The sequence below is a fragment of the Ostrea edulis genome, chromosome 8 (assembly GCF_947568905.1).
Source record: "Ostrea edulis chromosome 8, xbOstEdul1.1, whole genome shotgun sequence".
Lineage (NCBI taxonomy): Eukaryota > Metazoa > Mollusca > Bivalvia > Ostreida > Ostreidae > Ostrea > Ostrea edulis.
This window is the reverse complement of record NC_079171.1, coordinates 69,483,939-69,556,027: the sequence shown is the minus strand read 5'-3', so window position 1 is coordinate 69,556,027 and position 72,089 is coordinate 69,483,939. Positions and strand designations below refer to the sequence as shown.

General features: G+C 33.7%; 1 long non-coding RNA gene across 1 annotated transcript; it reads right to left on the bottom strand.

Moving 5' to 3' along the window:
• Positions 1-58,131: 58,131 nt before the first annotated feature.
• On the bottom strand, positions 58,132-61,655 carry LOC130049282 (uncharacterized). The gene is made up of 2 exons (XR_008797788.1): positions 61,547-61,655; positions 58,132-59,164 (listed from the first exon to the last, which is right to left on the bottom strand). It is a non-coding gene; the product is annotated as an uncharacterized LOC130049282 (long non-coding RNA).
• Positions 61,656-72,089: the final 10,434 nt, after the last annotated feature.

Sequence of the window (72,089 nt, the reverse complement as noted above, 5' to 3'; positions counted from 1 at the left end):
TTATAAAAAAATGTGAAAAGTCAAATGTTAGAAACTACAGACCAATTAGTCTAATAAATTGCGATTATAAAATTCTTGCATTTCTTTTGGTTAAACCCTTACACACAGTCATATCAAAACTCATAAATATAGACCAATCCGCATATATTAAAGGCAGATATATAGGGAACAATGCTCGACTAATTCAAGATATTTTTACTACTGTAAAGTTAAAAACAAAGATGACATTTTATTAGTTTTCGATTTCGAAAAAAACATTTAATACCGTAGAATAGAGTTTTAAGATTGAAACTTTAAAAGCTTTAAATTTTGGAACAATTTTTATCAACTGGATTACAACATTCTACGATAAACCTTTATTTCGAGTTAAAAACAACGGTTACATATCTAAAACTTTTAAAATGACTATTCGGTATTCGTCAATAATGTCCAATATCACCATCACTGTTCATAATCACAACATATATGTTAGTTACAAGAATTAGATCTTCGGGCACAATACATAGTTTTGAAATTGGAATTAACAAAGAGATAAAAAAATATACAGCATGCAGATGAGTCCATAAGCCCCTTAAAGGACGTACAATCAGTAAAACAAGGAATTGACACAGTAAAACAATTATCTGGATTCGCAGGTTCAAAGCTTAGTCTAAAGAAATCAGAATGTATATTACTAGGTTCTTTACAAAACACATGTGGACAGATTGAAAATGTAATTACAATAAATAATCATGTTAAAACACTTGGTACATTTATAGGAGATAACAAAATATTGTATCCCAAAAAAATCGATTAGGAACAATTTATCAAATTATTAGCAAAATTAAGGATTATCTCCCTCATGCAGAGCTCTTATCCTTAAACGAATTTGGCTCCACTTTTTTTTGACACGCTGTTTTTGGCTATATTTAGCTCTAAAACTTCATAGTTATTTCGGATTTCAAACATTTCGGTTGAGCATCACTGAAGAGACATTATTTCTCGAAATGCACATCTGGTGCATCAAAATTGGTACCGTATAAGTTTTACATTATGACCCCTGGGTCGATACCTCTGCTGGTGGACTGTTAGTCCCTGAGGGTCTCTACAGCCCAGTAGCTAAGTACTTCGTTACTAGCTTGAACATACGGATGTATATTTAATTGCTGTTATAAAATTTAGAAATTCATTTCAAAATTAAGGATTATCCCCCTCATGCATAGCTCTTATCCTTAAACGAATTTGGCTCCACTGTTTTTGACACATTGTTTTTGGCTATATTTAGCTCTAAAACTTCATAGTTATTTCGGATTTCAAACATTTCGGTTGAGCATCACTGAAGAAACATTATTTGTCGAAATGCGCATCTGGTGCATCAAAATTGGTATCGTATAAGTTTTACATTATGACCCCTGGGTCGAGGCCTCTGCTGGTGGACTGTTAGTCCCTGAGGGTCTCCACAGCCCAGTAGCTAAGCACTTCCTTACTAGCTTGAAAATACGGATGTATATTTAATTGCTGTTATAAAATTTAGAAATTCATTTCAAAATTAAGGATTATCTCCCTCATGCATAGCTCTTATCCTTAAACGAATTTGGCTCCACTTTTTTGACACGCTGTTTTTGACTATATTTAGCTTTAAAACTTCATAGTTATTTCGGATTTCAAACATTTTGGTTGAGCATCACCGAAGAGACATTATTTGTCGAAATGCACATCTGGTGCATCAAAATTGGTATCGTATAAGTTTTACATACTCGAGAACTGGGGAAAATGAAATTTAATTTTTTTTGGCAAAAAAGAAATCATCAATAATCTCATTATTTCTAAATTACAATGCAATGCGTCGATAATTCTGAATCCGCCTGATGAAATATTTAAGGAACTGAACAGTAAGATATTTAATTTTCTATATACTACTGGGAAAAGAATCAAAAGAAATACACGTAGTGGAAAGGAATTGAAAGGTGGAATCAATAATATTGATGTTGAATCCAAGTTTCCCCCCCCCCCCTTAAAATCGTCTTGGACTTTAGTACTTACGTTTGCTAAGTACTAAGTTCAGTCTCTTAATATTTCTTGAACATAATTTTCAAAAAGATTGATTGATTGTTTCTTGCTAAAGTCTCGCTCGAGAATTTTACACTCATATGGAGATGTCACCAATATCGGTGAAGGGTTAAAATTTAAGCCTATGCTCAGCGCTTAAGGCCATTGCGTAGTGAGGGTTCTTTAGCGTGCCAGACCTACTATGAGATGGATGATCCGTTTTTAAGGTCATCTCCGAGGACCCGTGACATTCACACCTGATGCCGAGCGTTTGTCGATGGAAATATCAATACCTGTTTTAACGACTTAGGTCTGTTGCAGCCGGAATTCGAACCTCGCCCTTCCGCATGCGGGGTGAACACTTTAACCTCTCCGCCATCGCGACGGCTTTTTTCCAAAAGAAAATATATCGCTGAGATATATAATTAAAGCAATCTTAAGAACTGTGAAAGAATATTAAGATATTACATTTCTGACGTTGTTCTATAAAGAAGTAATTTGCGCTTTTAACAAAACCACAACAATTAAAGATATCTATATGACTACTTTAGACGAATCTTTATCTTTACCAATTTGGGAAAATAACCTATTTCAGTTCAAAAACCAACCAATTTATTTTCCCAATCGGGTCAAGTCAGGAGTTCTCTACACCAAAGACTTATATCATAATAATGGTGTATTTAGAGATTTAAAATATTTTCAACGTTTCATCTCTAATACAAACAGTATTATTTTTGAAAACTATATTTTAAAAACAATGTTCAACCGCGTTACGCTTTACGGGTATGTTTGACTGCAAAAAAAACTTCCTGTATTAATATTAAAGACAACCGGTTGACATGGGATGCTTAATCCGCTTAGGCACCTGATCCCACCCCCGATATGTGTAGGGGTCCCTGTTTGCCTAACTATTTATTTTGTATTGCTTGTAGGAGTTATGAGATTGACCACTGTTCGTTATTTTCACCTTTCATGCATGTATTATTTAAAGGAGATATTGAATATTAAATCATCGTTCTTATATAACATATTTGTTGATTACAAATTTATTAAGCCAAATACAGAAACATTTGGACGGAAAAGTTTGACATTCCAAAATATTGATGGAAGGCAATTTAGCTCTTAAAGGTCGAAAAAAATTCAGATAAACAAACATCAGAGTTTAACTATCAATTGTTACATAAACTTTTGAATAATAATTTGAATGCTAGCAAATGGAATCCAAATATAGAAAAAATATTGTGAAAACTGTAGTGAAATTGAAAACATAGAACACCTTATATATGCCGGCAGAACGTCTAACAGAATAGGGAAAAGGATTAACAATGTAATAGATATTGACATATCTTGGAAACATATCATCATAAGCTTTTATGATGAAACAGATCTATCAGAGGCTCATAATATTTTTATTTATTTCATTGCACTGAAGATTTATACATATAATCTGAATTGTTGACTAACTGAAACCTCTTGTAACAGTGGAAATTGATATATCTCAGTGAAATGGGCTTTAAATACACATTGATACATTGTAGAACAATCGTATTCAACTATGTATATTGAAAATATATTTAAGAAAGTTTGTATATGAGAGGCCCGGTTTGGAGGGAGACAGCTTCCTCAGAATGTGTTTACCTGGAGGCAATTTGACTCTTGGTGTATGTGGTAGTGTGCCTTACAGGTAAACGAAGTTGACCTTTCATGTGGTAAACAATAGCTTTGTATGACTTGATAATTCAATCTAACTATTGTAAACTTCATTGTATACCCTTTGAAATACATGTATCATTAAAATATAATTGATATCAAAATAGTTGTCCTCCTTTAGCATAAAATTGTTTTATATATTGCACTACACATTTATTAATGTATAATATAGAAGATTAAGTTTTAAAAAGGTACAAGGGTGGTGCATCTCCCAAAAGTCTGCCCAACTGGGCATGACTCGGCTGTCATCGTTGTTGCTTTTTTTACTTGTACTTGTACACTTGTATATGTACCTACACCGTAATCGTACGGGTAGATACTGGAAATTAATACCGGGTTTGATGATTATTCGTATTTTTTATATACTAAACACAATTTTTGTTATTAATGAATATTGATATCCTTCAGTATTATTACCAACATGATGTACAATTATGTTGTCGGTATCAAAATTTCGTTCTGTTTAAATTGATTTCAAATTTACAACATTTCTATCAGGTTTTCCGTTTATCGTGAAGATCGTTTATCAGGTTTTGATTTTAACAGGTTTATCGTGTATCCTATCGTATCGTGCGTGTATCCTATCGCATCGTGCGTGTATCGTGTTTTATCGTTTATCATGTCAAGAATAAAGTTGCGGGCACTGCACCTCATGCATACATATTGTAAAAATACTTCCATTTTTAAACGGTTCCATTCTGCGTGGACTGGTGTATTGATGACTGTTATGAACAATCAACTAATTATCTATTTATTCACTCTCACAATCATTGATGTAAAATATTTTCAAATATAATGGATTTAATTTACATAGCAGAAATATGTATTCTCCCATTAAATGAATCGGCTTCTTTGATTTTCAAATAGTACTTACTTGGATTGCATATTTACAATGTAAGACGAAGATAACGAACAGTGATCAATCTCGCGACCTCTATAAGCAATACAAAATAGAGAGTTAGGCAAACAGGGACCCCTGGATATAATAGAGGTGGAATCAGATGCCTAGGGGGAGTAAACATCCCCTATCGACCGGTCACCCAGTGACTGCACTATCTTGAATTTGTAGTCTGTGTTCGCTAAAGAGTGAGCACATCTTAACTTTTATTTCCTGAGGTTAAGGTCGATAACAGTCGGCGTTATGCATGTTTGAGTTGTGCAATGGAAACGTAAAGTAACACTATTGATATATCTCGTAACTGATTTCAGGAATGCAAAAATTAGAGTTGGAAAGACGGACTCTGGAACACACCAGGGGTAGGGTCAATTGATAAGAGGAATAAGCATATCATGTTGACCGGTCACACCCGGTGCGAATTCTTTCTCTTAACCAGATAAGCGGGTTGATCCGACAAGAAAATAAGCGTGCAAAGAAGTGCCCAACAGTTCGTTTCAACGCACCAGACAACATTTACCCCAATGACCAGTTGTAAAGAATTGTTAATGTTGTCCACTATCAAACTGCTTATCTTTCGTGTGAATTGTGATCAATAATGAAATTATTTCGCATATCGGGAACTCAATGCTTGAAACATTTTGGAAACTATTTTGACGTGAATGGATATTTGGATATTGACTTCCTACATTTTTGTGATATTTCATTATGCATTTGTACTTTTAGGTTTTTACCTTTAGAGATGTAAGGTGTTTGAATGAATCGATACATAGATACTGTATATTTTCAAAGAACGCCAATTTATTTACAACAATCTACATCCACCTGAGCTAAAGTATATGGAATGAAACTTCAAGTCCATTCCATCCTCTATCATTATAAAAGATAATGAAGCCATGGATGTAATACTTTGTAAAAATCGTGGATATATTTTGAATCAATATTTTTATCGACTTGCAAAAGATATAAGAAATCACAAATGTGGGACACAGTTTCTATTGAGAAGACTTTTACCTGCATTATGGAGAGATAAATTTTATTTTTACAATACCATATCCTGCATTATTTTGATGCCAATGACGTACTCATAGAAATCGTATTCGACCCCCAATCTTACAATGCTGAAAGTTGGTAACTATATTTTATTCACCAGCTTGTGGTATAACAATTGAGAGTTCAAGGTCTTTCGAATATAACGTAAAGACGGCGTTTATGTGTCATTGTTAACTTACTGAAAATGTTGGATATATTTTGAACCATTGTTTTTATTGACTTGGAAAAATGTATGAAATCAGAGCAGTGGGATACGGTTTCTTTTTAAGAGACTCATATGTGTATATGGTCAGCAACATTTTATATATAACATTTTGATGCGAATTGCGTATTCATAAAACAAACGTGTTCAATCCCCTATCTTACGACATTGAAAGTTGCTAACTGTGCTTTATATACCAGCTTGTCGAAAGCCAATTGAGAGTCTAAAGTCTTTCGAACATAACTTTAAGACGGCGTTTATGTGTCTTCATAAGAGTTAATGTATCATAGTAGGCATTACCGTTATCCAGGAGTCTCAATTGCGTGGCCTTACATCTATGATTATTTGATAATTAGCTAAAATAGCTATATAATCTGCCATGTTTTAATATTTGATCACGTTACTTTTAAAATGTACCGATATATTGTACTGTTAACCCAAGTAACACAACTGGTTGTGTCACTTTAATTGTTTTGTTACTACAATGAATGCTTAATCATTTGTTGGATAGATTATTAATCGATAATATCTAGGATAATATTCTGGTGTGTCCAGGGGTCCATGTTTGCCCAACTATCTATTTTGTATTGCTTATAGGAGTTATGAGATTGATCACTGATCGTTATTTTCACCTTGCATCGAAGACGAACTCTTGTCAGAATGAGAAAAAATATGATCTCAATATTAAAATTCCGTACAAAATACACCAAAACAACAGAACGCATCATACACCCTTATGTATGTATTAAGACATGCTTAATACGATAATCAGATAAGTTATTTGCTGAATATGATTTGATGCAGCTGTCAAAGTTGGATAGAATAGTTGTTTCTGTTTACACATAAGACTACTGTGATTGTAGTTTAATGAAATGTGGTAAGGTGATTACAATAAAACCTGATGTGGCCTTTAACTCAACAGTAAATATATCAACGACAGTTTATCTATCAACAATTTCTTTTTTCATTCATATTCGGAGTCGATATATCATAGTTGATATCACTTAGTCTCTTTATCTGCTTCATGTCTGTGTATCTAATTGTATACAGATGTTATCGGCAGATTAACATCTCAATTGTTAGAGAGGTTACTGGCCAATCAATTGATTTTAATAACAGTATACCGAAGTTTCAACAACCTGAATTAAAATAAATATAAATATATTGTAACTTTTTACGACTATTATTGTGATATTATAAGCATACACAATTCATTGAATACAGTAATTTCCACTACTCACCTTAGCATAAACTATGATAAGTGATAGTTGCTTTAAATGTCCTAAATGTTTGAACACTTCCGACAAAATGAAATTGTGGTAAATGTATATACGAAAACTGCTGTATTGCATTTTGGGAATGAAATTGAAGGACGTCATATCCCATTAGACGCCTGACAGGTATAAAACCAACTTCGAACGTAATGTCCATTTCAATAAAGACAATATCTACACTAAATGTTGTATTTTATTTATAACTGGTAATGTTCTTCAACATAATTTAATATTAACTCCCTTAACATTGGTAAGTTGCATTCAAATTGACCAGCAATATTCATATCGTTATCCACACACTATCTTTCAATCTGTTTGCTACATACCAGTGTCGATTTGTTAACGATATATTAGGATTGATTTTGTTTACTATACACTAGAGTGGATTATGTTTGCAACACTATGGGATTCATTTTCGTTATTACACACTGGGGTTGATTTTGTTTACCGTACATACATATTAATTTAGTATGACATGTATTAGGTTTGATTTCGTTTAATATGCACTATTGTTTGCTTGCCATATAATTTGTGCAGACGCATTTCTTTAGTATGCAATGTAATTAATTTTGTTTCCTGTACAATAAAGTTTGATTTTGTTTGCTTAACGCTATGATTGATTTTGTTTACAATATAATGGATTCGATTATGTTTACTACACCCTAAGATTGATTTTGTTTAGAATACAATAGGATTGATTTTGTTTACAATATAATGGATTCCATTATGTTTACTACACACTAAGATTGGATTTGTTTAGGATACAGTAGGATTGATTTTATTTACTGCACAGTAGGGTTTGATTTGGTTTACTTTAAACTGGGATTGATTTTGTACTATACACTAGAATATATTTTGTTTATTTTACACTAGGATTAATTTTGTTTACAATATATTATAATTTATTGTGTTTACTACACATTGATATTGATTTTGTTTACTTTACACGAGGATTGATTTTGTTTACCATATATTTGTTATAAATATTTATGTAACGTGTATTTATTTATAGAGAAAAGGCGGATTGGGTTGATTGTTTTGTTTTGTACAGGTTGTCTCTTTACAGATTCCTACACCATCATTAGTGTTTACTACGTTTAGTAATATTGTCACTTTATTATTATCAAATGTCTGTCTCATCTTTTATACTTGACATGTATCGGGGAATCTTTACACACCACTTATAACATTCCCTCAAAACTACAGGAATTCGGACGATGTCATGGATATATCCATCCCGACCTTGTTGTTCATGATTAAAATTACCGTGATTATCGTGAGCATGTTGCACATCTTGTAAACTAACGAATTTTTTCTGTCTTTTTCTTGTTTTATTCATATACTTTCTGATATATTTGTTGCTCTGAAAACATGTAAATATCCATTGTAATGGTGACCTACTTATCTAGTTATTTACACCCCGGTCTTGGAAAACATCTGTTATGTATAAATACAGAATGTCGTTCGCAGTTTGAGTTAGTGTTCAGAGTTACTTGTCAGTAATTAGTTGTTAAGTTGCCCAGTTGTAAGAATAAGAGGTTCGTGCATATTTCAGAAGTCACGGTTAATGCTGGCAGGTTTAAAGAAGAGCTAACTGAGTCAAGTAGACTAAATATCTGTAATTATTTTTTTTATTGCAATGATGCTATTAATTAAATAGATTTGTTAATTTTTAAACTTCTTCTTTATCAAATAAATTCGTAACAATTTGCGGCCAGCAGTTGGTTTTTTTGTGTGTGTTAATGAAGTGTAAACATACTGAATATGTGAACAAGTATCTTATTCTTGCAAGTAATTAATCTTAACTAGGAGAGGAAAATAAAGGGCAGCTAAGTAGTTTCCTTGAAGTGGAATTAATTTTTTCGTTTATTTGGAACGTTAGATAATTGTGGAAACAAAAAAAAACCAACAAAGATTTTTTTTGTTTTCCTTTTTATCGGTGAATTAAATATATTTCAAGGTAGGACCAGGGTGACCAAAACCTTATTTCCCTGATATATAAATGATAAATTGTATCTCTAAATAAAAAAAAACACGAGAGAGTAATGTATTTGAGAAATATACATTCGCATCCCAAACCACCGAGGAACCTTATAACTCTGAAGGGAATGTAATTGGAAATGAAACATATCCACTTCAAAGGGAGTACATGCAAGATCAAATATGAACACAGGGTAATGTATCTGGACATGGAATTCTCGGTCAGCTTATAACAGAAACAGGAGAGTCAAGACGCCATGAAATGAATAAAAATGATTCAACAACAGATAATGACATAGATGAATGTTATGCACGAAATACAGATAATGATGCAGACTGAAAGGTGAAGATAACGAACAGTGATCAATACCATAACTCCTATAGACAATACAAAAGAGAGAGTTGGGCAAACATGGACCCCTGGATATACTAGATGTTGTATCATGTGCCTAGGATGAGTAAGCATCCCCTGTCGACTGGTCACATCCGCCGTGAGCCCTGTATCCTGATCAAATAAACGGAGTTATTCATAGTCAAAATCAGTGTGCCAAGAACGGCCTAGGTATGAAACACGTCTCATCTGCAAAATAGGGATGTCCAGTCGTAGAGGGAGCTGGAGAATACGATACAAAAATATTTAAAAATAGAGGCTCTTCTGACAGAAGAGCTAACTAGCAACATGGAGCTAACATCCTTTATTTGTGAACTCAAGGTCAAGATCATGGATAAAGATAGTGTCACGTAGGGACGAAACATAGCTATAGCGCAGTTACAAGCAACAGAGGGTGAGAAGGAACCAGAGGTTGCCAATTTATGTCAAATTGGTGACAGCATAGCGAGTCTGGTCTTTGTTAGGAGGCCTTCTTCAGTTAGCGTATATTCGAATATCTCGATACGGACGTGGCTTCGTCCGGGAACGACGACTGTTATCGTCGGGGACAGCATATATCGTTACTAAGCAGGTGCCAACAACTCAGAGAGGACTCATTCTAAGCATCGAGGCAAAGCTTACCGAGCAAGGGCGTGTGTAGCAAACACTATAAGATGGAACGTATACTGCCTCGCTAATGAGCTATATTTTCTAACGATGTTGTAGAGTATCTCTCTTGATCACGCAAGTAAAGTAACAGCGAGCGAGATCAGCACTTGGCTGGGTGACCTCTGCACGTTACAAATTGTATATATGCTTCACTATATGCAATGTAAATACTCATCGTAAAGGTGACCTCTTTACCTAGCAATTACTTTATCAATCCCATAGGTCCTATCAGGACATGTTCTTTTTATGTTTGTTTTTTTGCACTTCAAGCACTATTTCCATTTGTTCGCTGAATGGCACGGTAATATTTTCCATTATGTATATTTAAGAATGCATACTTCTTTTCGTCATATATTTCTGTTAACATTTAACGTTCATAACCCTCTCATTGGTGATTATTTAGCCAAAAACCCACCGCAACAGCCAAGATCTTTTTTTTAAGATAAGTTACTAAAATATATGACTCTCACTTGTTAAAGGTGGTTAATTCATGGGTCTTGAACTCAACGTATGTTGGTTTACCAAGCGGACGTGTTAACCCATGACCTACCACTGTCACTGCCAGTGATATGATGAAAACTACAGCAGACTTGTCTATTGAAAGGTTCACATTTACAAATGCATCATCATATATAGGTTTTTATGCAGATCAATGCTACTATGTATCATAGACGTTGATCTGTCATGATTAAACTTATTTTATTGGACCACAACAATATATCGTTTACGCAAGTTTCAGACCACACCGGAGAAATACCATGTCTTGTTCCGGAAGTTTGTGGTTCACACTGTACTCAATAAAACAATGTATATTTAGAATGAAAGAAACAACAACACTATCATCACAACAGAACTCCCTGTTGGTATTGTATATAACGCACGAGGTCAAGACAGGTATCAATAAAACAAAGATCCCGAGATAGACAATGTTACAGTACTGTGTATCTTAGTGTATGTCGCACTGCTTCACGTCACAACAAACTTTAATTCACAATGTACAGAATTATAATGACATTGTAGGGAACATGTTACAAAATTTGGCATTAATGAAAACATGCACTGATATTTTAAACTGCGAATTTCTATATTTGCTTTCAAATGTTGGGGAAAGGATTGCAGTTCTTTGGTATCATGCAAGTACCCAATGCCAATAAATCATATACGCTACAGTCATTTTTGTCCTATATTATAACCATGAAATCTTTCTTAATATAAGTAGGCCTTTAGAGTAAGAAAACCAATCACGTGTGTGCAAGAACTTGTTGGAGTGTAACTAGCTTGCTGGGGTTAGTGTAAGCATGTGTCTATGTGAATCTTGCTGGGGAAGGTATGAATTATACGAATTCTTTAACATCAACATTGTGAGTGAGAAATGCCATTAACTTTGAAAATAATCGGCGTTTCTCCTCAAATACCACCTAGGTAACTTTAAACTATACGATGACAGAATCATAGGTTATCAATTTACTAACTCTACTAAGTTAGGAAACTCTTTACATAATTACAAATTTGGCAGAATGGTAAATGAAGATACCATAACAGAGCATATATTATCCGGCGTCCAGGCTGGTGATCAAAGTAACGGAGGATAAAGCGTTATCCCGCGCAGACTAGAGTTGTTTAAACATTTTTGTTCGAATTTTTATTTGGTGAAACTGTATATTTCAATGAATCTTTCACAGAAAACGTACTCCATTTTATTGCTTTACATCACACTCATCCTACAAAGATTCACTCATCACGCTACTAGTTGTACATTCATACTGCAATGCTTACACGATATGATTGGACCGTTACAGTAAAAAGTCCATATACATATGTTATACACAAGCATACAGCTATGTATCAAAGTATTTCTTAAAATGAGAGGTGATAAATTTATTGATTTGTATATTGTTTAAATCCCTCTCGGGAATATTTAACTCCTATGGATAAGTCACCATTGCCCGTGAAGGACTACAAAATTTAGGCCTATGTTCGGGGCTTACTACCTTTGTGCAGGGGAATATTTATCCTGTCACACCTGCAGTGACATATAGCCTCAGATCTTGTTGTCTCATCCGAGGAACCGTCCAATACAGTCGCCTCTTACGACAACCAAGGGAATATTGGTGACCAGTAATCAGTATCATGACTTCCATAAGCAATACAAAATATAGAGTTGGATCATTTGAATAAGGGATGTTTCTTGTGCTTTTTTAGTATAACATCTCGGTAATACCGATCTGTAAAAACTGTTGTCCTTCGGCACCGGACTATACCATCAAACGAGAATATGCAATGCAGAAACTTCTGTGTGTTTATGTTGTTTTCTTTTGGAAACTACAGATCTTCAGTCGTGTTTAGTTAGCCAATTCCCCTTATTGGTTCGAAATATTGAACCCATGTTTCGTCACCAGTAACAATGTTTGCAATTTTTTTTGATTGAATTTGGGAATTATTTTGAGCAATTGCTTAGCTTTTGAGGAATGTTGACTAAAATGTATTAATTATCAGAAAAATACACACAGAACGTGAGCTTCATTGATTCTACACAGCGAGTAACATCTGATTTATATTTCAAATTAAGTATTAAATAATATGGTATTATTCGAAGTCAGTTCAGCATTTTAAACTGAATTCCGTGAAAAGACAATAGCATGATATCATATTTATATTTATCATAAATTTATATCAGTTTGTTACACACGAGATCTGCATGCTCTATATGTCAAGCAATCGACGACTTGGTCATACGTTCCTAGAATTTGCGATAGGATAACTTGAAGCGACAGTTTTAAAACCCCTTTAACACCAACATATTTGTCAATAGCCATCCTACTTGTAATCAGTCGTAAAAAAAAACAACTGGTAAATACTAAACACAAACACGCTGAAGCTAATAGTAAAGTGATGTTGGAGTTACTCAACGAACATATCTTTAAGAAGGCAAAATGCCACTCCTCAGTCAACCCATAATTTGTGCATTGATACGCGAATTGTCCTGATAAAAGTATTATCAGATATTTTTCTGACACATTCAAGTGGTCCTTCATTTAACTGAATGATTTGAACATTCAGTCAGTTTTCAGTGATTATTCATCCACTTTCAACTGTTTCAATCAGTCATCATTTAGCAATCAATCGTTAACATTTAGGATATCTTTTACTCACACTTCATTTAGTTTTAAGTCAGCTTTTAGTAATCAATAAGCTAATTTTAATCATTATTCATTCAACTTCCATCTACCATGTATTCAGATTAAATGACTTTACAGTTATATAATAACGCTTTAGTTTGTCACTAACTTTTCAGTTATATGTTAGTCAGCTGATCGTGAAATTTAATGACCTTTCAGTTATTATTCAATAGAAATTCCTTCGTTTTTTTAAATAATTTGTCAGATATACAATATATTAGAAATTGATATGGATTCATTTAAGATATTTAGTCATCAACGTATATGTTTGATTTATGAATATACATATGTAGCATGGCAGTCTCCCTCCACTTTGGTGAACATGTTTCTTTATACTTTATCCTTGTTATAAAAGTCCACGCATTGCATCGAACACGTTTGACAACATTTGACCTAATAACATGTTTGTGTGACAAATTTGATCGTTGAAACAGCCATACAATTTGTGAAATGCTGACTTCAAACGAATCTGTTGAAATCACTGACATATGACGTTATCTTCAGGGCCCTTCCTTGATTAAAACTGATTATAAATCAAAGGAAGCCTACATAAAAGCAAAGGCTAACTGGATAAAGTATAGAGAAATATGCATCTTATTTTAAATCTTGAATAAAAGCATCAAAACAATAATGTAATTAAAAAAATGTAGAGGGTAATAACACACTATATACCAATTACGAAATCTTGGATCAGCTATGAAAGGCGATCATAACGAACAGTGATCAATCTCATAACTCCTATAAGCAATACAAAGTATTTAGTTGGGCAAACACGGGCCCCTGGATACACCAAGGATGGGATGAGGAGTCTAGGAGGAGTAAGCATCCCCTGTCGATTGTAATGAATACCTGTATTCTTCAGAAAAGTGAAGCGTAGATGAAATCAAGAATTACTTCAAATAAACAAATATTGACAATAAACTAAACGATGTGAAAAAAAAAATGTATGTGATAGTCTCCCATTTTTATCCGAATACAAAGACGGAATTAAAAATATGAAAAACCAATAAATCTCCAGGTACAGATGCTATACCAGTTGAATTTTACAAAATTTTCTGGAATGATATAAAGCATCATTTCTTCAGTTCTTTGATAAAATCTTTTGAAAGTAAAGAGCTCCCAAAATCGCAGAGGCTGTCAATAATACGTCTTATTTATAAAAATAAGCTGAAAAGTCAAATGTTAGAAACTATAGACCAATTAGTCTAACAAATTGTGATTATAAAATTCGTGCATTTGTTTTGGTTAAACGTTTACAAACAGTCATATCAAAACTTATAAATATAGACCAATCAGCATACATTAAAGGCATATATATATAGTAAATAATGTTCGACTAATTCAAGATAGTTTGACTACTGTAAAGTTCATAACGAAGATGACATTTTATTATTTTGAGATTTCGAAAAACCTTCGACACCGTAGAATTGAGTTTTATGATTGAAACTTTAAAAGCTTTAAATTTTCGAACAATTCTTATCAACTGTATTAGAATTTCTACGATAAACCTTTATTTCAAGTTAAAAATAACGGTTACATATCTAAAACTTGTAAAATGACTAGAGGTATTCGTCAATGATGTCCAATAACAGCATCACTGTCCATCATCACAACAGAGATGTTTGCTACTAGAATTAGATCTTCTGAGACAATGCATGGTTTTGAAATTGGAATTAACAAAGATATACAAATTATACAACATGTAGATGATTCCACAAGTCCCCTAAAGGACGTGCAATCAGTTAAACAAGTAATGAACACAGTAAAACAATTACCTGGATTTACAGGTCCAAAGCTTAATCTATAGAAATCAGAATGTATTTTTAAAAAAACCACATGTGAGCAGATTGTAATTGTAATTGCAACAAATAATCCTGTTAAAACATTTGGTATATCTATAGGACATAACAAAATATTGTGTCCAAAAAATCGGATAGGAACAAGTTATCAAATTATTAGCATACTCCATAACTGGGGGAAAAGAAATTTAACATTTTTTGGCAAAAAAGAAATAATAAATAATCTCATTATTTCAAAATTGCAATGCAATCCGTCGATAATTTTCAATATCTCTGATGAAATATCTAAGGAACTGAACAGTAAGATATTTAAATGTCTATGTACTACCGGGGAAAGAATCAAAAGAAATACACGTAGTGGCAAGGAATTGAAAGGTGGAATCAATATCAGTGATGCTGAATCCATTTTTTTTCATTAAAAGCGTCTTGGATTGCACATCTGTTATGTATTAAATCCAGTCTCTTCACATTTCTCGAACATAATTTTCAAAAAGATTGATTGAATGTTGCTTGCTTAACGTTTCGCTCGAGAATTTTACATTCACATGGAGACGTCACCAAGAGCGGAGAAGGGCTAAAATTTAGGCCTATGCTCGACGCTTACGGCCATTGCGTAGTGAAGGTTCTTTAGCGTACCACACTTACTGTGGGATGGGTCATCCGTTTTTAAGGTCATCTCCGACGACCCGTGACATTCATACCTGATGCCAAGCGTTTGGCGATAGAACTGCCACTAGCTGTTTTAACGACTTAGGTGTGTCGCGGCCGGGATTCGAACCCCGTCCTTCCGCATGCAGGGCAAACGCTCTAACCACTCGGCCATCGCGGCGGCTTTTTTTTCAAAAAGAAAATATATCACTGAGATATATAATTAAAACAAACTTAAGAAATGTGAAAGAATATACAGATATTACATTCCCGGCTTTGTTCTATTAAGAAGTATTTTGCTCTTTTAATAAAACCACAATGATTAAAGATATCTATATGACTACTTTAGACGAATCCTCATCTTTACCGATTTAGAAAAATAACCTATTTCAGTTCAAAAACCATCCAATTTATTTTCCTAATTTGGTCAAGTTAGGAGTTTTATACACCAACGATTTATATGATTATAATGGTGTGTTTAGAGATTTAAAATATTTTCAAGATTTAATCTCTCATAGAAACAATATTATCTGTGAATACTATATTTTAAAAACAATGTTCAACCGCTTCACCCGTATATTTAACTGCCAAAAAAAATCCTGTATTAATATTAAAGACAACCGGTCGACAGGGGATGCTTACTCCTTCTAGGAACCTGATCCCATCCCTGGTGTGTCCATGGGTCCGTGTTTGCCTAACTATCTTTTTTCTATTGCTTGTAGGAGTTATGAGACTGACCACTGTTCTTAATATTGACCTTTCATTCATGTATTATTTAAAGGTGACAACTTTGTCAATATATTGAATATTAAATCATTTTTCTTATATAACATATTAGTCGATAACAAATTTACTAAGTAAATTACATAAATATTTGGACGGAAAGATTTGATATTCAAAAATATTGATGGAAGACAATCAATCTACTAAAAGTCGAAAAAAAATTCCGATAAAGAAATATCAGAGTTTAACTATCAATTGTTATAGAACATTTTGAATACAAATTTGAATGTTAGCAAATGGAATCCAAAACTATTTTTTTTTTTGTGAAAACTGATGAAATTAAAAACAGAACACCTTATATATCCCGTCAAATCGTCTAAAACAATATGGTAAAGGATTAACAATGTATTAAATATTGACATATCTTGGAGAGATATCGTCATAGGATTTTGTAATGAAAGAAATCTATCAGAGGCTCTTAGTATTTTTATTTCTTTCATTGAACTGAATATTTATCAATTTAAAATTAATTATAGACTAACTGAAACCCCTTGTAACAGTGAAAATTAATATATCTCAGTGAAACGGGCTTTAAGTAAATAACGATACATTGTAGAAGAATTGTATTCAAATATATGTATTGAAAATATATTTAAGAAAGTTTGTATATGAGAGGCCCGGTTTGGAGGAATACGGCTCCTTCGCAATTTGTTTACCTGGAGGCAGAGTATTGGTGTATGTGGTAGTGTGCCTTAGAGGTAAAGAAGGTAACCGTTCATGTGGTAAACAATAGCTTTGTATGACTTGACAATTCAATCTAACTATTGTAGACTCTATTGTATACCATTGGAAACACATTTAAAATTAGAATATAATCGATATCAACATATTTTTCCGCCTTTAGCATAACATTGTTTGGTATATTGCACTACAAATTCATTAATGTATAATATATATTTGAATATGTAGAACTGTAAAGAAGTAGTGTACATGACTGATTTACATATTTGTTGATCTTGCATTAAATAAAAGATATAACACCTGATTATACGCAAGTATACATTTATGCAACTGATCCATGTTTGTTAACTTCATAATTCATAAATGAACACTTTATGCATGTGATGGTGAAATGTTGGTACATACATATGGGAAGTTCACGATGAAGAAACATTTTTTCATAATGATAAGTCGCATTTCAATTACCATCAACAGTTATAGTAATTGAACTATTTACCAGTGACCTAATAGTGGAGTTCACTGGGATTTATAGAATCGAAATATAAAGAAAAATAACTAATGTTTATAAATAAAACGTCGTCGACATATCTAAATGTCAAGATTACGACTACAAAAAAATACACATTCCATGTACCAGTTAATTAATTGAATATTTTTCTCTTCAGAATATCAACGTAATAAAGGAGCACAATTCCCATCGTGAAAAAACAAGAACATGTTGGAAGACCTGATTACCAAGTACCACACAGACATTGTTAATAAAGGACTCCAACTTCTTTTCTCATATCAACATCAGAGTATGCCTGCGTAAAATCAAGGTGGTGTTCGACACAGTTATTTTTGAAAGACTGATCACTTGGTGCATATACATCATTGTACTATTTTTGTTGAAGAAGCAACTGTTCATGGTGGCAAACAAATCTAGTAATTAAGTGTCCACAAGGCCTTGGAAAGTCATACGCTTTTATGCTGTTGACGATAAATTATTTTTGTGATTTCTAATTCACTAAAAGTCTGCAAGCAAAGCATAGGTAAGGTACCTATATTTTTTTTCAATTCGTTACATTGTCTTCGCTATGAAATATATTTAAAACTGAATAATTATTTGAACGAAACTGGTCTTTTGAAAGAGCAAGGAAGACGTAAATATGATTATAAAATGTGAAATTAATGGAAAGTTAGTTTAAAATCCAGTTTTAATGATGAGTCGTATAAACAAACACAATGTTGGCGTGTTTTTATTTCAGGTGGAACTAAAACATTTTCCTAATTGAATGTATCTGATTTTACCACTTCTAATTTACTAAACACAGACGAATATATGTCACAGATTCTTCATTCCCGTTGTCTAAAATGTGATTTAAATATTCCTTTGATACGTTCTGTCAACCTATTTTATTTCGACACAAGTGTTTCCCTTTCATATTTAGTTCATAGTCTGAGCACAATTTTTGACCGACTACATAATAGGGATCCAATGGTTTTCCAACTGAAAGACCGATTTTTTTTAATAGATGGCCTATCAAATTAAGTTATTATAGGTCTTTATTCGAAATAATATCAGCATCACCAGTTATGACATGCCCTATACTTGACACAATACGAATATCAACGCATATAGGCGGTTTATGTAGAGATGGGTCTATATCTAGACTTCATAAAGTTGGTTTGTAATTACAACGCCTGGATACAGTAGCGGAAACATGTTTGCAAATACAGGGAATTATCAAACTCTGTTGAAATACAATACAGGATATTTCGATGACGAGAGATGGTGTTGATGTATAAGCATGTTACATAATTATTTTGAACAATTGGTTGCTGCGCCTCCGAACCCCCGTAAGTCAAGATATGCGCAAAATATGTTCATTTTCATTAAAGGTATGTGTGATAAAAACAAAAACCTTAAAACTGGTAGAAATACTGTGAAATTATATCAAATATGAATTTCCCTACCTTCAATGCCCAGAGCATCTCTCTTTATTACAAAGCCGAAGTAGGATGGCACACTATTTAATCATTTATATATTTACATAGATAGTGCTTCCGTACTCCTCCTACACACCTTATATCACCTCTGGTATACCCAGGGTCCGTGTTTGCCGCACTCTCTATTTCGTATTGCCTACAGGGGTTATGGGATTGATCACGTCTTCGTTATATGATACCAGGTACCTAGGAGGAGTAAGCATTCCCTCTCCACTGGTCACACCCACCGTGAGCCCTATATATTGATCATGTAAAGGGACTTATCTGCAGTCAAAAATCAGTGTAACTAAGATCGACTCAACAGTCGATACGGAATAAGTCAGACAGCATTTCACTCAATCATATATTGTATTGTTAATCTAGATTGCTATGACGACAATATACCTCGCATATTATTTAGAACATGTTGGAGAAAGGGTAGACATCAATGCCAGTATATAGTGTACATAATGTTATTGATTGGAAAATGCACAAAAGACATATACATAAGACAATAACTGAACGTCAAGCTCTATATATTGAGGTATTAGACATGGTTTCTTAACATGGTTTGACCATAAGTCACCCCTGACCAACCGAGCTTGTTAAATGATAGGTCCAATCGGGTAAATTATGTTTACTAATCTGACTGGCCGTGTTTAAAAACATCGAATTCAAATCAACATTGTTTCACTGGGTATTTTATTCTTAACAAGATAATAAGTGAAAGGTATTTGTGAACAGATGTAAAACGCGTGATAACACAGTATGTATTCTTAGTTGTAATAAATAAGTCGCAGTCGGAAGTGATGTTTACGACAAATACTCGTTGGTAATTAAAATCAAAAAGTATGTAAACGTTTGTCTGATATAGATATATGAAAGGTAAAATTGAACTCATTTTAATTCAACACAGTTTATTTCTATTTAAGGTAAGGGAGTTTTGACGAAATTAATATATTACGTCTCACAGCTCTTTGTCTGTTTAAATACGGATTTCTGTCCGTATAGAAAGATGTCTCAAGGTAAGAGAAGAAAACGTAAGCAAACAAAGGAGATTGATGAAATAGAAAGAAATTAAATGGTCAAGGTCATCGTATTCTTAATGGACTGAAGATTCTCCGTGCTGGGTATAATTTAAAGATTTCGAAAATTGCATATTTTGAAATGAAAACATCAATTATGAAACTATGTCTATGATGAAAGACGTTTTAGTTCAAACGTAAAGTCTGTCAATAGATTTATTGATAGTTTGTCAGGGTTGGTGAATGTAAGACCAGGTCTAGTAAACTAGTTTAATTCGATTGATTTAGTGCTCAAAGAGTAAATGTCGAACCTTGTATGAATGTCTTTATTTTAAATTCCTACAAGTCAATAACATATGGACGTTAAGTTGTCAGACAACTGTAACATATATTGCTGGATATGAAATGCATAACGATAGGATAACATACAGAGAAATAAAACGGTCAGTTTGTGATTGATACATCACTAGCTTCTTGGATTACACAAGTTACGTGAATCTTTCATTCCGCGGATACTCATGTTGAAATTATCTTTTGTTTATCTTAAAGTTGCTTTTGTGAACATGAACATTGATATTTTGCTTTCAGATTTTTTATACTTTAACACTGAGGTACATACTTTGGGTAGAAGGCTGCCTGATGTGTTCCATACAAATTGTTAAACCGTTATTTACATACAAATTTTGACAATGAATTAGCCCGTTTGCGTATTTGAAATATATATTTCAAGGGAACAAATTGTTATTGCCGGTCCCCATCAAAAAGGTGCTAAAACAGTACGACAAAAAACGTTTTTATTTGAAAAAGAAGCGTTTCTTATCCCAAATTTGAATTTTTGACATTTTTTCATGTTTAGAATAGTATTTAACTGGAATTTTAAATAAGATGAGTAAACACTGCCACATGATGTATCAAAATATCATCTGTTGTGTATTTTTCGCACGCTCAGATTCTGCACAAAGTGAATATTTACGACTTTCACAATTCGGCATGTGTTCAATGTAAACAAGTATGCCAACGGAATTTAAAGACAGTATAATGAATTGTTTGATACAAGTTTGTTTTATGCTGAATCTTCTTGGCTGTTTTGCACGGCTACTCATATCCTAAATCATAATGTATGAGTTATGCAAGAAAACTCGTTTGGAGTGTTTCCGGTTATGAAACAGAAGGAAGTTTAATTTTGAATAGTCCTCACGACTCTCAATTGTCAAGGTCAATAACGACTTCCCCCCTTAATTATAACCAATCTATTAAATCATAACGTATCCCGTAAAGCGTCACCTGACCCGTTTGGATGCAAGGTGAAGATAACGAACAGTGATCCATCTCATAACTCATATAAACAATGCAAAATAGATAGTTGGGCAAACACTGACCCCTGGACAAACCAGCGGTGGAATCAGGTGCCTAGGGGGGTGGGGGTAAGCATACCCTGTTGACCGGTCACACCCGCCATGAACTCTATATCCTGTTCATGTAAACAGAGTTATCCGCAGTCAAAATCAGTGTGTCAACAATTGGTATAAAACACGTCAGACAGCATTTGACCCAATGCTAGGTTGTATTGACGAACTAGATAGTTATAACGACCATAGAATTTGCGAAATGCTGACTTCAATCGAGACTGTTTAAAACCCTGTATCATCAACTTGTTTGTCAGTAGCTTACCTTGATTTAAAAACTGACTATATGCAGAACAAGCTTTTGCATATCGAATCAGTTGAGATATATAAACAACATATGCAGGCGATAATGAAATAGTGCTACATAAATATGTGAAGTTGACGATGGAGAAGCTGAAATCATCCCGTTTGTCATACAGTTGAGTTGTCAGTTTGCCGTTAATGTCTACTTTCAATAAAATATCTAAGTATGAAGCAGAAGTGGACGAATCTGTGGTGTCCTTTATTTTTAGCTCACAGGGGTATATCAAATCGACATATGAATGACAGGTATTAGTGTTAGTAGACAAAACGTCATCGACCTATCCAAATGTCGAATTGAAGGCCACAGTGAGCTATTTTTTTCTTCTCACGTGATAGGAACTTTGGCAAAATACAAACACCAATATAAAGAATAGTAGAAAACTAGTATTTTAATTTCAACATGCACAAATCCTTCCTAGAGTGGTCAAAATATTTCTACTGGTTAGGTGATTGAGCCGATATTGACTTTGACAATCGAGAGTCGTGAAAAACATGTTCAAAATTCGACCTCCTGATATCGGGAATATCAGCTCGTGTGGTCATGCCGTTTCAAATATAAACCTATACGGTACCAATTTTGATGTCCCAGATGCGCATTTCAACGAATAATGTTCAAGCCAATTTTTTTGAAATTCGAAATAACAATAAACTTGTGGGAGCTAAAAAGAAAACTAGAGTGTCAAAAAAGGAAATGGAGCCAAATTCGTAAATATGAGTAATTGTGGTTATTCCGTGTACTTTAATCATTTCTACAGCTGACTACATTCCGAATTTTCGTCAACAGTGGTTAAATTACTATAAACATGAAAACAACATATCTACCTGCCTCTCGACGCGTCTTGTTGTTATCTTATAACCCATAACCGGAAACACTCCTAGCGAATGTTTTTGCATAACCGATTCATTATAATTTAGGACATGGATATCCTTGATTGGTAAATATTTTGGTTTTGGAGCATTTGGATTACAAAGGGACTCATCTTACATCAGTGGTACTTGTCAATATTGGATGCTTACTCTTCTAAGGATGCAATCCTGTCCTTAGTGTTTTCGTATCTGCGTTTACCCTATCTTATTCTTGAATTATGTATAGAAATAACGATATTGGTTACTGTCCATTTTCACTATTTCTGTTCTTTGTGTGGACTGCAGCATAATATTCACCCGTATTTTGATGGCGTTTTAAAACTGCATGGAGTGGTGGTCATCCATGTATGATCCATTGAAAGAGTGTTGCTCATTATCTATGCAGAATAAAGGTACTTACAGCTCTGTTGTATTCTTTGGGATGTCCGTCGGGATTTCTTTTAACGACTCCCAATTACAGTCTACCTCTGTACCACTGCAGCTACATACATCACAGGCTCTGTCGGACGTCACAGATATCACAGTACAATAAAACACTAATAATTGTATCATTAGCATCGCGTAGAATGTCAAAACGATGATAAAATAGAATTCAGAAAAAAAACTTCACTTTGAATGGCAATTGCAGCGGATGTAGGGAACACAAACTAATGTGTCGCTATGTGTCACTATTCGTCTTCCGTCTTGCCCTCCTATCACATAAAATTCACAATGCCCTTAAAGCATTGGAAAACAAAATGACAATGTTTAATTCAGATGATTTTTTAAATTGACTTTGAAATTAGATAGCAATGATTAGTTCTAGTTCGTACCATCACCAGGACAGGATATAGAAAGACATGTTTTCCTTCATAATCATAGACATTTGGCAAAATTAGGAATATCATTGCAAGAAAATGTGAATGTGAAAGAAAAATGATGCGGGTATATTAATTCGAAATAATTACGGTACAAAAGTGTTATTTGGTAATTCGTACCATTGTGGAATGGAAATGATCAATGCCGAATGCGACAATTAATAGTGATGTTATAGTTAGAGCAAGATTTAACTACAAGATAAATGCAACAAATTAACAAACAAATTAACCTGTCACTAAAATCACCTACCAAAATATTAATGGGTGAGAATTGTAGAAAGTTGTACTAGTTTTTAAGGGAAATACATTTTTTTATATTTATTTTTCCATTTCAAAGACAGGGAAATTAAAGCCCACTCATAAGACAAAGCTATGAAAACAGAGAGCTACATAAATCCATATTTATAGCGATTTAAAATCATGTTTTAAATTGAATTACAAGTATAAGATAAATATGATACACGAGTTTTCAAGGTTAGTATAGCATTTTCTTTTTTTTTATTTATTCCTTTTCAAAGTAAAACAAAATAGGGTCGCAACATTGATATCAAAACATTAAAGAGCGAGACTTATATTAACCCATACTTATAATTATTTCTAGGAATGTTTGAACATCATCTAGACGTTTACAAAATTATGAGCATTGTTGGACTTTCAAAATCTTTAAATTATGCTTAGATTTGAAGTTTAGTTAGTTTTTGGCATAATGATATGGGTGGTCAGGAAGTCACTTAATGTAATTCTGCTTTAAACAGAAAGAGAAATGTAAAGACAACTGTCATTGTGTTGCTTTCATTAATGTTATTTCATGAGTCACGCGTGTAGCTGAGGAACACACGTTCTGCAGTTCCTTTTTTAACAGTGTGCTGTAATTTATTTTAACTTGACTGCAATAATAAGCACCACCGAACACAAAATTCGCTTCATTGTACTTTCACTGGATTTTCAAGTAGGTCAAGTGTGGCCTCGTTGAATTTGCAAACGTAATCTATATGCCAATCATGCTGAAGATATTTATCCATACGAACACCTAACAGTTATTTTTCTTTTCAACTAAAACATATTGTATTTTTTCCCCAAAGGAATTTGTGTTAAATATTGGTATGTCTAACGTAGGCTTCCTTTGCCGTGTATACATGCTTATATAGTTTTGTTTTTCGGTGCTCAGAATCGTTTTCCTCTGTATATAAAGTCGGAATTTAAAATTATTTCGATGTTAAGGACATTGATGCAAGATAAATGCAGAGTTCCGTCGTCTTTAGACATATAAATATTAAAACAATTAACACATAACAAGGGTATATACAGGTTGAGAGCGATCCAAAAATAGGTTCTTGTGGTATCCCTGTTGTGATTGGTGTGACGGTAGAAGAACATGCACAAGCTTTACACTTCGGGATCAGCCATTAAGATAAGACTGAAACAATTGTATTCTGTGTGAATCAAAGCCCTAGTATTTTTTCTTAGTAGGATATTATGACCGAGTAAATCAAATGTAATACTGAAGTCTAACAACGTAATGATATGTATGTGGTTCGTTACATGTAACCAGCTGTCAGATACTTTGATTAATGCTGTTTGACAAGAGTGGAATTCTCTAACCCAGACTCTGAGCTTGTAATAAACCAAACGCCCCAATTAATTGAAGTACTTGATTACCTATATGCTTTTCAATGACTTTAGATAACACTAATAAAATTGATAATGGTCGTAGTTACTTCGGTCATTTCATATTTCTATCTGTGCATAGGGATGCCTTCAGCTTGTATCAAATGTGAAGGCAGATACCATTAGTGGCGTCGGTGGCGTAGTGGTTAGTCAGTCAAATTCTCGACCGAAAGGTCGTGGCTTCGAGTCCTGGCCGCGGCAGGGCTGATGTTGTGTCCTTGGAAAAGGCACTCTACATGAATTTAACCCTCACTTCACCCAAGTGTAAAAGGAGTACCTGACTATAGACAGTGAGAGATATTGTTAGAATGTTAGTGCTTTAGCACTTGTAATGCCAGCTTGCACTGTACGCTTCCTAGGAGGCTTAGAAAGCTCTAGATTGATATAAGGTCTGCCGGGGTAATAATGTACATTGATTATTTCAAAACGCTTTGAGCAGCATATGCTGGAAAAGGCGCTATATAAAACCAATCATTATCATTATTATTATTAGTATTATTAGTGATGTTAGCATTACTAAGATGTGTTATAGGTTTAAAAATTTATTTTGCACTAGGATATAATAGCCGTGGCCCAATATCACATGCTTCTGTTTATTTATTCATTTCAACTGCGAACAATATTGTTGAGTCTTCGTCCTGGCTAATAGCACATATTCTAACACTTGTTTATGAATGTAATGATAATAATGTCATTTATTTAAACAGGATAGCACAAATAGTTTAGAACTGGTTTACATTGTGGTCCTGAAAACATATATACAGACAGCAGTATTATACATATACAATATAAAATAGTATATGAAGGTATGTTGTATACATACATGTATGCTATTTATATATTTAAAACTGAAAATAAAATAAAATAAATAAACAAATAAAAATAAAACTGAAAATAATCAAAACCAAATATATATGGTTTTAATTTCCCGAATGAAAAAAATTCTAAGATAAGCGGATTTAAAAGTTTCCAATGTTGTGTAATATTTTAAAAAACCTGGCATATTATTCCATAACTGCAAACCGTAAATTGTAAAAGATCTTCTAAAATATTGTGTCTTTGCTCTCTGGATATATAATGAATTACTTTGACTTAATCTGGTAGATCTACTGCTAATTTCATGAACATACTGAAAAACATCTAAATAATCGGGGGTTAGACTATGTAAAACTTTGAAGACAAGAATGATAGTTCTATATACAAGGTTTCTCACCTAGATTAGGCGTGCTTAATTTTTCTAACCAGTGCGAATTAAAGCCAACGAAAGGTGAATATAATGAACTGTCATGAATCCGATAACTCCTATTAGCAATAGAAAATAGAGAATTGACCAAACACAGACCCCTTGATATTTAAGACGTCTGGTTCGTAAGAGGAGTAAGCATCCCCTGTCAACCGGTGATTTGAGTCATGAGACGGATCTATTGTTCTGTGTATGACCAGTTTTTTTTAAAGATCCAGAAAGGCTACTGAAAAACAAATTAATATTGCTGGGGTCTAAACAATCTACTGTAATGTTAGTATTTCGCCAATTGTATTGTCTTTATAACGATCTAATTTGCGAGTATAACCTAGGAATAGGTCAAATGCTGTCTGACGCGATTCATAACAATCATTTTGCTGTTCTTTGAACACTGATTTTAACTATGTTTAACTCCGTTTAGTTGCCAAAAACACAGGGCTCATGACGGGTGTGACGGGTGGACAGGAGATGCTTACTCCTAGTCAGGTCATCCCATCTGTGGTATATCCAGGTTCTCTGTTTGCTCAGCTTTCTCTTGTATTACGTTTAGGAGTTGTGAGACTGGTTATCATCCATGGTATATATACAGCTTCTCTGTTTGCTCAGCTTTCTCTTGTATTACTTTTAGGAGTTATGAGACTGGTTACCATCCATGGTATATATACAGGTTCTCTGTTTACTGAACTTCCTCTTTTATTACGTTTAGGAGTTATAAGACTGGTCACTGTTCGTTATCTTCACCTTTCATGACTTAAATTAAAATTATCGGTATACAAATTCTTTTGATACCCCAAATCCATAGTATACTGGTAAGCATCCAACTCTTGTGTCAGTATTTTTGTTTGTTTTGTATATCCTAAGTTGAACGTTTCGCAAGTGGGACGTTTGTGGATCTTAATTTTAAGAACTGAATTTTAATTAATATGGATAAAACTTTTCCTTGTGACCAGGTACCCCACATTACCAACATTCTACTTTGATAACATATATACAATACTGAGATAAATTACCTTGTTCTCAAGAATATTAACGACGTGTAGACATCGTGGACGCGGGGGATTCGTGAATATGGCGCTGTTGGAGATTGTAAAGCAATTGACTTGTTTACGTTCTTGTTTTTAACTATTTACCTTTGCCTTTATGTTTTTCGTCATTCTACAGTGACGTCACATAGTATACGCGTCTTAAGAAATCACTATCCCACATTGTCTAACTGGAAGAGTTTGGTTTGTGAGCAAACGAGCTGTGGTGGAAGTTTGTAGTAAGATAGAAAATGCTGCAGCTAAAGTGTCATTAATTTAGATCTAACATTGGTGCTAATCACAATGCCATTGGGACCATTTCAACGTACAACACCTACACCCAGAGCGATACAGAAAATCCCTTTCAAGGTCTCAACTGCAAGACTCATGACTCTCATTTGTAAATGTCGAACGCGTGATGAAGGGTTAAAACTGTCTGTATACGTCTGAGGTTTGAAACAACGAGCTCCTTCTGGTCAAGAAACCACCGGCCCGCGACTTGTGGAAATCATGAAGTGTAGTGTAGTGGTAGACTTCTGTCTGAGAGAGATCAGCTTCAGGATGGGGAAGGATGTTTTATGTAAATAAGTTTGAAAATCAATCATCATTCAGATTTTCTTATTTCGAATTGCCAGGCAATATTGACGCGAGGACAAGGGAGTAGTCAAGACTGAGGACATATTGGAAAATAAACTTTACCTTCAACATTTCATTTAAACGTTGAATCGTTCTTTACATAATGTAAAGGAACATTATGTACATTGGATTGTTTCATTAAAGGATGTTATATATTAGTCGCAAATAGAGTGAAAGGTGGACAAAAACTCGAATTTCTATAGCATTTGATTGTTCGCTGTGATGAACAGAACCTTTAATGTCTATACCATTCCATTGTGATGGAAAGTAACATAGTTATTCATGTCATGCATTTATTTTCTGTACTTGATAAGACTTAACCTGATCCCCTTTATAATAGACCGGTTTTAGAATCTGACTTCTGAAGTAGTAATTTCACGTACACAGATGCTTGTTGTTTTTTTTTTTACTAACTACTGATATTCGACAATCATGTAGAAGCGCAAAAACGAGCAATGTTTTTTTCTTCTTCTTTTCTTGTTAAATATTCTGCTTACATGTTCCGAGTACATTTACAAAGAAACTACTGTTTCGTCCAGATGCGTTCATCAGTTACTCCATCTTTGTTTACATTATAGGAAGTGTGTATGGCGTTGCGAAAAGAGATAACAGAGACAGAATTGGGATACACAGAAGATATTGTTTTGATCGTCACGTCAGGCTGTTTATAACAAAACATTTTTATCAAGTTGTCAGAAAATCTAATTTCCAGATATTTTAATGATTGGTCGAATCATATAACATTAACCACAATTGATTGGCATTAACCCACACATCGATAAGCTTTTACTGAATGCATATGTATGTCTTCTTTTTATGTTCACCTATCTTCTTTCATCTATATTATCTTAAACGATTAAGGATTAAGGATTTTCATCTATAAATTGTGAATTCCGAGGTTCACATTTTAAATGCATTCTTGTGTATGCTCAGAGTCAATGTTGTAAAATAACAAAAGGCATATGTGTAACCCTTGTATACACTTTCTTACCAGAAATCATGACAATGAATGCTATATATTACCATTACATTGCCTACAGTAGGACAATCATTTTATTTCTTTAAATGTTTTAAGTTCCACGCGACTCTCAGGAATAACAGGTCATATCTCCTATCATGAAAAATGATATATGAATACATATAAATTCGATATATTAAATGTCGATGAGGTGCAAAAGAAGTGTCGTTCGTTTAAGAATAAAAAACAAACTTCAGTTGCATCAATTTACCTTGAAATTCCTCAGTGCGCTGAGGGAAACGATAAAAATTGTTCTATATTACAATGCAAATATTGTAGGAATATATTAACATAGTTCTTAATTAACTCTCTGTATATTAAATATCCTTAATCGCCATTCTTATAGTTGTATAAGTGTAACATTTAAGAAATATTCCCTGACTTAAGATTACCACCTGATAATTGAAGAAAGTTTTGTAAATTAATAAATACACCCTGTCTTTTCTGTATGCAATCTGTGTGCATTTTCGTCACTTCATATATGTTTCAAATATCTCAGGGATGAGTGAATGTGATTTAGCAGAAAGAAACGTATAAAAATAACTCGGGCAGAAAAAAATACACGACATTATGAAATGGACAGTATTCCTTTAAAAACCAATCAACTTATCCAGCGAAAAAGCCTCACCATGCTATGAAGTTCACACAGCATGAAGTGGTCAGGCAGAGGGAACTGATCGGTGCTACTTAATTGTACAGCATGAAGTGGTCAGACAGATGACACTGATCAGTGGTGCACAATTCACGTAGACCACTAGGAACAAAATAACACATAACACTTAAACTGGCTGTGTAAGCGCCGGCGTGCAGTCTATTTTATACCTTCACTCAAATAGCAAACCACAACCGGAGCCATATGTAGAATTCTGAAAAGTAAATTCTCACTCAATGATAACGACACGGGTAGTCTGATGACTTTCGTATGAAGGATTTGAGTATCTACGTCAATGTGAATTATACGGTACTGTTAGCATTTCTTGAACATATTTTTCAAAAAGATTCATTTTTTCTTGGTTAACTTCTTATATGGATACGTCACCAAGACCGGTGAAGGGCTTCAAATTTAGGCCTATGTTCGGCGCTGATGGCCATTGAGTAGTGGAGGTTCTTTAGCGTGCCACACCTACTGTGGCATGGGTCATCCGTGTTTAAGGTCATCTCCGAGAACCCGTGACACTCACACCTGATGGCGAGCGTTTGGCGATGTAACTGTCACTACTTGTTTTAACGAGATATGTCTGTCGCGGCGGGGATTCGAACCCCGCACTTCCGCATGAGGGACGAACGATCTAACCTCTCGGCCATCGTGGCGGCTTTTTTCAAAAAGAAAATATATCGCTGCGATATCTGATTAAAACAAACTTAAGAACTGTACAAGAATATACAGACATCACGGTTCTGACGTTGTTCTATAAATTGGTAATTTGCGTTCCTAACAAAACCACAGTGACTAAAGATAACTCTATGACTACTTCATACGGATCCTTATCTTTACCAATTTTGAAAAATAACTGATTTTAGTTCCAAAAAATATCACCCAATTTAGTTTCCCATTCTGATCAAGTCAGGAGTTCTATACACCAAAGACGTATATGATAATAATGGTGTATTTAGCGATTTAAAATATTTTCAAGATTTAAACTCTCATAGAAATAATATTATCTGTGAATACTATAATTTGAAAACAATGTTCAACCGCTATAACGGTATATCTTACTGCAAAGAAAGACTTCCTATATCATCATTAAAGACAACCGGTCGACAGGGGATGCTTACTCTTCCTACTCACCTTATCCCACCCCTGGTGTGTCCAGGGGTCCGTGTTTGCCTAACTATCTATTTTTATTGCTTATAGGAGTTATGAGATTAACCACTGTTCGTTATGTTCACCTTACATGCATTTATTATTTAAAGGAGAATACGTTGTTAATACATTGGATATTAAATCATCTTTCTAATATAGCATATTAGTTGATAACAAATTTATTAAGCCAATCACAGAAACATTTGGGGAGGTTTGACATTCCAAAATATTTATGGAAGACAATTTATCTATTAAAAGTCGAAACAATTCACATAAACAAATATCAGAGTTTAACTATCAATTGTTACATAAACTTTTGATTAATAATTTGAATGTTAGCAAATGGAATCCAAATATACAAAACATTGTGAAAACTGGTGAACTTAAAAACATAGAACACCTTACATATGCCGGCAGAACGTCTAAAAGAATATGGAAAAGGATTAACAATGTATTTGATATTGACATATCTTGGACACATGTCGTCATAGGCTTTTGTAATGAAACAACTATATCAGAAGCTCTTAATATTTTGTTTTTCATCTTACTGAAGATCTATCAATATAAAATGAATTGTAGACTAACTGAAATCTCTTGTAACAGTGAACATTAATATATCTATGTGAAACGGGCTTTACATACATATCGATATATTGTAGAACAGTCGTATTCAAATATATGTAGTGAAGATGTATTTAAGAAAGTTTGTATATGAGAGGCCCGGTTTGGAGGAATACGGCTCCTTTACAATTTGTTTACCTCGAGGTAGCGTATTGGTGTATGTAGTAGTGTGCCTTGCAGTTAAACGAAGTTAGCCTTTCATGTGATAAACAATAGCTTTGCATGACTTGACAATTCAATCAAACTATTGTAAACGTTATTGCATACCCTTTGAAATACATTTATAATTAAAATATAATTGATGTAAAAATATGTTTCCTCCTTTAGGATAAAATTGTATTATATATTGCATTGCAAATTCATTAATGTGTAATATATATTTGGATATTTAGAATGTTGTTGATGTATAGGAATAGTGTTGATTAGTGATTAATATATTTGTTGATATTATATTAAATAAAATAAAAAAAAACAACTAATGATACGCCGAACAACTATTTAACAGTGACCCAATAGTGGATGTCATTGGAATTTTTGGAATCGGAATATAGATGAAAATAACTATTTTTTCATAGATAAAGCGCCGTTGACATATTTAAGAGAAGCTGTCAGTAATCATGGAGAATTCTTTGGAAAGTGCAAAAAAAAATATTGAAAAATTCTACACTTTTATGCAGCGTTATTGATAAAATAATTCAAAACACATGTGTGAGTCACTTAAAGTCAATAACACAGCGTTATTGATCACTTTGTTGTTACCATGGTAACAAGGACAAACGTCGTTGAAAAAACAGTGAAATATACCTCTTTAAAGTCCAAAACAAATATAATTAAGATAATAAGATGCATAATTATTTTTTTTAGTTTAAAGTAAATGAAAAAGGCTTAGATAAAATTTTGTTGAACAAAAAATTTAAATATCTCAGGTAAAAATGGCTTCATGGCAACCAACATACCTTGCATTGTATACAGTCAAAAATTCAATAAAATAATACATTATTGAGCTAACTTTTTTCAGAAACGCAACACAATCATGAAAGCTTTTTCATATAGAAAGAAATAACAAATGTTAAATATTTATTCAAAAAAATAAAATCAGTTAAACAACTTTTCTTTTTTTTTGTTACTGACCTTACCAAAAGACCAATTTTTTTCATGTTCAGCTACATTTTCGAAAATCTATCTAATTACTAGGCTAATGATCTAATTTAGGTGAAGAACATTTGCCTTTTGGGTGCATCAATTACGTTCTAATGACATGCTAAATTATATTGAACCTTATAAATGACATTGTCCTACAATCTCAAGGTCACATACATTAACTAATGACCTTCATATTTAATCAGTTGACCTAAACTGCATTTGGATTTAATTTAAACTTTTATATATCTTTATCTGCTAACGAACCTGTGTAGTTTTTTTTTTTAAATCAGATATTGCTGTGGTTTGTATATTCTATAGTTTATATATGATTGCGCTCATAACAAAAGGTCCTTATGGCATATTCAAGAGAACAAAGAAATAACGTCACAAAGATTTGACGATACGTAGGCCTAGTGCCATACGTAAAGGTGAATATCCCTATATGTACACGCACGTGATTCAAAACCACGTGTTAGATTTGGTCTGGATAAAATATTTATAGAGTTTATGATATTTAATTTTAAGAATCTGAATGTTTCTTTTCGCAGCGGATCGGCAGAAATAAAACATGTAGGTAACATCAGATATAGCAGCGCAAATCCATGAATCTGAGGTAAAAAAAAAATCCTAATTTTCAATATAAACGTTACAAAAATCCACTTTCTAAAAATTCATGATCCTCCGCTGCGGCAATGTTTACACTGTCAAGTCGATGTTAAACAGAGCAATTGTGACATCTCCCCCAATTTATTAGGTTATACCCTATCATAATTTATTATACATAATTTACAGACTAGTAAACAGTCATGAAAAACTTGAATATTTTTGGGTTTAGTAGATTCTGTATGAAAATTCTGTGCGTCTGGTAATCATATTTTTATAAATCCAAGAGAGATAACTCTGAGACAATAACTTAGTTGCTGAGGTACCCCAAAGGAAAATGAATGGTGAAGATAACGAACATCGAACATCGAACAGTGATCAATTTCATAGATCCCGTAAACAATTAAATAGATAGTTGGTCAAACACGGACCCCCGGACAATGATTGATGTGTTAATTTAACCAAATATGAAAAGTTCACATGCTATTCGCATTTTTATTAAACAATGGTTACCAGATGCAAATATATCACATTAGGCAGCAGATTTGAAGTCAAATTGTGCAATCTTCGTAACATGATATCTAGGATTTATATCGTTTTCCGGTTTTATAAATTCATTTGAAGCCGACATTAGGGGTCTTCGGAAGATGAATAACACATTTACAGTCATTGATCTAAATTTCAGAGTTTCTGACACATATTAGGCCTATACTTTTCCAAGGGGGGGGGGACAGCTGAAGGGATGTTCGGGATAAAAATAAATTAAAAAAACCCGAGGAATTTCGAATAATTCTTGACAAGCAATTAAAATAAAAAAAAATAAAAAAAACCCACCCCAAATACATGGCTATAAGAATTGAAACCTAAATAGTGTTATCATTCCCTAACTTTGAATGCAAAATCTAGGGAAGGGGGGTAAGTAAAAAAAATAACTTATCAAAAATAGGACACCTCCCCCTCCCCACCGCTATCCTGGTTCTACGAGCTTGGTTTTAAGAGACATTGATTACTCACTGAAAATAGAGAAATTGATTTTTTTGATACAATTGTGCTCCTCTGTTAGCTGACCTGTTTTTTATATTCATATCAAGCAGAATTTATTCAAAAACTTCTACATGAGAAGAAAAAATATCTCGCTGTGACCTTCAATTCGACTTTTAGATATATCGATGACGTTTTGTCTATTAGCAATGATAGCTTTCATTCATATGTCGATTTGATATATCCGTGTGAGCTCAAAATAAGGACACCACAGAGTCGTCCACTTCTGCTTCATACTTATATATTATATTGATAGTAGACATTAACGGTAAACTAACAACTCAACTGTATAACAAACCGGATTATCTCAGCTTCTCCATCGTCAACTTCCCATATTTATGTAGCAATATTCCATTATCACCTGCATATGGTGTTTATATATCTCAACTGATTCGATATGCAAGAGCTTGCTCTGGGTATAGTCAGTTTTTAAATCGAGGTAAGCTACTGACAAACAAGTTGATGGTACAGGGATTTCAACAGTATCGATTGAAGTCAGCATTTCGCAAATTCTGTGGTCGTTATAACGATCTTGTTCGTCAATACAACCTTGCATTGGGTCAAATGCTGTCTGACGTGTTTCATACCGATTGTTAAGCCGTTCTTGGCACATTGATTTTGACTGAGTATAACTCCGTTTACCTGATCAGGATATGGGGCTTACGGCGAGTGTGGCCGGTCAACAGGGGATGCCTACTCCTCCTAGGCCCCTGATCCCACCCCTGGTGTGTCCAGAGGTCCGTGTTTGCCCAACTATCTATTCCGTATTGCTTGTAGGAGTTATGAGATTGATCACTGTTCGTTATCTTCACCTTGCATACATGTAAGATGTTGGAATAAGTAGGCCTCAAGTATTTCGATATCGAAATATCTATGAAGTGTTTTGTTTTATTACATTTAAAATATTGATGCGATATAAAATACATGAATTACATAATTTGTAGTTGGAAAACGTGTGTGCTATACCCATAACGTAATAATATAGGAATGGGATATTTGTTAGAGGATCTACCAACAAAATACCCCCCCCCCCTTCCCCTTCTCATCAGAACAACAATCCACATTGTTACGTATACAATATTTTGAAATATGAATTGCATTATAATAGAAATTACATTGACCATTTGATAGAAGATAAATTATCTCAGTGAGATTGAGATACCTTGCATACACAAAAAGTGCATCACAATACATGTTGAGTATGACGCAATATGAGGTGGAAGTGTGACGTCAGTATTGATACTGATTGAGTGTAGAACATGATTTAGATATTCTTTGATTTTTTAAAAAGAGAAACAAGTGTTCTACAATAGACATACTTGGAATCTTGTTTACGGGTGTTTACTATTAATTTACTAAATCTATCTGTCATTGGGACAGTTTGTATGAATTTGGAATGATTAAATGGATTCTAACTTCACTATTAACTAACATATCAAATTTAATTTACAGAAAAATAGGCTAATATCTACACCACCGTTCTAGTTTCCTGTTAAATGAGTTCCTTACTGGACATCCAGAATTTGTTATGTTGTCTGCAAAGTGATATTCATTCATGTCTTCCTTTCATTCTAGAGAGTTAACATCAAGGGGGGTAATAATTGTGTAAAATAGTAGGCCCTAGTGTAGAGTTTTGAGGGGTTTTACAAAAAAAGGGTAAATTTGTTAACTGTTTCTATTTACTATATTGGTAGTATAAATAAATGTCTTAAAAACGGCATGTAGAATTAATGTCAACCCTGTTGCATTTCATAGAAAATAGTGTCTGAAAAGAAGTCATAAATGCTCTTTTTTACCTTAATTTATGACTTATTTTTAAGAATAAGCAAGAAAATACACATTTTTAAATCACAAGTACAATAATCCAAGTGCTTTCTTAAATTTCTATTCACTGTACATTGCTGGGAAATTGCTTTATTAGAAATATTTGTGGAAAAATTAAAAATTCAACATCTCATGATTTAACTGTGAGTGCGGTCCGTTGCCATGGTAACACGATGCATGATTCCTGTAATTTTCACTTTTTTAACATTGATTATCACCATACACAAAGGTGTGAGAGTTTCATTCAGATTTGTGATTTTTGCACTTTTCACTTTTTTAAAGAAAATTCTCAATGATTACTGACAGCTTCTCTTAAATGCAAATAGTACGACAATGATAACATATATTTTCAATGTACGAATTAATCAATTGAATATGTTTCTCTTCAGAATACCAACCTAATAAAGGATCACATGTTACACCGTGGGAAATACAAGAGAATGTTGAAAGACCATATTATCAAATACTACGAACATACTGTCAATGAGGGATTACAGCTTCTTTTTCATGTCACCATCAGAGTATGCGTGCGTACAATCAAAGGGGTGTTGTACAAAGTTATTTTTGAATGACTGATCACTTAATGCATACAATTCATTTAACTATTTTTGTTGAAGAAGCAACTGTTCATGATGATAGACAAGTATACTCATTAAGTGTGGCCGAGGCCTTGAAAAGTCATTAGCTTTGATGTTGTTGACTAGAAATTATTTTTTGAATTCCAATTTTCTAAAGGTTATTCACAATATTTTAGGATCCACAGTTGATTTAATCTTTTTCTGTTATATGTTGTAGCACAACAGGATTCAACTTATTCTATCACAGCTCCTAATAGTTTCGTGAGGAGCAAAGATAGGGGTTGGATAAAACAAACACTGGATCCAGCAAGGTACTTTTGTAAGGGTTTGTGAGGTTTGCGAGCAAAGCATAGGTACGATACCTGTATTGTTTCAATATGTCGCATTCTCTTGGTTATGAAATATATTTAAAATCGAATCATGGTTTTAGAAACTCGTCTTTTGAAAGGTAATGGCTGTAAATAGGATTATCAGATGTGAAATCAATGGCAAGTTAGTTTAAATTTCAGTTGTAATAAAGAGCCCTATCAACATTTTTTTAGCTGGAACTAAAACATTTTTCTCATTTAATCTATATGATTTTTATCACTTCTAATTTAGTAAACACAGACGAATAGATGGCAACAACTTTTGATTCCTTTCGTCTAAAATCTTATTTAGATATTCCTTTGATATGTTTTATCAACCTATTTCATTTCGATGAAAGTTCTTCCCTTTCATAGTTAACCCATAGCCTGAGCATAATGTTTAACCGAATTCATAATATGCATGCAATTATTTTCCAGTTGAAAGAACGATGTTATATTAATTGATGGGCTATCATAGTACGTGATTCTAGGTCTTTATTCGAAATAATATCAACATCACCAGTTATGACAAGCCCTATAGTTTAAAGAACACGAATATAAAAGTATTTAGGTTGTTTATATATATATATATATATATATGTCTATATCTAGACTTCATAAAGTTGGTTTGTAATTAAAATGCCTGAGTAAAATAACGGGAATATATTTGGAAATGCAGGGAAATATCAAATTCTGTTGAAATACAATACTGGGAATTCCGATGACGAGGGATGTTATTAATGTATAAGGATGTTATATAATTATGGTGTATATTTGGTTTATGCGCCACCAAATCCCCGTAAGTCAAAAAATGCGTTCATTTCGATTAGAGGTTTGTGCGATGAAAAGAAAAGTTAAAAAACTGATAGAAATATAGGTAACTTATATCTAATATTAATTTTCCTATCTTCATTGCTCAAGGTTTTTATCTTTATTGCAAAGTCAAAATAGGATGTCACACTATTTTATTGTTTATATATTTACATAGATAGGGGATCATTACTCCTCCTACACACCATATCTCATCTCTGGTATACCCAGGGTCCCGTGTATGCCGAACTCTCCATTTTGTATTGCTTAAGGGGGTATGGGATATATCACTTATTCGTTATAGGAAACCAGATGCCTACGAGGAGTAAGCATTCCCTGCCAACCGGTCACCCTCACCGTGAGCCCTATATCTTGATCATATACATGACATCAGCTGTAGTCAAAATCAGTGTGATATTATTTATGTACATGAGGGACATTTTAAACACATCAGTCATTCAGATTGGGGGCGATTTCAAGGTCACAATATAATATGAATATCACCTTCGTGCATACTATATATTAAAAGTGGAAAATGATTTTATATCATAAAGGAATAATACATATAATCATTTGACAAGAAATGTTTTCACATATACAGCTTATCACTTGATAACAATAGTAAATAACGACAAAATAGTATGACACTTTCCCCGCGATACAGCTATCAGAAAATATACGCTGTGACGTACTTTTACATTGTGACGTCATATGGTGCGAAGTGCACAGAGGTACATTTATAACAGCACTGTGGTTTTTCTCGAATAGCCTTTACTGAGCTGCGTACTAATCTGACTGGCCGTGTTTAAAAATAAATGAATTCAAATTCAGATTGTTTCACTGTGTATTTTATTCTTAACCAGAGAATAAGTGGAAGGTATTTGCGAACAGATGTAAAACGCGTGATGACACAGTATGTGTTCTTAGATGTAATCAATAAGTCACAGTCGGAAGTGATGTTTACGACATATACTCGTTGTTAATTAATGTCAAAAAGTGTGTAAACTTTTGTCTGGTTTAGATATATGAGAGGTAAAATTGAACTCATTTTAATTGAACACGGTTTATTTCTATTTATTACAAGAGAGTTTGATGAAATTTAGAAACTACGTCTTACAGCTGTTTTTTTTTTCTATTTAAATACGGATTTGTGTCCGCAGAGAAATATGTCCCAAGATAAGAGAAGAAAACGTATGGAAGAAACAAAACAACTTGATGAAATAGAAAGAAATGAAATGGTCGAGGTCGTCGTATTGGTTATGCAAGAAAATTCGTTTGCAGTGTTTCCGGTTATGGAAGAGAAGGAGGTTGGATTTTGAATAGTCCTTACGATTTTCGATTGTCAAGGTCAATAACAACTTTCCACTTAATTATAACCAATCTATTAAATCACAACGTATCCCGTAGAGCGTTCCCTGACCCGTTTGGATGCAAGGTGAAGATAAAGAACAGTGATCAATTTCATAACTCATATACACAATACAAAATAGATAGTTCGGCAAACACGGACCCCTGGACAAACCAGATAATGGATCAGGTGCCTTCGGGGAGGGTGGTAAGCATTCCCTGTTGACCGGTCACACCCGCCGTGAACACTATATCCTGTTCAGATAAACGGAGCAATCCGCAGTCAAAATCAGTGTGCCAAGAACGGCTTAACAATCGGTATGAAACACGTCAGACAGCATTTGACCCAATGATAGGTTGTATTGACGAGCTAGATCGTCATAACGACCATATAATTTGTGAAATGCTGACTTCAATCGAGACTGTTGAAACCCCTGTATCATTAACTTGTTTGTCAGTAGCTTACCTCGATTTAAAAACTGACTACACGCAGAACAAACTCTTGCATATCGAATCAGCTGAGATATATAAACACCATATGCTGGTGATGATGTGTGTGTGGACAACAGCATAATATCCACCCGTGTTTTGGTGGCGTTTGAAAACTGCATGGAGTAGTGACATCGATGTATCCATTACAAGAGTGTTGCTCATTATCTATGCAGAATAAAGGTACTTACAGCACTGTTGTATTCTTTGGGATGTCCGTCGGAATGTCTTTTAATCCCCTCCCAAAGCAGTCTACCATGGTACCTGTACAGCTACATACATCACATGCTCTGTCTGACGTCACAGAGATCATAGTGCCATAAAACACTAATAATTGAATCATTAACATCGTGTTGAATGTCAAAACGATGGTAAAGTAAAACCTCAGAAAAAAAATATCACTTTGAATGGCAAATACAGCAGCTATAGTGAACAAAAACTAATGTGTCGCTATTCTTCTTCCGTCTTGTCTTCTTATCACATAAAATTCTCAATGTCATTATAGCATCGGAAAGCAAACTATTAATGTTTAATTCAGATGAGTTTTTAAATTGATTTTGAAATTAGATAGCAATGATTAGTTCTAGTTCGTCCCATCAAAGGGACAGGATAAGGACATATATGGTCCTCCGTAATTATAGAAAGTTGGCAAAATTAGGAATATCATTACAAGAAAATGTGAATGTGAAAGAAAAATGATGCGGGTATATTAATTCGAAATAATTGCGGTACAAAAGAGTTATTTGATAATTCGTACCATTGTGGAATGGAAATGATGATCAATGCCGACAGCTACAATTAATAGTGATGTTACAGTAAGAGCAAGATTTAACTACAAGATAAATGCAACCAATTAACAAACAAATTAATATGTCACTAAAATCACCTACCACAATATTAATGGGTGAGAAGTGTAGAAAGTTGTACTAGTTTTCAAGGTCAAAACATTTTTTCTATTTTTTTTTCCATTTCGAAGAAAAATTAATTAAAGCCTAATTGTAAGACTAAGCTATGAAAACAGGGAGCTACATGAATCCACACTTATAGCTATTTCAATTATGATTTAAATCAAATTAGAAGTATAAAAAAGATATGATACACGAGTTTTCATGGTTAGTACATCATTTTCTTTATTTTCCTTTTCAATGTAAAACAAAATAGACTCGCAACATTGATATCAAAACATTAAAGAGCAAGAGTTCAGTTAACCGTACTAATAATTATTGTAGGAAATTTGGAAAATTATGATTATTGTTTGACTTTCCAAATCTTTAAATTAAGCTTAGATTTGAAGTTTAGTTAGTTTCTGGCATAATGTTATGGGTTATCAGTAAGTTACTTAATGTAATTCTGCTTTAACGAGAAAGGAAATCTAAAGAGATATGTCTTTGTGTTGCTTTCATTAATGCTATTTCATTGACGAGTCACGCGTTTAGCTGAGGAACACACGTTCTGCAGTTCATTTTTTAACAGTGTGCTGTGATTTATTTTAACTTCACTGCAATAATCAGCACCGCCGAACACAAAATTCGCTTCATTGTACTTCCACTTGATTTTCAAGTAGGTCAAGTGTGGTCTCGATGACTTTACAAACGTAATCCATATGTCAATCATGCTGAAAGAATTCATCTATACAAACACCTAACAATTATTTTTATTTTCAACTAAAACATATTGTATTTTTTTCGCCAAAGGAATATGTGTTAAATATTGGTTTGTCTAACGTAGGCTTCTTTTGCTATGTATTACTGGTTGTATAGTTTGATTTTTCGGTGCTCAGAATCGTTTTCTTCTGTAGATAATGTCGGAATTTAAAGTTATTTCGATGTTACGTACATTAATGTAAGATAAGTGCAGAGTTTTCTTCGTTTGTAGACATATCGATATTAGAACAATTAACACATAAAAGGGGTGTATACAGGTTAAGAGCGACCCAAAAATAGGTCTTTGTGGTATCTTTGTTGTGATTGGTGTGGCGTTAGAAGAACACGTGGATGCTTAACACTTCGGGATCTGTCATTTAGATACGACTGAAACAACTGTATTCTGTGTGAATCAAAACCCTAGTATTCTTCTTAGTAGGATATTATGAGTAAATCAAGTATAATACTGAACCCAGAACATTATGACAATGATACCCCATTGGTTATATACATGTAACCTGCTGCCAGTAACTTTGGTTAATCATGTTTGACAAGAGTGGAATTCTCTAAACCCAGATTCTGAGCTTGTAATAAACCAAACGCACCAATTAATTCAATTGCTTGATTACCTTAATAAAATTGATACTAGTCGTAGTTACTTCGGTCATTTTATCTTTCTATCTGTGTATAGGGATGACTTCAGCTTGTATCAGATATGAAGGAAAATGCCATTAGTGATGTTAGCATTACTAAGATAGGTTAAGGGTTTAGAAAAAAATTTCGCACTAGAATATAATAGTCATGATATAATATCATATACATCAGTTTATTTATTCATGTCAAGTGCGCACACTATTGTTGAGTCTTCGTTTTGGCAAATAGCACATATTCTAACACTTTTTTTTTCCTCACCTAAATTAGGCTTGCTTAATTGGTCTAACCAATGAAAATTAAAGCCAACGGAAGGTTAATATTATGAACTGTGATCAATCCCATAACTCCTATAAGCAATAGAAAATAGAGAATTGATCAAACACGGACCCCATGATATATAAGACGCCAAGTTTGTAGGAGGAGTAAGTATACCCTGTCAATCGGTAATTTGTGACATGAGACGGATTCATTGTTCTGCGTATGACCAGTTTTAAAAGATCCAGACACACTACTGGAAAACAAATTAATGGCGCAGTGGTCTCAACAATCTAATTTAAAGTTAGTATTTCGCTAATTCTATGGTCGTCATAACCATCTAATTTGCCAGTACAACCTAGCAATGAGTCAAATGCTGCCTGGCGCGTTTCATACCAATCATTTTGATGTTCTTTGAACACTGATTTTCACTACGTTTAACTCTGCTTAGTTGACAAAAATATAGAGCTCATGTCGGGTGTGAAGGATGGACAGGGGATGCTTACTCCTAGGCATGTCATCCTATATATGATAAATCCAGGGTTCTCGACTCAAATTTTTCTTCTATTACTGTTAGGAGTTATGAGACTGATCACTGTTCGTCATCTTTACCTTTCATGACTTAAATTAAAATGTTCGGTATACAAGCTCTTTTGATACCCCAAATCCATAGTATACTGGTAAGCATCCAACTCTTGTGTCAGTGTTTTTGTTTATTTTGCATATCCTATGTTGAACGCTTCGCAAGTGGGACATTTGTCGATCTTAATTTTAAGAACTAAATATATGTGTTGCTATTTAGAACATGCACAATGTTTGTTAATGTTTCATTTGACATTTTGTCGATCTGATGTGGCCAGGGGTCCGCGTTTGCCCAACTATCTATTTTGCATTGCTTGTAGAAGTTATGATATTGATCGATGTTCGTTATTTTCACCTTTCGTACACAATGATCACATTAAATTATGTACACATCTCTTGGAGATAAATATTGTTTTGCATACTAAGGGAGATGCTTTTGGTATGTTTGGCATATCTTTCCATCTCAACATTTTAATATGGATAAAACTTTTCCTTGTGATCAGGTACCCCACATTATCAACATTCTACTTTGATAACATATCTACAATTCCGAGATAAATTACCTTGTTCTCCAGAATAGTAACGACATGTAGACATCTTGGACGCGGGGGAATCGTGAATATGGCGTTGTTGGAGAATATAAAGCAATTGACTTGTTTACGTTCTTGTTTTGAACTATTTACCTTTGCCTTTATGTCTTTCGTCATTCTACAGTGACGTCACACAGTATACACGTCCTAAGAAATCACTATCTCACAATGCCTAACTGGAATAATTTGGTTTGTGACCAAACGAATTGTGGTGGAAGTTTGTAGTAAGATAGAAAATGCTGCAGCTAAAGTGTCATTAATATAAATCTATCATTGACGCTAATCACCATGCCATTGGGAACATTTCAACGTACAACACCTACATCCAGAGCGATACAGAATATCCGTTTTAAGATCTCAACTGCAAGACCCATTACTCTCAATTGTGAATGTCGAACACGTGATGAAGGGTTAAAACTGTCTGTATACGTCTAAGGTTTGAAACAACGAGCTCATTCTAGTCAAGACGCCACCGGCCCGCGACCTGTGGAAATCATGAAGTGTAGTGTAGTGATGGACTTCTGCCTGGGAGAAATCAGCTACAGGCTGGGGAAGGATGTTTTATGTAAATAAGTTTGAAAATCAAGTATCATTCATATTTTCTTAATTCGAATTGGCAAGCAATGTTGACGCGACGACATAGGAGTAGTGAAGACTGAGGACATATTGGAAAATCAGCTATACCTTCACCATTTCATTTAAACGTTGAATTGTTCTTTACATAATGTAATGAAATATTGAGTACACAAGGTTGTTTCATTAAAGGATGTAAAACGTATACGATACCAATTTTGATGCACCAGATGCGCATTTCGACAATTAATGTCTCTTCAATGATGCTCAACCGAAATGTTTGAAATCCAAAATAACTGTGAGGTTTTGGAGCTAAATATAGCCAAAAACAGGGTGCCAAAAAAGTGGAGCCAAATTCGTCCAAGGATAAGAGCTATGCATGAGGGAGATAATCCTTAATTTTGAAATGAAATTCTAAATTTTATAACAGCAATTAAATATACATCCGTATGTTCAAGCTAGTAACGAAGTACTTAGCTATTGGGCTGTAGAGACCCCCGGGGACTAACAGTCCACCAGCAGAGGCCTCAACCCAGGGGTCATAATGTTATATATTAGTCGCAAATAGAGTGAAAGATGGACAAAAACTCAAATGTGTATATCATTTGATTGTTGGCTGTGATGAACAGAACCTTTAATGTATATACCATTCCATTGTGATGTAACATAGTTATCCATGTCATCCTATTATTTTCTGTAGTTGATCAGACTTAACCTTATCCCCTTTATAGTACACCGGTTTTAGACTCTGACTTCTGAAGTAGTAATTCCACGTACACAAATGCTATATTTTTTTTTTACTAACTACTGGCATTCGACAATCATGTGGAAGCGCAAACACGAGTGACGTTTTTCTTCTTCTTTTCTTGTTAAATATTCTGCTTACATGTTCCGAGTATTTTTACAAAGAAACTACTGCTTCGCCCAGATCCGTTCATCAGTCACCCCATGTTTGTTTACATTATAGGAAATGTGTATGGCGCTTTGAAAAGAGATAGCAGAGACAGAATTGGGATACACAGAAGATATTGTTTTGATCGTCACGTCGGACTGTTTATAACAAAACAATTTTGTCAAGCTGTCAGAAAATCTAATTTCCAGATTTTTTAATGATTGGTCGAATCATATAACATCAACCACAATTGATTGGCATTAACCCACACATCGATAAGCTTTTACTAAATGCATATGTATGTCTTTTTTCAACTGTATTATCTGAAGCCATTAAAGATTTGCATCTATAAATTGTAAATTCCGAGGTTCACATTTTAAATGCATAATTGTGTATGCTCAGAGTCAATGTTGTAATATAACAAAAGGCATGTTTGTAACCCGTGTATACACTTTCTTACCAGAAATCATGACAATGAATGATATATATTACCGTTACATTGCTTACAGTAACACAGTCATTTATTTCTTTAAATGTTTTAAGTTCCACGCGACTGTCAAGAATAACAGCTCATGTCCTCTATCATGAGAAATGATATATGAATAAATATAAATTCGATAGATTAAATGTCGATGCGGGGCAAAAGAAGTGCCGTTCGTTTAAGAATAAAAAAAAAACTTCAGTTGCATCAGTTTACATTGAAATTCCTCAGTGCACTGAGGGAAACAATAAAAATTGGTCTATATTACAATGTAAATATTGTAGGAATATATTAACATAGCTCTTAATTAACTCTGTATATTAAATATCCTTAATCACCATTCTTATAGTTGTATAAGTATAACATTTAAGAAATATTCCCTGACTTACGATTACCAACTGATAATTGAAGAAAGTTTTGCAAATTAATAAATACACCCTGTCTTTTCTGTATGCATTCTGTGTGCATTTTCGTCACTTCATATATGTTTCAAATATCGCAGGGATGAGTGATTTTGATTTAGCAGAAGGAAACAGATAAAACTAACTCGGGCAGAAAAAAAATGCACGACATTATGAAATGGACAGTATTCCTTTAAACACCAATCAGCCTATCCAGCGACAAAGACTCACCATGCTATGAAGTTCACACAGCATGGAGTGGTCAGACAGAGGACACTGATCGGTTGTACTTAATTGTACAGCATGAAGTGGTCAGACAGAGGAAACTGATCGGTGGTACTTAATTGTACAGCATGAAGTGGTCAGACAGATCAAACTGATCAGTGGTGCACAATTCACGTAGACCACTAGGAACAAAATAACACATAACGCTTAAACTGGCTGTGTAAGCGCCGGCGTGCAGTCTGTTTTTATACCTTCACCCAAATAGCAAACCACAACCGGAGCCATATGTAGAATTCTGAAGCGTAAATTCTCACTCAATGATAACGACACGGGTAGTGTGATGACTTCTGTATGAAGGATTTGAGTATCTACGTCAATGTGAATTATACAGTACTGTTTCTGAAGATATGAGTAAATGAACGGAAAGAAAATCAATATATTCGATGCGTTAAATCCAATCACTATACGATGTCAATTATTAGTTATATAGATTATTTACATGCAGATTCACACTTTTATATAGTGTGTATGGTAAAGTTTAAGAACTGAATAGAAAATATATTACCTATTTGGATGTACACATGCGATTCATGCTTTTTATATGATAAAACTGCCTAACGAGAGAAGGGTTTAGATTTCCAAACACGTTATTGCAATTGATAAATGTTATTTGATTCTTAGAATTTTGTTATTACCATAATGAATGGGAAAGGGCGAGCGCCACAAACAAGATATAGTGTAAGGAAATGAGAGTACAGTCTCACTCTTACTACCCCCCCCCCCCAAAAAAAACCCAATATACCCGGTACTGTATTTGGTATTGCACCCTTCATAAAAAATAGACATTCTACTCGGAACAAACCAATGCAAATATATATAATTTGTATGACTACACGAACCATCACTCTCCAAGTTTTGCTAAGACAGTAAACGCTTTGTAAAGCTACTGGTGTGTCCAGGGGTCCTTGTTTGCCCAACTATCTATTTTGTATTGCTTATAAGAGTTATGAGATTGATCACTGTTCGTTGTCTTCACCTTGCATGTTTCAAATTTTTTAAGGATCGGTGCATATTATTTAGTAGAAGGAAGCAGATAAAAGGAGTCAGGCGGAAAACTTTGCAGGATATCATGAACTGGACAGCATTCCTTTAAACACCTATCAAATGAGTCAAACACCTATCAAATATTGTCTGCACTCTGTAGTCCGTACAGCATGAAGTAGTCAGGCAGATGAAACTGATCAGTGCTACTTAATTAAAGTAGACACCTAGGAACGCTAAAATACAACATAAAATGCTTAAACTGGCTGTGTAAGCTCCAGAGTACAGTCTATTTATATCCCTTCACCGCAATAACTAAGAACAACATACACCACATGTAGAACTCTGAACAGTAAATTATCACTCCGTGATAACGACAAGTGTAGTGTGACGACTTCTACATGAAGTTTTGAGCATCTACATCAATGTGAATTATACAGTACTGCTTCTGAAGAGATGAGAAATTGAACGGAAAGAAAACCAGTCTATTTGATTCGTTAAATTTAATCACTGTAAGATACCATGCATTAGGTATATAAATTATTTATGTTCCGATTCATATTCTTATATAATATGCATGGTAATATTTAAAAACTGAACAGAAAAAGATGATGTCTATCTGGATGTACACTAGTGATTTATGATCATCATACGATAAACAACAATACTATTTAACAAGCGGGGGGTTTATATTTTCAAACATGCTATTGCTATAGATAAATGCTACTTGATTCTTTGTATTTTGTATTTTGTTATTACCTTATGATAGGGAGAGGTCGAGCACAACAAGATATAGTGTACGGAAATGGAAGTACAGTCTCGCGTTTCTGGGTTTACTACCCTAAAACAATATATCCAGTATTGTGTCTGGTATCGTGCCCTTCAGAAAAACAAACATTTTACTCAGGACAAACCAATGCAAATATATATAATCTGTATAACTACACGAACCATAACTCTCCAAGTTTTGCTGAGACAGTAAACGTTTTGTAAAGATATGTTACGTTCTCTGGTATAGCTACCATCTATATAGCATAGTTTCAAGTTACACATTTTCCAAAATATTTAAATTTTTTTTCTATGCATTTCTTAGAGAGCGTATGTTATCTATATGAGATCAAACCAATGAACGGTGATCAATCCCATCAATTACATAAGGAATGCAAAATCGAGAGAAGGATAATCACGGGTTCTAGGAAAGATCAGGGTGGAGTCCGGGGGTATATATTTCTCTGTGTAAACCTGTCATGCTTACCAATAGAGTGTCTTAATATCATCCAACAGGTGATAATATGCTGTACACCGGCATGCGTGTGGGGTTAGCGAGGAACGTACAGGGAACGTTAAGACAATTTTACATTCATTTCATTGTATCGACGATTTCAATGAATGTTTATGTAACGTATGTAAAAGTCAGATGTGTGTTAGTTGATGATAAGTGTAGGTATGACGCATTTGGTTGATTATAGCATTTTCACTACTCACTGTGATGGACAGAGACTTGATTGTGTGTACTATTTTATCATCCTCTGTTTTAGACAGAGACTTCTTTTTCTATGTCATTTGATTATTCGCTGTCATTGACACAAACTTAATTATCTATATGATTTATTTTCATTCTCGTATGTGATGAATAATGACTTTATTTGTCATACTTTATTTTTGTACACCGGACCGGGTGTAGGTTCTGAGGGATGGAGTAGTATTTCCACAAACAGAAGTTCTAAATAGTATCATCACACCTGACATCTGACAAATAAGTTGGAATACAAAAAAACATACTTGATGTGCTTTTTTTTCTTAAAAATGGTGTCTTACTTGCCCAATATACCTTCACAAAGAAACACTTGTGTCGCCCATACTCACTGTTTACATGATAGTAAGTGCGTGCAAAACTGCGAACAAAGAGATAACAGTTGGAATTTTTTTTCTAGTAACATTAAATTGGTTTAAAAGTTTTTCTCAAACTTTAGGAAAATAAAGTCCCATATTCAAAATAACTGACCAAATCACATAACTTCAACCGCAATAGCTTATCATTAACCCACATATTCATAACGTGTGATAGAATTGTAAATTATGTTAGTACACACACCCTGGATTATGTTTACAGTTACTGTTGTGATATAACAAATGATACCTATGTAATTATATCAGTCACTCCACCGTGAGCCCTACAGTTCAAATGTTGAGGCAGGTTACAACTAGGGGTAGCACTTATTTCCATTTGCACGCTTACACTAACACACGACGTTCAGGTTATTAAATTTTAAATTACACGCGGCAGTCACGGACATTATAACATGAAATATATTGGTTTATGTCTGCAATTGTGAGGGGGGGGGGTAAAGACATCAAAATATAAATTCCATCGTTTAGAAATAAATGATGTAGATCATGCACACAGTTGTCCTGAGTTTTCTTGGTACACTGAAAAAGACAATGAACAATTATTTACATGGTGCTGTAGTATTATATCACAAACAATTCCTGATACGCACAGAGTCCCTAATTTACTTCCTGTATATCAAGTGATACAAATATCACTTCTTAATTATTATTCTTGCATAGTTACATAGGGGTGCACAATAAATCAAGAATTAAAATTAACACCTGGTGATTGAAAAAGAGGGTTTTGTAACTTAATCAAGGTATCACCCCATTTTATATGTGGTAGTCTGTGTACGGTTTCATCACTTCCTATGCGTTTAATATCTTTTTGTGAATGAGTGAATATAAATTATCACAAGTATGCAGGAGAAGGAGACATATCAGAAGATTGTGTCAATATTCCTCTAAATACCAATAACTAGAGTATTTCATGTATATATCATAGAAACGTTTAAGGAAAAAACGTCTTACAAATTCAACTGGTGTTTTTATTTTATGATAACATGAAACAATCTTATGAACATACTGGAATGAAAAAAAAACAAAAACAAAATAAAAATAACTGAAAATAAAATAAAAGTAAGTGAAAAAGGAATGCAAATCGTGACATATTTTATATGTTTTTAGCTTGTAAATCAATTGTATATGCTATTATATAATATGATAGTGTATTTTGTTTTGAAACGGTGTGTTTAAAGACACCGACCCTTTGCGAGTATGGATCAAAATACAAAAACACACACAAATACGTAGACATAAGTAGCCATTCCCCACCGTTAAGTGCCCCAATGAAGCCACTGATATTTGTAATATGAAAACAATGAACAGTCATTTGTAAAACTCAGAATACTTTACACCTCTATATATGTCTTGAACTATAACTGCTGAAATGTCAATAGGAACGAAGGAATCCCTAAAATGAAAAGAACGGATGCTATAGCATTTTCTATTAAGTATGACATCGTGAAACTTAAACTTTAGAATTCAATAAACAACTATGTCAGCTAACTACAATCATGTTTTTATGACAGATGTATAACATTCATTGAAGTGCAATGTTTCCTTTTACTAATCTGATTAAAATCCCAAGAAATGATTATCCAAATTATGAAGATTGTACAACATCAGGTGGTCAAGAAGCCAAAAACAGTATGGGTGTTGTTTTATTATAATGACCAGCGCAACAGAACTAGAAAACAAACATCCCTTAGTATACAACACTTACAGTGGCTGTGTAAGCATATTGCTCTAGAGTGCACCCTACTTATGCCCATTCATGAAAATAAGAGAGAACAACCGGAACTAGATGTAGTAATATGAGGAGTATAGTATCACTCCATTGTAGCTGTACGTGTAGTGTGATCACTCCCGTGTAAAGTGTTTTGAAGTATTTAGGTCATTGTTAATTTTTCACCACTACTTCTGAAGAAATGAATTAATGGAGGGAATCATCATTCGATGCCTGAAATTAAGCTCTGCATGATCCTAATGACAGATCATTAATGTGCAGATTCAATTTATTTTGAATTGATGTCTTTTTTTTTTCTTTTTACATTTTTGCTAAAATTTAAGGAACACATTGCATTATTTCAAATATATTGATGTGCACATTTCCTTTTTATAAGTATATATGATAACCGAGAAGACTATCTAACGAACTGACGGATTAAATTAGTAAACAATATATTGCTATTGAATAATGGTATATATATAAAGCATCGATATTTTACTTGAGTTAATCAATGTAAACATGTATAATCCCAATAGCTGAAAGAACAACAACTCTTAATTTTTTGCTGAAGGCAAGACCGTACTTTTTGTAAAGTTACCTTATCTTGTCCGGTATAGTGACGGTTTATACAAACTAGTTTCCTGGTAAAGATTGCTTTTACATATATAAATTTGAACTTTTTTCTGAATGTGTTTGATAGGGAGTGTATTAGATAATAGGTAAATGAAACGAAATAGGAAATATGTCGCATTCCATCAGGAAAATAAAAGTACGGATAGAGCAGTCGCTGGTTCCTGGAAACATCAGGGATGAAAATAGATACCTAAGAGGAGTAAGCATTTCCGGCTAGTCGGTCACAACATTGAAGTTCCAGGGTTAGAAATGTTTGTGTGGACCTGACATTTTTACCATTATAGTGTTTTAATGTCATATATCACATAAAATCCGCTATGCACAGTATGTTTTTATTGTGAGATCACAAAGGTACTTACAGGAAGCTTGATAGTTAAATGAAAAGATGAATACATGTTAAATGTATCAGATGAACTTTAGGGATATTGAGGTGTTCTTGTTTGTGATGTAATAGGTATGTGCACAATTGCATAGAACATTAGTAAAAATAATAACAACATTCTGAAATTCAATCTACATTTAAGTCAGTCTTTAAAAAAAGCATATTAATTTACCTGATCACAACACATACAACTCAATGCGGATATAACCTGTCAACGCGGGATGCTTATTCCGACTAAGCACTTCATCCCACCTCTGGTGTATCCAGGTTTTGCCTATCTTTTTATTTTGAATTATTTGCAGGAGGTATGAGACTGATCATTGTTCGCTATTTTCAACATTCTGATCAATGTGGTAATATAAGCAATTCTATGCGATATGGGCTTTCTAATCAATGAAATGTTAATCACAAGGAGGCAAATGAACATGGATGTTAAACACCAAATCATAAATAATGGCAGGTTCCAGTACAGAATACTGCAATAATTTATAATAAGTTAACACGGTTTTTAAGACGAGCTATTGAATGGTCTTGTGCATGGAATGAAGTCATTCAAATTGTTGAAAATTTATTGAAATAGTAGATGTAACACAATGATGATTAACATGTGACAGCGTGAGTATAGAACAGAAACTGAATGGTCACTAAACGAAACTGGTTGATGCCTGAAAGGTAACTGGATATTCACTAAAATGCAACGAAATGGTTACTGAAAGGCGACTGAATGGTGTCCGAAATTCGACTGAATATTTATTTTAAGGTGATTGAAAGGTAGTTCAATGACAATTAAAATCTGACTGAATGGATATTTCAAATTAATAAAAGATTACTTTTTCTATTCATCTAAATACCTATCACTAAAGCCATTTTATGTATATATCATATCAATGTTGAACACAAGCACTTCTTACCAATATACCGTGTGTTTTATGGGACACCAACAAAGCAATGTGATTTTTTCAATAATTCAGTGTAACAATAACAATAACAACGAAAATAGAAAATAAATACATGAAAGAAGAAAGCAAATTGTGTAACGCTTTACTGGTGTTTGACTTTTAAAAGATTTGTTTCTGCTTTTATATGATATTTTATTTTCATAAAAAAGATTGTATGTATATTTTGCGATCATGAAGTAAAATTAAAAAAAAACACGTATTCATAGGTAGTCATTTTACCACGATATGATTCAGGTAAAGTTATTGTTATTTGCAATATGAAAACAAAGGGATCTTAAACTCCCCAATTTGATAAGTAGATATATCAGCTAATTGAACTAAAACAAAATCAAGTTATTCGTTGTGTTAAAACTAATCCCTGGATATTACCATTCATTGTTTATATAAATGATTACTGTGCATATTCACATTATATTGAACTGTATTTAACATTGATGCTAGTGTCTATGGGATGCATTGCATTTTAGATACATCGATTGCTACATGTGTTTTTATACCTATATATATGATAACCAGGAATATTCACTAAGGGGAGAGGGTTTGAATTTGCAAACAGTGTATTGCTATTTGATGCTTAAAACAAATATGGGGATTAGACGAGGGATGGAGTGAGGAAATGGGAATACAGAATCCCGTGTCTTGGTTTCTTATTCTACAACAGTCTCTACAGTAATGTAGTTGATGCTTACCCTTCACAAAAAAACCTAAATAGTTTACTTGAGGTAAATCAATATAAACATGGGTAACATCAGTAGCTTAAATAAGAATAACCCTAGATTACCTTATACTCCCCTTATATCTGTTTTGTTTTATTTACATTGTCATATGTGACTTAGGATTTATATCAATAACATTGTAAATTCTGTAAGTACACGCTTTAATCCACGTTAGAGTATACCAGCGATGATTGTTGTACTGTGGTGCGTTTGTTTACCATATGCCATTTCCATATGCGAGTTAGGGTTTATATCAATAACATTGTTAATTCTATAGGAACAGGTATAGTTTATGTTGTAACATGGCGTACATGTGTAGTTATATCGGTCACTCGTGAGCACTACATTTCACATATGAATACAAGTCATAGCTATGGGTGATACACAGTTCCATCCCAACACTTACAGTAAAACACGACTTGCAGGTAAAATCAACTGGGTTATGTCCACCATTGTTGGGGGTATAAATATATAAATATAGATTCCATCGCTTGGATATAAATGGTGTAAAAAAAAAAACATTGTCGTCAATTTAAAAGCATAAATGTTAATTGTATAATGTGCACTGAGGTTATGAATTTTCTTGGCGCTCTGGAAACGACAATAAACAATTATTTTACATGAAATGTAGTATTGATATATTATTAAAAAAATCTTAGCATGCACATAGTCCTTAATTTACTTCATATACATTAAGTGATACAAGTATCACTTGTTCTCAATTATTGTTCTTACATTGCTACAGAATGGTGCGAAATAAATCAGCAATTGAATTTACACCTGCTAATTGAAAAAAAAAGTTTTGTAAATTAATCAAGGTACCCCCTCCCTTTATATGTGATTGTCTTTGTGCAGTTTCATCACTTCCTAGACGTGTCATATTTTATCGTGAATGAGTGAATGTGAATTATCACAAGTATGAACGAGAAGAAGAAATATCAGGATATTTACAATATTCCCATCAATACCTATCTCTACAGTGTTTATGTATATGTTGTCTGAATGTTCTAGGCAAAAACACCTTACAAATTTAACTTGTGTTTATATGTAATAATAATGTGAAATATTCTCATCGACATACTACAATAATAACAACAAAATACAAATCGAAAATAAGTGAAAGATAAATGCAAACAGTGAAATGTTATATAGGTTTTTAGCTTTTAAATCAATTGTATAAGTTATTATATAATATAATATTGTATTTTGTGTGTTCGAAGACACCCACCCTTTTACGATTATGGATTAAAATGCGAAAACAGAACAAGACAAAAACAACACATACGTATAAATAGGTAACCATTCCCCCATCGTTAAGTACTCCGGTAAAGCCACTGATATTTGCAATATGAAAACAATGAACAGTCATTTGTAAAACGCAGAATGCTTTACACCGCTATATATGTCGTGAACTATAACTCCTGAAATATCAATAAGAATGACACATTCCCTAAAATGAAACGAACATATGCGTTAGCATTTTCTATTAAATATGACATCGTGAAACTTAAACATTCGAATTCAATAAACATCTATGTCAGCTAACTACAATCATATTTTTATGATATACACGTGACCTTCATTGAAGTACAATGTTCATTTTTACTAATCTGATTTCAATCGAAAGAAATGATTATCCAAATTGTTAAGATTGTACAACATAAGGCGGTCAACAGCCAAAAAACATAATGAGTGTTGTTTTATTATAATGATCAGCGTTACAGAACTAGAAAACTAACATCCCTTATTATACAACACGCAAAGTGACTGTATGAGCATATTACTCTAGAATACATCCTACGTATGCCCATTCATGAAAATAAGAAACAGCAACCGGAACTAGATGTAGTAATCTGATAAGTATAGTACCCCCCATTGTAGCTGTACGTGTAGTATGATCACTTCTGTGCAAAGTGATTTGGAGTATCTAGATCATTGTACATTTCTCACAACTCCTTCTGAAGAAATGAATGAATGGAGGGAAACATAATAAAGTCACTCGATGCCTGAAATTAAGCTCTGCAGGATCCCAATAGCAGATTATTAATGTGCATATTCAAATTATTTTGAATTGATGTTTTTTTCTTTTTACATTTTTGCTAATATTTAAGGAACATATTGCATTATTTCAAATATATTGATGTGTACATTTTCTTTTTATAAGTACATATGATATCCAAGAAGACTATCTAACGAGGGAATGGATTAAATTAGTAAACGAAATTCTGCTATTGAATAAGGTATAAATATAAAATCATCGATATTTTGCTTGTGTCAGTCAATGTAAACATGTACAATCTCAATAGCTGAAAGAACAACAACTCTTAAAGTTTTGCTGAAAGCAAGACCGTACTTTTTGTAAAGTTACCTCATCTTGTTCGGTGTAGTGACGTTTTATACAAACTGGTTTCCTGGTAAAGACTGATTTTACAGGTATATATTTAAACTTTTCTGTGAATGTGTTTGATAGGGAGTGTATTCAATGATAGGTAAATATAACGAAATAGGAAATATCTCGCATTCCATTAGGAAAATAAAAGTGCAGCCGCTGGTTCCTGGAAACATCAGGGATGAAAATAGATACGTAAGAGGTTTAAGTATTCCCGGTTAGCCGGTCACAACGGTGGAGTTCCAGGGTTATAAACGTTTGTGTGGACCTGACATTTTTAGCATTATATTATTTTAGTGGCATACACCATATCAAACCTTCTGTGCACAGTGTGCTTTTATAGTGGGGTTACCAAGGTACTTACAGGAAGCTTGCTAATTAAATAAAAAGGTGAATACATATTAAGTGTATCATATGGACTTTATGGCTATTGAGGTGTTCTTGGTTGTGATGCAATAGGTATGTGGACAATTACATAGGACATTAGTAAAAATAATAACAAAATTCTGAAATACAATCTAACTGTCAGTCTTTGCAAAGGGCATATTAATTTACCTGATCACAACATATATGACTCACAGCGGGTATGATCTGTCAACATGGGATGCTTATTCCGGCTAAGCAATTCATCCCATCTCGTGTGTATCCAGGTTTGTCTATCATTCTATTTTGAATTCTGTATAGGATTTATGAGATTGATCATTGTTCGTTATTTTTACTATTCTTATCAAAATGGTAATATAAGCAATTCTAGGCGGTATGGGCTTTCTTAATGATCGATGAAATGTTAATCACAAGGAGGCAAATGAACATGGATATTAAACACCAAACCATGAATAACGGCGGGGTGTAGTACAAATTAATGTAATAATTTATAAAATGTAAAAAGTGTCAAGATAAGCTACCGAATGATCTTGTACATGGAATGAAGTCATTCAAATTGTTGAATATTTATTGAAATAGTAGAGGTAACAAAATGATCATTAAGGCGTGACGGTATGAGTATAGAACAGAAACTGAATTTCCATTAAACGAAACTGGTGGAAGCCTAAACGGTAACTGAATATTCACTAAAATGCAGTGAAATTATTATTGAAAGGCGACTGAATGGTGTCTGAAATTAGACCGAATTGTTACTTTACAGTGATTGTAAGGCATTTCGATGGTAAATGAATCGGGGCTGAATGGATATTTAAAATTAATTAAAAGATTACTCATTATTCATCTAATCACTTTTCACTAAAGCCTTTTTGTAGATATGTTATCTAAATGTTGAACAGAAGAACTTTGAACAATTTACCGTGTGTTTTTTTTTTCGACATTAACACAGCAATATGTTTTTTTTTCATAAACTCATTGTAACAAGAACAACAACAATGGAAATAAATAAATGAAAGAAGAAAGCAAATTATGTAAAGCTTTATTGGTGTTTGACTTTTATATCATTTGTTTGTGCTTTTATATGATATTTCATTCTTTTATGAAATATTGTGTGCAGAGATACCCATATCTTGCGATTATGGAGTGAAATAAAAAAAATGTGTAGAAATGGGTAGTCATTTTACCAATATATGACTCAAGTAAAGTCATTGTTATTTGCAATATGAAAACAAAGGGCAATTAAACTTCCCCCAATTTAATAAGAAGATATATCAACTATCTATAGTCATACTTTAATGAAAGTCACACGGTCTTTATTGGAATATATTGTGTTTTTATTGATCTGATTAAAAATCAAAGAATGTACTGTCCGCACTGTGAAAATTACAGAACACGATGCGGTCAAGCAGTCAAGAATGTGTTGAGTGTTGCTTTATTATGATGAGCTGGGCAACACTTATATATTTGAATCTACGCCAATAGAATATCAATATCACTAAACATGCTATACTTAAACTGGCTGTAAACGTATAATGGTTTAGAATGCATTTTACGTATGTTCATTCGTCCAAATAAGAAAGAACAACCGGAACAAGGTGTAGTAGTCTGAAGAGATTGTTTAACTCAATTGTAGTTACACACGCAGTGTGATGACTTCCGTATGAAGTGCTTTTAAGTGTCTACCTCATTGGGGATTCCCATTACTGTTTCAGAGTATATGGCTAATTGAACTAAAACAAAATCAAGTTACTCGATGTGTTAAAATTAATTCCAATATAATCCCATTGATTGGTTATATAATGATTAATGCGCATATTCACATATGTTTGAATTGATTTTATTTAATATTTATGCTAATATCTAGGAAATGAATTGCTTTTTTTTTTACATATACATCGATATACATATTTGTGTTTTATATACACGATAAACATGAAAACTGTGAAACAAGGAAACGGTTTGAATTTACAAACACTCTATTACTATGGAGAAATGTTATGTATTTTGGTATTACTTTAATAATTAAAAGAAATGTAGATTAGATAAGGGCTGGATTAAGGATATGATAATACAGTCTCACTTTTCTGGGTTTCTTATCCTACAATATATCCGGTAATGTATTCAATGCTTATCCTTCACAAAAAGCACAACTAGTTTACTCGAGGTAAATCAATGTAAACATGGATTATCTCAGTAGCTCAAAGAACAACAACTCTTCACGTTTTGCTGAAGATAAAACCGTATTGATTGTAAAGTTACGTTACCTTGTCTGATATAGCTAAGATCTACAGGACTAAGCTCTTTATAGATATTTCAACTTTTCTGTGTATGTGTTTGATGTAAAACTTATACGGTTCCAATGTTGATGCACCAGATGCGCATTTAGACAAATACTGTCTCTTCAGTGATGCTCAAGCCGAAATGTTTGAAATTCGAAATAATAATAAATTTGTAAGAGCTAAAAAGAAAACGAGGCAAATTACTACAAAAATCAAAAACAAAACCATAAAAAATCCGTAGGTATATCGTACAAACATCAACAATATATTCTAAAATGTCAAACGTTTACGAAAAAGGAAATATTCATATATAATGATCATTCAGCTCCGCATGGGGACGGTCAGGGTTTAAATCCTGGTTGCGACAGACCTAAGTCGTTAAAGCAGGTAGTGACAGTTCCATCGTCAAACCCTCGGAATCAAGAGTGAATACCATGTCTCCTCGGAGATGACATTTGAAATGGATGTCCCGTGTTACGGTAGGTGTGGCATGCTAAAAACCCTCACTGCTCAATGGCTGTAAGCGCCGAACATAGGCCTAAATTCGAAGTCCTTTGCCGGTGTTGGTGACGTCTCTATATGGTTAACAAAATCGAAATTCACGTCAAACAATATGCAATCAATCAATCAATCTAATAGTATTACTTTTTATAAACACCACTCTGATTCTACGCACACGTACCCTGGCGCTTTAATAAAAACATGCTGTAATAGTTCCTGATGGACAATATCTTCGTAGTCTTTCGTGATCATATCTTCAAACAGCATGTAAGAATTACCACAGGCACGAATTGTACTCCTTTCTTACATATGGAGCTGATTTTTTTATATTCTTATCGTATAAGGTTTGTTCAAATGTTTTTACATTAGAAGAAAGTATCTTTCCTTGTATTGTTCAACTCTAATCAAAGACTCACAATATGAGGTATATTATTACAAGAGTATGATATTGATATCAAACATATCAAAGACAGAGATAATGTTGTAGCAGATGTTCTATCAAGTGTGTCATGAGTATGTTTTGTTGTATTTTTTTGTTGTTGCTTTCATTGATGTACATTGCATATTTGAGTTTTCATTGTCTTTCAAACATTTTAAGTACTGTGTATATCACTAATTGCACTGCGTTAACATAGAGTGTTCTAGAGAAGTTATGTTTACATGGAAAACGTACACGGTACCAATTTTTATGCACCAGATGCGCATGTTATGGTTACTGATATTGTTAGACTCATATTATTTTTAGTAGAACGATTACGTAATGGTTGCTTCATCGTCTTTCAAGGTTGTACTAGAAAATAAATTCCTATTATGAACGGTGAAGATGAGGAAGAGTGGTGAATCTCATAACTCCTACAATCAATACAAAATAGATAGCTGGGCAAACACAGACTTATGTGCAAAGATATGCTTAATGCTCAGTGTGTGGTTACACGGGTAATCAATTTTTTGCTAGGTTATATACAAGTGATCCCGTTAGGATCCAGGTTAGAATAGGTCCTCAGTATATCTTGCTTGTCCTAGAAGACGACTAGATGGGGCGGTCCTTCGGATGAGACCGCAAAAAAACGAGGCCCCGTGTCACAGCAGGTGTGGCATGATACATATTCCTCCTTGCTCAAAGGCCATAGGTGCCGACTATACGCCGAAATGTTGCTGCCCTTCACCTGCAGTTGAAGTTATGAGTAAAATATTCTCGAGAGGGACGTTAAACAATATGCAATTAATCAATATTAACAAGTGTGTGACCCTGTATCTGTTGACTATCTAGAGTAATAAACTTGCATAATCTGCATATTTGGCCCTATTTGGGGTAAGTTTATATTATTTGCAATAATGTGAAACACGTGTGCTATAATGTAAAACGTATAGGGTACCAATTTTGATGCGACAGATGCGCATTTCGACAAGTAATGTCTCTTCAGTGATGTTCAACCGAAATGTTTGAAATCCAAAATAACTATGAAGTTTTGGAGCTAAATATAGCCAAAAGCAGCGTGCCAAAAAGTGGAGCCAAATTCGTCCAAGGATAAGAGCTATGCACGAGAGAGATATTCCTTAATTTTGAAATGAATTTCTAAATTTTATAACAGCAATTAAATATACATCCGTATTTTCAAGCTAGTAACGAAGTACTAAGCTACTGTGCTGTAGAGACCCTCGGGGACTAACAGTCCACCAGCAGAGGTCTCGACCCAGGGGTCATAATGTAAACGTATATATAAATGTTAATTACATTGGTACATACGATAGAGTGGTGATAATCTTTAGTTTATAAGCAAATATTTATCAAGGTCAGTCAGTTGTATATCTTGACTTTGGGTAATGATCTGTGCAATTATTTCCATGATTATCCATATGTTATTTGAATCTCATTTTTGTACATGCAACTTAAACTTATTTTCTTTCCTCGTGGTTTAGTGTACAGCACACTGCTATTTTTATCATAGTATACTCACACCTATTTGAAACTACATTTGAAACTTGACTTTAATAAATTGATAACTTGGTCATCACATCTATATATGTCATGCAGAAATGTCGTGTATATTTGTGGTGAACGGTGGGAACGGTGGGAGGGGGGCTCTCAATCCGGCACTCACACATCAACAGACTCTATACTACAATAGTAATGACTCTCAATTGCAAAAAGCACGTGTTATATGTAGCTAAAGTTTGCGACATACATGTACGTATTGTGTTCAATCCCTCATCCACTTTGTTTTCATCATTATCCATTAATACCGTGCATATTTGAGATTACTAAACGTCATCCAATTCATGTTAATACTTTAAAGAGTCAGCGTCGCCGATCTCCATGTCGAATCTTTTATCAACCCCCGATTTATGACGTCACTTTACGTGCAATTTTTGTAATTATGTTATGAATATTCATCATGACAAAAGACATTTACAGTGGGTTTTTTGTTGTTTTTTTTGATTTGTATGAAATTTACCTGATCAGGATATGGGGCTCACGGCGGGTGTGACCGGTCAACAGGGGATGCTTACTCCTCCTAGTCACATGATCCCACCTCTGGTGTGTCCAGGGGTCCGTGTTTGCCCAACTATCTCTTTTGTATTGCTTATAGGAGTTATGAGATTGATCACTGTTCGTTATCTTCACCTTACACTGTACAGAGCTGGCATTTACTGTGGGGTTTTTTTTTTTTTTGGGGGGGGGTCTGTATGAAATGTATTGTACAGAAGGACGGTGGAGTCGTTGCACGACTCGATTGTCATGCCCCTCTGTACAATAAATTTCATACAAACGATAAAAAAGTTATGTAAATATGAAATACGTCTTAAGGCGTGACCGTGTTTGAAGGCGAAGCAAAAGGTATTGCAATTTCATTATAGAATAAAAATATTCCAAACTTAGCGCCTAAAGTATGAGGACAGAGATCCACCAAAGTACCCTAGCTTGTTACGCGACTTTAGATATTTGATCCACCTATTCATTGAACGCGGGAAATATAACGCAATTGATCCAAACAGTGTATCGTGACGTCATATTCATCGTCGACGTTCAGCAAATTTACAATCATAGGATACATGGTACAATACTTCGTATCCATGCCGCGGCCATTTTGAAACGAATTCGAGGCTCTCAGTCGGTGTCTAGGGACGCTCAATCATCATAGAAACCAATCAGAAATTGGATATGAAAGCAGCTATAAATCAATGGAGTTAAAGTCTTAGACTTTTGCTACTAATTTCACAAAACATGATCGATGGTTGAGCAAATAGCGTTGTTAGAATTCCTAGAGCAAAGCAAACAAAGAGTTATGCAACTTTTGTTTAGGGATACATACTCGAGTAGAAGGTATATGAAAACATAGCAGTTACAATATATTATCTGTATTGCGCTAATTGAGAATAGCGATATCATTCATGCTAATAAAACTGTTTGTTAAAAATCATTTTGAATTATAAACAAAAGTATTTGAATGAAAATATCGCGTCATATATACAGGTAAACGTGATTCATGACAACTGTATGATTTTGATATGAACATTTGGGTCAGAAATGTCGATAGTATGAATTCTCTAGCTGATTTTTTCACCGTTTTCATGTTATGATGTTTGTGGGAATCAGACCAAAAGAGAAAAAATATCGAATTTGAAATATAGTCCAGGATGTTGGAAAGATGATGTTGATAAGATGCAAAGCATATCCCTCAAGGATAAAAAATGATCCACCCTATGTTGAAATGGTTTGATGTTGAAGTTGTGATTATGATTTTTATTTCATGGTTTGTTGAATTTGCTTATTGTTATAGTAAAGTTTATATACATACATGAAGTTTATAAATGGATACAGCAAACTGTAAAACGAATTAATTAGTATTAAAACCTGATTGAATTCTAAACTAATTTAAGTTGAATTAAAGAGGTTCACACCTGAGATTTGGAGTTATGTTAATTTTTAGGGAAGTGTATTTTTTATTTCTACATTGAAGGGAAATTGGGAAATTAAAAAGAAAAACTGGGGTCGTAACGCTTGTTATTGAGCTATAATGTTCTAAATATAACCTTTTTGCACTTAAAATGTATGCAATCAAACTTGATTTTTCTGTTAGTGTCAACACCACATGTGCAACACAAATCAAGTATTGCATAAAATAGATGCATACCCATGTCCTCTAACACTACAGATGAAAAAAGAAATTAATACTAGAAATGGAAATAAATAATGACCTTATTGCACTTGATATACAAACAACTTCATGATATCAAAATTGAGAGTTTAAAAGGACATATTAGGAGTAATGTCAATTTCTAAAATTTTACATAATTCCCAAGGTCTGGTCTTCCAATTAAAAATGCAACTATAAAACGTTAGTGTTGGAGATCAATTTTTTTTAATTATTGGCGAAAATACTGAATTTTTATACAAAATTTTGAGTAAATTCATTATAGCTTTTTTAAGAATCGGTGTTCTGTTTGGATGACATATATCAACCAAGTTAATAAATTATAACATTTGAACTAGTTCTAAGTCTCAACTACCTGTATCATGAATTATAAAACTGAAATGCACGTATAGGAGTATACAAATTGACGATACATTGGATGAAATAGAAACTGTAATATCATGCAGAAGTAGAACTTTTTGGTTAGTGAATCCTTCCACCACAAAATATAGTTCCTTTCAAACCCTTTCAAAAATTGAATTGACACAAAAATGTTCAAATGGATAGGGTTCAGCAATAGATGTGTAATATGTTTGCACCAATGAGATTAATATTAACACAGTGAATACTTAGTTGTAGCATCCTGCGCAGTTTTACTCAAAAGCTCAGGTGCTAACTTCCTTAAGTAACATTTGTTTGATCAAATCAGTGGTGTTAAATATGATTTTGTTATCAAAGATAAGCTTTGAAAGTTAAGTGCATGATGGTTATAAACATTGAAACACATTTCAGCAGACAACATTATATTGCTGGGAATTTAACGCAATAATTTCAAAAATGTAATTCACAACTGAATTGTCGATTTGAAGGTCCCACAGAGAATGTTGAATCGAATTTATTTGAAATATGGGCATCACTGAAGAAACATTATTTGTTGAAATGCGCATCTGGTGCATCAATATTGGTACCGTATAAGTTTTACAATACAAACGGAAAAAAAATGTTCTGTGAAAATAACATATATATTAAGGGGTGACCGTGTTTGAAGGCGAAGGAAAGGGTATTGCAATTTGATTATTGGGTACACATATTACATACTAAGCGCCAAACCTATGAGGACCGATCTCTACCAAAGTACCCTAGCTTGTTACACAAATTTAGATTATATTTGTCCGCCTATTGATTGAATGCGGGAAATATAACGCAATTTATACCCACAGTGTATTGTGACTTCATATTAACTCTCGGTGTTTAACAAATCTACAAATATAGTAGACATGGTACAATACGCGTTATTCACACCGAGGCCATTTAAAAACGAAATCGAGGCTCTCAGCCGGTGTCCAGGGACCCTCAATCATCAAGGAAGCCATTAAGGAATTTGATGTGAAAACAGATACATATTAATGGAGTCAAAGTCTTAGACTTTTGCCACCAATTTCACAAAACATGAGCGATAGTTGGACAAATAGCGTTGCTAGAATTCTTAGAGCAAAGCAGATAAAGTGTTATTCAAGTTTTGTTTAGGGGCACATGCTCGACGTAGAAGGTACATGAAACATAACAGTTAGTATGTCTATTAGGCTAATTGAGATTATCAGTATTATCCATGTTGATAAATCCCTTTCTTAGAAATAATTATGAATTATAAACAAAAGTAATTTAATGAAACTCGCATCATATATACGAGTATACATTATTCAAGACAATGTATGACTTTGATATGAACATTTAGGTAAGAAATATTGATATACACATGGGCTTTTTATACCTATATAGACTTGATAGGCAGGGCAATTATCTAAGAAGGAAAGGGTTACATTTATGAACACTCAATTGCTATTAATATATGCTACGTACTTTTAGTATTTTGATATTACTTTAATGCTTAAAATAAATGATATGATAATAAGATAAGATTGATTAAGGAAATGGGAATACAGTTTACGTTTTCTGGGTTAAAATAAAATTTCCAGTAATTTATCTGATGCTTACCCTTCACAACAAGCATACATACATTACTCGAGGTAAACCAACATAAACATGGATAACCTCAGCTGCTCAAAGAACAACAACCCTTCACGTTTTGCAGAGAATAAGACCGCACTGATTTTACAGTTATGTTCCTTGTCTGATGTAGCTCCGATTTACTCAAACTAGTTTGCATGAATACGCTGTTGATATATTTTTTTTAAAAACCTTTCTGTGTATATATTTGATAGTGATGTAATGGCTAAAAGGTTACCACAACGAAAAATGCTTAATATCACACATTCCGTTAGGAATATAATACTAAGGTTAGAGCAGTCGCATGCCCTGGAAACATCAGGAATAAAAACAGATACCTAGGGGAAGTAAAAATTCCCGGTTACACCGTCATAATCTAGATTGAAGTAATTATATAAAAATGTATATCCATTTACTCATTAAGCATACAGGACTCACGGCAGGTGCGAACTGTCAAAAAGGGGTGAGTATCCGTCTTAAGCACTTGATCCCACTTCTGGCATATCCGGTGTTGACTTAATATATATTTTATATTTCTGATAGGAGATACGGTATTGATCACACTTCGTTATATCCACTGTTTGTATCAAAATGGAAGTATAAACGATTCCATACGACGACATACGATTACATGGATTGCTGGTAATACTCGAGGAAATGTTAACCACAGGGTGACAAATGGTTACATAAACTAAAAAAACAAAATATAAATTTGTTTGGTGTCGCACAGACCTCTACAATTTTTTCTAAAATGTAAACGTTGACAAGACAGGGTACTGAATTATCATATGCACGGAAATAAAGTCATCGAAATTGTTAAATATATATTCAAACAAGAGATAGAGCGAATTGGTCGTTAATATATGACAACATGAATATAGAACTGAATGTTCCATAGATTAAACTCATCGATGTCTAAAAGGTAACTAGATGTTCAATCAAATGTGACAAAATTGTTACTGAATGATATCCGAAATGAGACTGATTTATTACTAATTTAATTGTGACTGAATAACTACTGAAAGATGATTGAAAGGTAGTTCAATAGTGAATTTGACTGAATGGACATTTAAAAGTACCTGTAATTAGAAGATGCCTCACTTTATTCATCTATCCACCCATCACAATAGCGTTCTATGCCTATATTATCTTAATGTTTAACGTAATAACTTCTTACATTTTATGTTCTATGCGACAGTAGTAAGACAAAATGTTTTTTTATAAACTCACTGCAACAATAGGTAAATCAAAATGAAAAAGGAATGAATGAAGGAAAAATAAAAATAGCGAAGCGCTTTATTGGTGTTTGAGTGTTAAGTCAAATGGTTGCTTTGTTTAGGATATTGCATTGCATTCTTTCTTTAAAAATGCGTGTGCAGATATACTCATTCTTCGCAATTAGGGAATGAAATAGAAAAAAAATACGTGAGAAATGGGTATTCATTCTTCCACCAATAAGTATTCAGGTAAAGTCACTGACATTTGTAACTTAAGTATAATCATATTTCTATGACAGACACACGATCTTCATTTGAGAACGTTCATTTTTATTAATAAGATTAATAAAAAAACAACAACAAAGAACCGATGCTCACATTGTGAAATTTTACAGCGTAAGGCGGTCAATCAGCCACAGTACGCATCAGTGTTGGATTAGTGTGATGAATATCACAACACCCTAATAGAACGCAATATCCCTAACCATTCAACAATGAAAGTGGCTGTATAAGGTTTTTCCTCTAAAATACATCCTACTTATACCCATTCATCAAAATAAGAACGAACAACCGGAACCACATGTAATAATCTGAATGGATTATTTAAACACTTATAAACAAGTGTGTAGTGTGATGACTTCCGAATAAAGTGCGTTTGAGTATGTACGTCAATTTGGATTCCCTGTAGTGCTATTGGAGACATGGTTAATTGAAAAGAAGCACAATATAGTTACTTGATGAGTTAGAATTAATCGCTACATGATCCCTTTAATTAGTTAATTAATGTAACGATTTACATTATTTTGAATTGATGCTAATAAGCATTTATGTTAACGTCTAAGGGATTGATTGCATATTTTAGATATATAGATACGCCCATGCACTCGTTATATATCTCTATGATGGGCTGGAGATTATCTAAAAAGGGAATGTTTAAATTTGTTAACACTTTATTCCGATTGAAAAAAAAATATTATGAATTGTTGAATTTTGGTCTTACTGTATTGATTGAAACAAATGCTAATAAACGCAGATAGCGGATGAAATAAGGAAATTAAAATAAAGCGTCGTCTTTCTGGATTTGCTATTCTAAAAGAATATATCTGATAATGCATTTAATACTGTACCCTTCATAAAAAACATATCATGTTTACTCGAGGTAAATCGATGTAAACATGTACAATCGCTATAACTCAAAGAACAACAACTCTTCAAGTGTTGCTTAAGATAAGATCGCACTAAAGTTACGTTACCTTGTCTGATGTAGCTACGATTTATACACACTGGTTTCTAGATACTGTAGCAGCTGCTTTTAAATATTTAAACTGTTATATGTGTGTTTGAATGGGGATGTTATCGATAGAAGGTAAAATCATCTAAAAACAATTATAAGTCTCAACATTCAAACTGAACGAAGATTCATTTGCAATATTCCTTTAGACAAATGTCACTAATGCACGTGTGTATATACAATATATATGTTGAACGCAACAAGTCTTCATCAAACTAACTTGCTTTTTTATATATATATGTATTTGTGGATGTATCTTGTTTCAACGTTCCTCTCGACAATGTCACTCATACGGAGATGTCAACAAGACCGGTGAGGGGTTTCAGATTTAAGCCTTTGCTCAGCACTTACAGCCAATGAGCAGTGCGGGTCCTCTGGTGCATCATGCCTACTGTAACACGTGACATCCGTTTTACGATTCTAGCTGAGGATCCGATACTGCACATCTGATGCGAAACGTTTGGTGATGAATTTGTGAATACGTGTCTGAACAATTTAAGTCTTCATGTTTCATAAACCAACTACAGCAAACTAGCCACACTAATTATACGCGAAAACTTATAACTTTCCACCCTTCACAGTTTAAAAACAGGTAAGAGTATTTAAGTTAAATGTGTAGCCCCATTGGCCTGGAATATAAAGTTTTAATTCTCCTTAATAGCATAAACTAAGAATTTATTTCTTAAAATCTAATCAACTTTAACGACTTTAATACTCTTAATGCCCTTGATCTGCAACCTTGAACAGAATTCGGAGATCAATGACTTATAAGTAAAAACTGAAATTCTCGCCGATTCTCTTTGATAATATGAAAAACATTAATGCTTAAACATTATAAAGGATCACCAATGAGGCTAAATGTGTCAGAACGATATACAAGGTTCGTATCAAGTTAAATATGATCAATGGTACCAGAAATATTCTATCAGACATTTGAAATGAATAAATTATTTCCATGATGACATACATTTTTGACCTTACCCCCAATTTGAAAATCAAGGATTATGCAGGTTAATTCGAGTGGTTCCATGCCCTATCTAACTCTAACTCTGACGTCACAATCAATTAAAGGGCATTCCGCCCTCTATAGTTTTAATTAGACAAAACAATGCTTAATGGATGTTAGAAACTCTAGAAAATGATGCAAAATAGCAGGTAAAGAAATCGTGGCTTTCTTTTAACCTCGCAAGCTTGGAATTTATATTTCAAAACTCAGAAATAGCATTAAAATGATTCATGTTCTTGACTTCGAAGGATGTGCTTACTCCTCCTAGGCACCTGACCCCACCTCTGGTATATCCAGGGATCCGTGTTTGTCCTACTTTCTATTTTGTAATGCTTATAGGAGTTATGAGATTGGTCAATGCTCGTTAACTTCACCTGTCCTCTTACCGACACTTAAACGCTCCAACTGTTGCTTTCTCACAACCGGTGTCGACGTCATAAAGGAATAATAGGGTGAAAGAAATAACGCCTCCTTACGGTATCTGTATTGGGTTCATGTAATGTTGCCAAGGAAAATATGTTCAAGATCAAAACCACGGATAATGTATGTTTATCATCGTCAAAACTGCTTCCATTTCATTATCTGCGCTTTTAGACTCCGATACTGCAATGCATTTACTATACGTTTCCCTTGATGGTAGTTTTGTTACCAAATCAAAATCAGTTATTCATTCTTCTATCAGTCCACAAATTCAATCAACACATGATAAACAAATTGGTATTTTAGGTATCGCCAGGATCAAAGTGCAAATCTTAGAGACGGAACTATATGTGTATATTTATGTATACCTGCTTAAAGAATCATCTCATCCGTTTATTCTTGGCTCGCAGTTGTTTTTGTTGATAGGTATCGTGTCGAATTCTAAATACATGTCCCTGTGTATGAATTTCGGTTCTATGTGTAAGGTAAGAAGTACATATTGTTTTACCTTACCATCAATGTCTAATGTAATTAATAAGGCAAAGACGCCTGAAAAAAATACCTGTTCATCCCTAGGGTATCTGTTTACCTAATAACATTATGAGAAACAAATATATTGTTGCAGCGAAAGGACTTGTTTCTGTACACAATGGTCACTACGTTCCTTTGAAGCTTTTTAAATTGTCGGACAAATTGGTCAATATTGGTATGAATAACATAGAGGCATATTTTGAAGTAATGTTTGCTCACGTAATATTCAATGTTGATGGCAACTAATGTCTAAATTGAGATATTGTATGTAGTAAACAAATGTTTACTTCTAGTAGTTACCAGACATAAGGAAATTATTTACTCGACAGCTTTCCTGTTAGCCCGGAATTGAAATATGGTGGCCTTAAAACACTTCAAAATATTTTGTAGAGTAACAAAGATGTGTTTGTTACTAACGACAATCCTGATAATGGTGTAACCAAGGTGACGCAATACACACATCACGTGAAACTAAACGTATTATCAAATCATTATAAACCACGTCATGTCCCACCTCAAAAACGTGACATATTGCGCCATCAGTTTGATTGATTATTTTGACAAGGCATTGCTGTACCGGTAGATGAAAATGAAAACCTATAATTATATTACAAGCCCGATAGTTGCAATTCCGTGAAAAAAAAACCTGTTAGAAATAAAAGGTAAATATTTCCGGAACGATGAACAAGAAATTGCATTCAGAAAATCAAAGCGTCTGCTATTGGGAAGATCTCTTTTGATATTTTCTCGTCATGATATTGAGTTCGTCTTCTCGTAGATACTTCCAGTAAAGGAATCGCGTAAATGTTTTACCAATAACACTCTGCTGGAACATCTCATGTCGTACAGTTTGGATCCGAGGGATTGTCAAAATAGCATATATCTTATGGTCCGACAAAATCACAACTCCTTGACATGCTTACTGTCAGTATAGATTGCTCTTACTATTTATATGGAACATATTCTAGCTTTGAGTGTGATCAACAAACATTAAACCGTTATTCCAAAAGCAATTGCGAACTGCTAGTTATGAGGAATGACTTGCACTTTTACAACGATACGACTTTTCAATTGAATACAAGTCAGCCGCTCAATTGGTTGTTGCAGAAGTTGTGTTCTGTAACTCAGAATTTCCGAAAATGTTATTGGACAATCCAGATGAAGAAGACTCATGCTTCCCTGATATCGATGAATCTCTAAGTTCTAATACATTAGCAGATGGGTAACACGTCCGTCTCTTTTAATTTCATAGATGTCGGTGATGTGTATGATGCAGATACAGAGGATAACATTGACTTCCCTATCGTTGCTAATGAAGCACCTCATACACAATGCACCCTGCACAAGAAGAATATCCGAGTTCCATATGTCATACCGACGATTAAAACAAACACTAATAAACGGTCGTTTCGACAAATTACATCCAATGATGAGATAACTGTACGAACAGATGTTATTGATAATGATCATTTAAACTCTTCATTGGCGAGTGTCGAGGGTCATAAAGACGGAATTATATCTACTGAGCGTGTATATAACAGTCAGTCTGATAAAGGATATATAGACGTCGTTTCTCGTCGTGTAACCATTGTCATCAACGGAAACTTAAACAGAAAATAACAAAGGCACAGAATACTGCACATTACACTCCTTCTGGAACTTCTGAAGTGCGGGAAATGGATTTAGATAAAAATTTACAACCACCCTATGGATGGATTCTCATGTGTTTACCGCTGCAGATATGTTTTCAAAATAACTATACGCACTTCCAATCAGGAATAAGGACGCTTTGACTGTAGCTAATGTACTTTTTTTCAATTATTTACAGCATCTGGTGTTTGTAGCACATTGATCAGTGATTACGGAAGTGAATTCATCGCAATGTTACACAAAAATTTGCAAAACTTGTGACTTAAGAGTTTACGTTTGTGACTTAAGAATTTACGTCAAGATTCGTTCATCGTCCCTTAGGGACATGCGAGCCAACACAATTCAACTTAAGCACAGAAACAGTGGAGAATGTATCAGATAGCCAAAACCCATAAATTTCATAAGCAATACAAAATAGATAGTTCGGCAAACATGGACCCCTGCATGTAAGAAGCGATATCTCAACAGAGATGTTCACTGGCATCATAAAATTTAATGTGACAAACTAGAGGTTTAAGGAATTTAATCCAGTGGGTGTAACATATATATGGTAGGAGGTAGCACGTTTATTTCAGTACTGTAGCATGTAATTTCAATAAAATTGAGTGTTGCGTGCCCAGGGTGGGAATTATCAGCCTTTTCTAATCTTAATTATGCCAATAATATGTCTATAAGAATTACCAGGGACTGCAAGATGATTTTATATACCGATGGTAGTACAATAGGTTATGTTCATAGAGA